General features: G+C 36.4%; 3 protein-coding genes across 4 annotated transcripts; 2 read left to right on the top strand and 1 right to left on the bottom strand.

Annotated features, from left to right (window-relative positions):
• The first annotated feature begins 11,967 nt into the window (after positions 1 to 11,967).
• LOC141690838 (secreted RxLR effector protein 161-like) lies at positions 11,968 to 12,534 on the top strand. Its single transcript, XM_074495598.1, has one exon. The coding sequence runs from the start codon at positions 11,968 to 11,970 to the stop codon at positions 12,532 to 12,534; it is 567 nt and encodes a 188-aa protein (XP_074351699.1).
• Positions 12,535 to 13,905: 1,371 nt separating this feature from the next.
• Positions 13,906 to 16,073, top strand: LOC141693953 (chitinase 2-like). Its single transcript, XM_074499145.1, has 2 exons — positions 13,906 to 14,263; positions 15,283 to 16,073. Exons 1-2 carry the CDS (start codon positions 13,906 to 13,908, stop codon positions 15,855 to 15,857), a joined length of 933 nt encoding a protein of 310 aa, XP_074355246.1. The 3' UTR covers positions 15,858 to 16,073.
• Positions 16,074 to 16,546: 473 nt separating this feature from the next.
• On the bottom strand, positions 16,547 to 22,949 carry LOC141688827 (calcium-transporting ATPase 1, endoplasmic reticulum-type-like). 2 transcript variants are annotated; one of them, XM_074492938.1, is made up of 9 exons: positions 22,727 to 22,949; positions 20,980 to 22,419; positions 20,511 to 20,583; positions 20,300 to 20,421; positions 19,653 to 19,934; positions 19,179 to 19,556; positions 18,700 to 18,809; positions 17,464 to 17,692; positions 16,547 to 17,370 (listed from the first exon to the last, which is right to left on the bottom strand). In XM_074492938.1, exons 2-9 carry the CDS (start codon positions 22,387 to 22,389, stop codon positions 16,786 to 16,788), a joined length of 3,189 nt encoding a protein of 1,062 aa, XP_074349039.1. In that variant the 5' UTR covers positions 22,390 to 22,419; positions 22,727 to 22,949; the 3' UTR covers positions 16,547 to 16,785. The 2 variants fall into 2 exon arrangements, with proteins under 2 accessions (XP_074349039.1, XP_074349038.1); XM_074492937.1 differs by having other exon boundaries at positions 22,776 to 22,948.
• Positions 22,950 to 72,089: the final 49,140 nt, after the last annotated feature.

The following is a 72,089-nucleotide window of genomic DNA, read 5'->3' on the forward strand; positions in this document are numbered from 1 at the left end:
GGATCTTCAAGTTCTGATTCGTCAAGTTCTGATAAGCCAAGTTCTGATAGTGCTGAAAATCTAAATTCTGAAGAATCCAACTCAGAGAGCATAGTTTCAGGGGGAGCATCAGAAAATGAAAATGAAGACAGCATGGATCATGGGGGAGCATCCAGTTCTAGAGAAAACCTTCCATCTGCAAGGAAGTGGACAAAATCACATACACCTGATTTGATAATTGGAAATCCTGATGCAGGTGTCAGAAGTAAAATAGGTACTTCAAACGAATGTCTTTACAATTCTTTTCTCTCTCAGATTGAGCCAAAGAAAGTGGAAGAAGCTCTTCAAGATGCTGATTGGGTGCAAGCAATGCAGGAAGAGTTAAATGAATTTGAAAGAAACAAAGTCTGGACCCTAGTGCCAAGACCAAAGAATAGATCTGTTGTTGGTACAAAGTGGGTATTCAGAAACAAAACTGAAAGTGATGGCATAATTACAAGGAATAAGGCAAGGCTGGTTGCAAAAGGATATTCTCAACAGGAGGGAATTGATTATGATGAAACATTTGCACCAGTTGCTAGGTTAGAAGCCATAAGGATATTTTTGGCTTATGCTGCTCACAAAAAGTTTACTGTCTTTCAAATGGATGTGAAAAGTGCTTTTCTCAATGGAGAATTGGAGGAGGAAGTATATGTTGAACAACCTTCAGGCTTTGTAGACTCCAAACATCCAGATTATGTCTACAGGCTTGATAAAGCACTTTATGGACTTAAGCAAGCTCCTAGAGCATGTTATGAGACTTTAGCTCAGTTTCTTCTGGAAAGTGGATTCAACAGAGGAACAATAGACAAAACACTGTTCTACCTCAACCATGGAAAGGACTTACTTCTGGTCCAGATTTATGTTGATGATATCATTTTTGGGTCTACAAATGACAGACTTTGCAAGAAGTTTGCCAAACTGATGCAGTCAAGGTATCAGATGAGTATGATGGGGGAACTTAGCTATTTTCTGGGCCTTCAAGTCAAGCAGAATGAAGAAGGCACTTTTATTTGCCAAACTAAGTACACCAGAAACTTGCTGAAGAAATTTGGAATGCAAGATTGTTCAAGTGCATCCACTCCCATGGCCACTGCAACAAAACTGGATAAGGATACTGGTAAATCAGTATATATTACTGATTACAGAGGTATGATTGGCTCTCTACTCTATCTAACTGCTAGTAGACCTGATATCATGTATGCTACCTGTCTTTGTGCAAGATTTCAAGCAGATCCAAGAGAACCTCACTTAACAGCTGTGAAAAGAATTTTTAAGTATCTTTGTTAGGTCACACACACTGTAGAGGGGGTGAATACAGTGTATAATACAATCAAATCGAACTTTAATATCTTAAGTAACAGAAAACAAACTTTATTAAAACAGTAAACTCTGTTACAGTATGGAACTGTTACCTCTCAGTGATGAACAAATATCACGAGAGCTGCTAGGGTTACAATGAATAATCTTCTCGAATATTATAATACTTATAGTGTAAACCCTATGTCTGTGTTTATATACGACACAGTTATAAGATAATCGCTAATTGATATGGAATATAATTCTGCTTTCTAAAATATATCAATCTGATATCTTTTCTTCCAAGTATTCCATTCTTCACGGAACTCCTTCTTCATACATATCTCTTCTTATGTTTATCTCGATCTTCTTTCCTTTAATCAGCTACTTTCCTTATCTAATCGTCCTTCAGCACTTAAGTTCTGATATCCAACTTCTGATGATTATCTCCTGATAATATAAGTACTAATATCCTTAAGTCCTGACTTCCAGTATAAGTACCGATTCCCAGTTAAGTACTGATTTGTCCTGTTAAGTAAGATCTGAAAACTAAATATAAATCATATTAGCCATGACATTATCAAATATATCTAACAATCTCCCCCAAATTGTAAATTAGCATAATATACAAGTTTAACAGATATTTGATGATGTCAAAAACATTAAGTACAAATGCATGAGAATTAGACTAGATAACTACAACTTACAGTCCTTAAAACTTTACCAATATTTAACTTCTGATAACAACTTCAATCTGTACAAATATCAGAATTTAAGCAGTTGTAGATCTTTGACTTGGCTTCATCTTCTGATCTCTTTGATGTCAGGAGTTGTTCTGAGATAGTTCTTCAACAAACATCTCTCAGCATATCTAAGTTCATCAATCATTCTCCTTTTGGCATCTTTAAGCTCTGCAGTATCTTCACCAATTTGAAAGATTGCAGCCCTGAGATCATTAATCTTTGCTTTTCTTATATCCTGATCCAGTCTGATCAAATAAGCTTTATCAGACTCAAGATTGAATTCCACAGCCCTGTACCCTAGAAAGGTAGTTATAATTTGAGCAGAATTGGGCTTCATTTCAACTATATCACCCTTGTGATCTCTGTACTTTGGAACATATGTGTTGTCAGACTTAATAGAATAAAGCCTTTTCTGTCTCTGAATCTGATCCTTCAAATAGTTTGCAGCAGTTCCTATCAATCATCTGTCATGAAATACAACAAGATGTATTCTTTCAAGTAGGTATGATAAACCATTTGTACGGATTCCAGTTGATTCAATCTCTCAGGAGTTGCTCCAATACCTGGTTCACTCAAGGAGGTTGGATCATTGGTAGTGTTATGTATTCTTCTTTCATCAGCAATTCTCAATCCAGTTTTATCTCTTGCTTCCTTTCAAGTAACTACTCTAGCTTCAAAACCACTTGCAGTAGTCTTCAAAGGTTGAGTCTGTTTTGCTTTAGTGAATCCTGGTAGGAGTGTCTTTGGTCTATCTTCTGATATCAAGTTAACTTGAGCTATGTCAGAGGTTACTTGCTTCTTCTGAATATCAGAACTTACAGTTTCTTGACTCTGAACAACTTGAGCCATGTTAGAGGTTGTTTTAAGAACTTTTCTTGAAGTCAGAGCAAGATCATCCTTTTCATCAGTAATTTCTTCATCCTCAGGAGGCACATAAACCTTGATAGGTTCACCAACCTTTTCTTTACCCTTGGATCTTGGATCTATCTGCGGTTGTGATTTAGCCAATGTTGCTTCAGTATGTGTCCTTTCTTTGATCACAATGCCTTTGAGTTTTGGAAGTGGCTTTTTACCAGAAGCTTCAGATTTAGATGTGACTTTCTCTGATTTAAGTCTGGCTTCTTCTTCCATTAAACTCTCCAAGTCCATTCCTGGATTTTCCTGAAGAAATAACTGTCTTGACATTTCCTCATCAAGATCTAAAAGTTCATCAGAACTTATCCTTTTACCAGTAGCAGAACTTATTCTTTTCCCAGTATCAGAACTTGTCCTGTGACTTGTGATTTCAGCTTTTCTTGATGTGAAACCTCTACCTTGACTATGACCTCTACCCATTCCAGAGTTTCCTTGATCATCCTTTTCATCATCCTTCCCTTTCAGTGTCTTGACAGTCTTGCATTTGGACTTAATTACTTTCTCCCCCTTTTTGGCATCAGCAGGTAGTAGAAGAGAGACAAGCAATTCCACTGAGGCTTGGATTTCATTAAGTTGTGATTGCTGAGAAGCTTAATATTTCAGAATATCATCAATCTGAGCTTGTTGATTCTCCTGAGTCTTCTCAATATAAGCAATCCTGTCAAAGGTAGGTTAGAAGAACTGTTTCTTATCAATCTTGTGAACTTGATCTTGTTTGATAAATTCTTCCTGAATCTTGTGAAGCTCTGCATGAGTAGTTGAATGAAGACCTTGTAGATGTTTAGTACTCAATGCAGTGACTCTAAGCTGGGTTTTGAAATCATCAGAATTTAACATTTCATCAGCTTTTGTCAAGTGCTCAGCAAGATGCTTTGCAGTTGGAACACATGAAAATGGGTTCCATTCCTTAGTCCACTCCTATCCTGCAGGAGTTTCACTCCAAGGCACTGGTGCTTCTCCGGTAACAAACTTCTTAACAAGTTCAGACTTAAGAATAGTTTGTTGAGAAGCATGTCCTGAAGGACCTGCTTCATCAGCATCTGCAGTTGGAGCAGTATCACCAGTATCTCCAGCATTTGCAGCATCAGAACTTACAAAATCAGTATCCTCTGATAAAACAACAGTGTGAGTAGCAATGGAGGCTTCAACATCCTCTAATTGCTGATCTGGTTCTAAGTTCTGATCAACAGCCATATCATGATACTTACCTAAAGTCTGATCATCAGCATCTAGATGCAGAGAAGGTGTTGTAGATAACTCTGGAGTTTGAACAACATTAGTAACAGGTGTTGTTGAAGGATTAGTTACTGTTGGAGCTTCTAAGAGAATTACTTCAGGCACAACCAAGTTTTGAACATCAATATCAGCACTTGTGCCTGGATCAACAGGAGATACAGATGGTGTGTTGACCTTTTCAGAAACAGCTTCCTTAGATGGAGTTGATGGAGAAGAAGTAACTTTAGCAAATTCCTTTTCTTGTGAGATCAGAGATTCCTGATCCCCTTCCTTAGCTGCTTCCTCTTCATCATCTGAAACTGGCCTATTTGCCCTCTGTTTCTTGTATCTCTTTGTAGATTTGGATTCTTTGGGAGTTTCAGGAACTGTCATTCTTCTAAGCCTCTTGAGAAGCCTAGATCCCCCAATTCCAGAATCCTTCTGAGAAGTCTCTTTCTCAGCTTCACAAACAACAGGTTCTGAAGAAGGAACCTGTTCCTCAGTATCAGATTCATCTCTCAAAGCAATCTTCCTTTTCTTCTGAAGTGTTTGAGGAACAGTTTTTTGTCCTCTTAGGTTTGGAAGATGAAGGCTTCACAGTAGGTGCTGAGGATGAGGGTTGAACTGTCTGTGAAGTGTAGAGATAGGATTTGAGATATTTCCTGAGGGTAGGTTGAGTAGAATGAGTGGTAGGTGCCGATGGTTGTTGTGATGTTTGGGAGGTTGTTGTTGGTTGGACATCAGAATAAACAGATCTATAAGTATCAGGATCAGCATTTACTAAGATCTGTTTTACAGACTGAGGAATCTGTAAAGGTCTAACCACTGATTTCTTAGTGTCAGCATTTATCAGGTCATTAAAGTAGCGTTTTGCAACCTTAAAAAGTGGGGTTGAGGAACTGACTAATTGAGGTTCATCAGTACAAAAAGTATATATAAGTTGACAGAATCTAGCAAAGTAAACAACATTCCTATCCTCTGTCATCCTATCCCCAATAAAACCAATTATAGCAGTTGCAAAATCAAAATGAGTTTGGTTTATAACAGCATACCCGATGTGCTGACTCATAATTGGGATAACATCAAAATTCGAACACTTGTTCCCAAAAGCTTTAGTGATGCAGTCGAAGAAGAAGCTCCATTCTCTTCTGATATGAGCCCGTTTCAACTGCCCAAGTTTTGCCAAACTCTGTTCATACTCCAAATTGGCCATTAACTCCTGAAGAGCTGATTCCTCTGGAATTGAAAAGGTACATCCTTCTGGGAGATGTAGAGCCCTGCGTATTGTACCAGGAGTAACTGCATATGAAGAATCACCCACTTCAAAAACAATACTATGAGTGCCATGTGTACCACCATTATCAAAGTGCCCAGTCCGCCAAAATGTCAGAACTTGTTGGCTCGAAAAGACTGAAGGTTGGGTCAATGCATACCCAATCTCACTGTGTGCAAGAAGATCTTGCACAAAATGCAATTCAGATGGAGCTTCAGCATGATCAAGAATTGCAGCATAGTTGTTTGGAACAAATTATGCTGCAATTCTTGATCATGCTGAAGCTCCATCTGAATTGCATTTTGTGCAAGATCTTCTTGCACACAGTGAGATTGGGTATGCATTGACCCAGCCTTCAGTCTTTTCGAGCCAACAAGTTTTGACATTTTGGCGGACTGGGCACTTTGATAATGGTGGTACACATGGCACTCCTAGTATTGTTTTCGAAGTGGGTGATTCTTCATATGCAGTTACTCCTGGTACAATACGGAGGGCTCTACATCTCCCAGAAGGATGTACCTTTTCAATTCCAGAGGAATCAGCTCTTCAGGAGTTAATGGCCAATTTGGAGTATGAACAGAGTTTGGAAAAACTTGGGCAGTTGAAACGGGCTCATATCAGAAGAGAATGGAGCTTCTTCTTCGACTGCATCACTAAAGCTTTTAGGAACAAGTGTTCGAATTTTGATGCTATCCCAATTATGAGTCAGCACATCGGGTATGCTGTTATAAACCAAACTCATTTTGATTTTGCAACTGCTATAATTGGTTTTATTGGGGATAGGATGACAGAGGATAGGAATGTTGTTTACTTTGCTAGATTCTATCAACTTATATATACTTTTTGTACTGATGAACCTCAATTAGTCAGTTCCTCAACCCCACCTTTTAAGGTTGTAAAACGCTACTTTAATGACCTGATAAATGCTGACACTAAGAAATCAGTGGTTAGACCTTTACAGATTCCTCAGTCTGTAAAAGAGATCTTAGTAAATGCTGATCCTGATACTTATAGATCTGTTTATTCTGATGTCCAACCAACAACAACCTCCCAAACATCACAACAACCATCGGCACCTACCACTCATTCTACTCAACCTACCCTCAGGAAATATCTCAAATCCTATCTCTCCACTTCACAGACAGTTCAACCCTCATCCTCAGCACCTACTGTGAAGCCTTCATCTTCCAAACCTAAGAGGACAAAGACTGTTCCTCAAATACTTCAGAAGAAAAGGAAGATTGCTTTGAGAGATGAATCTGATACTGAGGAACAGGTTCCTTCTTCAGAACCTGTTATTTGTGAAGATGAGAAAGAGACTTCTCAGAAGGATTCTGGAATTGGGGGATCTAGGCTTCTCAAGAGGCTTAGAAGAATGACAGTTCCTGAAACTCCCAAAGAATCCAAATCTACAAAGAGATACAAGAAACAGAGGGCAAATAGGCCAGTTTCAGATGATGAAGAGGAAGCAGCTAAGGAAGGGGATCAGGAATCTCTGATCTCACAAGAAAAGGAATTTGCTAAAGTTACTTCTTCTCCATCAACTCCATCTAAGGAAGCTGTTTCTGAAAAGGTCAACACACCATCTGTATCTCCTGTTGATCCAGGCACAAGTGCTGATATTGATGTTCAAAACTTGGTTGTGCCTGAAGTAATTCTCTTAGAAGCTCCAACAGTAACTAATCCTTCAACAACACCTGTTACTGATGTTGTTCAAACTCCAGAGTTATCTACAACACCTTCTCTGCATCTAGATGCTGATGATCAGACTTTAGGTGAGCATCAGGATATGGCTGTTGATCAGAACTTAGAACCAGATCAGCAATTAGAGGATGCTGAAGCCTCCATTGCTACTCACACTGTTGTTTTATCAGAGGATACTGATTCTGTAAGTTCTGATGCTGCAAATGCTGGAGATACTGGTGATGCTGCTCCAACTGCAGATGCTGATGAAGCAGGTCCTTCAGGACATGCTTCTCAACAAACTATTCTTAAGTCTGAACTTGTTAAGAAGTTTATTACCGGAGAAGCACCAGTGCCTTGGAGTGAAACTCCTGCAGGATAGGAGTGGACTAAGGAATGGATCTCAGTTTCCTGTGTTCCAACTGCAAAGCATCTTGCTGAGCACTTGACAAAAGCTGATGAAATATTAAATTCTGATGATTTCAAAACCCAGCTTAGAGTCACTGCATTGAGTACTAAACATTTACAAGGTCTTCATTCAACTACTCATGCAGAGCTTCACAAGATTCGGGAAGAATTTATCAAACAAGATCAAGTTCACAAGATTGATAAGAAACGATTCTTCAAACCTACCTTTGACAGGATTGCTTATATTGAGAAGACTCAAGAGAATCAACAAGCTCAGATTGATGATATTCTAAAAAATCAAGCTTCTCAGCAATCACAACTTAATGAAATCCAAGCCTCAGTGGAATTGCTTGTCTCTCTTCTACTACCTGCTGATACCAAAAAGGGGGAGAAAGTAATTAAGTCCAAATGCAAGACTGTCAAGACACTGAAAGGGAAGGATGATGAAAAGGATGATCAAGGAAACTCTGGAATGGGTAGAGGTCATAGTCAAGGTAGAGGTTTCACATCAAGAAAAGCTGAAATCACAAGTCACAGGACAAGTTCTGATACTGGGAAAAGAATAAGTTCTGCTACTGGTAAAAGGATAAGTTCCGATGAACTTTTAGATCTTGATGAGGAAATGTCAAGACAGTTATTTCTTCAGGAAAATCCAGGAATGGACTTGGAGAGTATAATGGAAGAAGAAGCCAGACTTAAATCAGAGAAAGTCACATCTAAATCTGAAGCTTCTGGTAAAAAGCCACTTCCAAAACTCAAAGGCATTGTGATCAAAGAAAGGACACATACTGAAGCAACATTGGCTAAATCACAACCGCAGATAGATCCAAGATCCAAGGGTAAAGAAAAGGTTGGTGAACCTATCAAGGTTTATGTGCCTCCTGAGGATGAAGAAATTACTGATGAAAAGGATGATCTTGCTCTGACTTCAAGAAAAGTTCTTAAAACAACCTCTGACATGGCTCAAGTTGTTCAGAGTCAAGAAACTGTAAGTTCTGATATTCAGAAGAAGCAAGTAACCTCTGACATAGCTCAAGTTAACTTGATATCAGAAGATAGACCAAAGACACTCCTACCAGGATTCACTAAAGCGAAACAGACTCAACCTATGAATACTACTACAAGTGGTTTTGAAGCTAGAGTAGTTACTGGAAAGGAAGCAAGAGATAAAACTGGATTGGGAAGTGTTGATGAAAGAAGAATACATAACACTACCAATGATCCAACTTCCTTGAGTGAACCAGGTATTGGAGCAACTCCTGAGAGATTGAATAAACTGGAATCTGTACAAATGGTTTATCATACCTACTTGAAAGAATACATCTTGTTGTATTTCATGACAGATGGTAGGGTTTATCATATAAGGCAAAATGCCATTCCATTGAAGTATTTTGAAGAATTGGAGCATGTACTATTCTTACTTCAAGTGGATGACAGATTGACAGGAACTGCTGCAAACTATTTGAAGGATCAGATTTAGAGACAGAAAAGGCTTTATTCTGTTAAGTCTGACAGCACATATGTTCCAAAGTACAGAGATCACAAGGGTGATATAGTTGAAATGAAGTCCAATTCTGCTCAAATTATAACTACCTTTCTAGGGTACAGGGCTGTGGAATTCAATCTTGAGTCTGATAAAGCTTATTTGATCAGACTGGATCAGGATATAAGAAAAGCAAAGATTAATGATCTCAGGGCTGCAATCTTTCAAATTGGTGAAGATACTGCAGAGCTTAAAGATGCCAAAAGGAGAATGATTGATGAACTTAGATATGCTGAGAGATGTTTGTTGAAGAATTATCTCAGAACAACTCCTGACATCAGAGAGATCAGAAGATGAAGCCAAGTCAAAGATCTACAACTGCTTAAATTCTGATATTTGTACAGACTGAAGTTGTTATCAGAAGTTAAATATTGGTAAAGCTTTAAGGACTGTAAGTTGTAGTTATCTAGTCTAATTCTCATGCATTTGTACTTAATGTTTTTGAAATCATCAAATATCTGTTAAACTTGTATATTATGCTAATTTACAAGTTGGGGGAGATTGTTAGATATATTTGATAATGTCATGGCTAATATGATTTATGTTTAGTTTTCAGATCTTACTTAACAGGACAAATCAGTACTTAACTGGGAATCAGTACTTATACTGGAAGTCAGGACTTAAGGATATCAGTACTTATATTATCAGGAGATAATCATCAGAAGTTGGATATCAGAACTTAAGTGCTGAAGGACGATTAGATAAGGAAAGTAGCTGATTAAAGGAAAGAAGATCGAGATAAACATAAGAAGAGATATGCATGAAGAAGGAGTTCCGTGAAGAATGGAATACTTGGAAGAAAAGATATCTGATTGATATATTTTAGGAAGCAGAATTATATTCCATATCAATTAGCGATTATCTTGTAACTGTGTAGTATATAAACACAGACATAGGGTTTACACTATAAGTGTTATAATATTCGAGAAGATTATTCATTGTAACCATAGCAGCTCTCGTGATATTTGTTCATCACTGAGAGGTAACAGTTCCATACTGTAACCGAGTTTATTATTTCAATAAAGTTTGTTTTCTGTTACTTAAGATATTAAAGTTCGATTTGATTGTATTATACACTGTATTCACCCCCTCTACAGTGTGTGTGGCCTAACATCTTTCTATTGCATGAGAAATCTCAATCGGTGGATGCTGTACAAGTGTTCATCGCTGAGGCAGAAAGACAGATAAAAGAAAAGGTGAAAATCATCAGGTCAGATAGAGATGGTGAATTTTATGGGAGGTATGATGAAATAGGACAACATCCTGGACCATTTGCTAAACTTCTCCAGAAACTTGGAATTATTGCTCAGTACACAACGCCTGGATCTTCATGGCAAAATGGTGTAGATGAAAGAAGAAATCGTACGTATATAGAGATGGTTAGATCCATGATGAGTCACGATAATTTGCCAATGTTCTTGTGGATGGAAGCCTTACATACAGTCATTTACATCTTAAATAGAGTTCTAAGCAAAGCAGTTCCAAAAACACCATTTGAACTGTGGAAAGGCTGGAAACCTAGTTTAAGTCATCTCCAAATTTGGGGTTGTCCGGCTGAGGCTAGAATATACAATCCACAAGAAAAGAAGTTGGATTTTAGGACGGTGAGTGGATATTTTATTGGATATCCAGAAAATACAAAAGGATATCGAATTTACTGTCCTAACCATAGTACGAGAATAGTTGAAACTGGTAATGCTAAGTTCTATGAGAATGGTGAGACCAGTGGGAGCATAAAGCAAGATGATGTGATCATTCAAAAAGTAAGGGTGCAGGTTCCTTTACCCATTATTTCGAAAGATTTTGGGAACTCCTCTGTAAACACACATCAGAACACTGAGGAGAACCCAATGAATGATCAGCTACATGATGAGGATCTCACGAATGATAGTGTTGACAGAGAGTCATCAGAAACACCATTAAGAAGATCTCAAAGACAAAAGAGATTGGCCATTTCTGATGATTTCTTGCTTTATCTCGTAGAATCTGATGAACATAAAGATCTGGTTTTGTATGCTCAAGCCATTAAGGGCCCTGATTCTGACAAATGGGTTGATGCAATGATGGATGAATTAAAATCTATGAGTGATAATCAAGTCTGGGAAATCGTTCAACTCCCACCAGGTCATAAAGCGATTGGTTGTAAATGGGTATATAAAACCAAACGAGATTCTAAAGGCGATGTTGAACGATATAAAGCTAGACTTGTGTTTAAAGGTTTTAATCAGAAAGAAGGCATCGATTATTTCGAGACTTTTTCTCCGGTTTCCAGAAAAGATTCTTTAAGAATCATCATGGCTTTGGTGGCTCATTATGATCTCGAGTTACACCAAATGGACGTGAAAACCGCGTTCCTGAATGGAGACTTGCAAGAGGAAATTTATATGCGTCAACCCGAGGGCTTCATAATTGAAGGGCAGGAGCATATGGTCTGCAAACTTAAGAAATCAATATATGGACTAAGGCAAGCTTCCAGAGATTGGTATCTAAAATTTCATGAAACCATAACGAATTTCGGTTTCGTTGAAAATGTCGTTGATACTTGCATATACCTTAAGTTTAGTGGGAGCAAATTCATATTTTTGATTCTGTATGTTGATGACATATTATTGGCTTGTAGTGATCTTGGTTTGTTGCGACAGACAAAAGAATATCTCTCAAAGAACTTTGAAATGAAAGATATGGGAGAGGCTTCCTATGTTCTAGGCATATAAATCTTTCGTGATAGAAGCCAAGGAATTTTAAGCTTGTCTCAGAAGGCCTATATCGATAAAGTTCTTAAGAGATTTATCATGTTGTCTTGTTCCGCTAGTTCTGTTCCATTGCATAAATGAGACAAACTTGTTCTTAAGCAATGTCCTAGGACACCTATGGAACGAGAAGAAATGCAGAAGTATCCTTATGCATCTCTCGTGGGGAGCCTGATGTATGCACAGGTCTGTACCAGGCCTGACATTAGCCACGCCGTTGGCATGTTGGGAAGATTTCAGAGTGACCCAGGGATCGCTCATTGGAAGGCTGCAAAGAAAGTATTGAGATACCTAAAGGGAACCGAAAATCATATGCTTACGTACAGAAAGTCAAGTCATCCACGGATGATTGGCTATTCTGATTCGAATTTTGCTGGATGTCCTGATACAAGGCTCTGCACTCTTGGATATACATATCTTTTATGTGGAGGTGGTGTTTCATGGAAAAGTCAAAAATCTGAAATGATTTTCGGATCCACTATGATGGCTGAATTTGTGGCCTGTTATGAAGCTTCTATTCAAGGATCATGGCTGCGCAATTTTGTTTCACAGTTTGGAGCCTTAAATTTCATCTCTAAACCATTATCGGTCTACTGTGACAATCAAGCTGCGACATTCTTTTCTAAGCATGACAGGATTACAGACGGTTCAAAACACATGGACCTAAAATACCTGTTATTAAAGTAAGATGTTAAACTAAAGAAAATTGTCATTGAGTCCATATGTACTGATTTGCAAGTGGCAGACATACTCACGAAAGGACTGCCAATTAAGACCTTCGAAAGGCATGCTGAAAGTTTGGGTCTCTTGGACAGTTCCTGAATCATAGATTATGCCACTTGTTTTATGCATGTTTATGTGAAAGACAATTAACTGAGTTCTCTATATATATAACATCTGAAGTTTTCTGTTTCTTTCATCATAAAGGTGTACACACTTATGTTTGAGGTGAATGAAACATTATGTGACCATTAAGCCATTCTCATAATGACCTGGTTGTGAAAATTGCAGATGTTGTGGTACATGGAAGTAAACATGTTGTGCAATAACACGGGCACGCCATGACTCATACATTTGTCAATTTATCAACTAAGAACTTAGAGTAAAACTGATGTACTTGTGCACATTCATGGCTTATTTCCTATAAGACCAAGTGGGAGACTGTAAGAAATTATAATTATATTTCTACATAATTTCTTCCTCATAAAATGGTCTATAGGAAACTCAACAGTTAAAAATATCTCACTTAATTAATTCTGATGGATAATTAATTAAGAGGTAAGATATTGAGGTGAGATGGATGGTCCTCTCTCTGTCTATATATACATCCACCTTTTCCATCAAAAGTGTGGTATCAAGAACCAAAAGAACACATAAAATAAACGTATATAAAAAAAGAGAGAGATATTCATTCTTCTCCATTGAAGCACCGACGTACAAGACCCTGTTACTATCAACTAATCGTCGCCATGTCGGGAGGTATGTTTCTACTTGTATGTGATGATCATATAGTTCAAGATCCATGAGTTTATGTGATTGTTCTGTTTATTGTTCTCTCGGAACCTCTGTTTTGGATTCTTGTAAGTGTACAGTTTACTGTTGTTTTCAGAATCCATGTTATTGCATTTACAAAGTTAAGATCGCTTCAACTGTTTAGAGCTGAATTATAAGTCAACAAGTTTGCGAGCAGTGTTTGGGAAGGGGTGTGTGCAGTCAGATAAGTGGATTTTGTCAACAAGTTACAAAATATGTATCATTTATACTGTAACCCGCGATGGCAGCAAGGAAACAAACAACACTGTCTTCTACAAAATAACAACCCGTACGCTAGCTAAATAATACTGTCAGGTTGCGCAAATTAGTGTCTGTCATTTCATTAAACTAATGAAAACTATCATGGCAACATCGTACGGTTTTTTTTAGAAGCATGTCATAACAAGAAAGGATATCAAGTTTACATAATTAGTAACATGTTACATCTCCAAATTAGTATATAAATGCAAGCTTACTGATTGTAGTTGAATATCAAGTCCTCCAAACACATCTTTATTTCCCATTATGGAGTTGTCAAAGGTTTTTCTAACCATTTTCACTATTCAAGCTATCCTAATCACCTCAGCTACAATCTTAACCTCCCCAGCAAACTCAGATCTCTTCCGCGAATACATTGGGGCAGAGTTTAATAACATAAAATTCTCAGACGTACCAATAAACCCCAACGTTGAGTTTCATTTCATCCTTGCATTTGCCATTGATTATACCACTTCATCTCCTTCTCCTACCAACGGACAATTCAACATATTTTGGGACAGTGATAATCTCGGTGCTTCTCAAGTTTCTGCGATCAAGAAAAAACATTCAAATGTAAAAGTAGCATTAAGCTTAGGAGGTGATAGCGTTGGAGGAGGAAGCGCTTGTTGAAAAAACTTAGAGAAAAAAGACACCTACATTTTGCAGAAAACTTGTACTGCTATATTTTTTGTTTTCTTTTTCTCCTAAAACTCAAGGTAAACTAGCCATTATATATGCTTTACAAACATATTAAAACTAACTATTACTAAAACTAACCACTACTAATTAATGGGTAAATTACATGTCCATAATTTACTCCATAACTCCACTACCCCACTACTAAACAATTCTAAAATAATATTTTTCTCTAATAATTAATCATTGCTAAATATCTAATAATTAAATAAACAAATAATTAATAACTAAATTTAAGATTATTCCAACATTCACCCCCATAATCTTAAATTTACGAAGCACTTTCTCTTCGCCTGTGATGCACTTCTCATCACCATCAATTTTGATGCACTATCTCATCAAAAACACTTTGGAGCACTTTCTCTCCACAACTCTAAAATAAAATTTCTTTCATTGCCTCTTGAGCCATGATATCTTTCTCATTATTTCCCCCGCTCATGTTCCTCCTTCATTTTTATTCTTGCTTCTCTTTCCTTTTTCACGTACCATTTCATCTTGATATTTCACTAAATATATATGGAGAAATTTTTAATACCATTTGAAATCTCATATAAATACTTAATATATATATATATATGTATGTATTTTTATAAGAGTCTCACAAGCCTTATAACATATAGCTCTGATGCCATGTTGAACAAACTCAGAGAAAAAAAGAAGACACCTACATTTTTGAAGAGAACTTGTACTGCTATATTTCTTGTTTTCTTTTCCTCCTGTAAAACTCAAGGTAAACTAGCCATTATATATGCTTTACAAACATATTAAAACTAACTATTACTAAAACTAACCACTACTAATTAATGGGTAAATTACATGTCCATAATTTACTCCATAACTCCACTACCCCACTACTAAACAATTCTAAAATAATATTTTTCTCTAATAATTAATCATTGCTAAATATCTAATAATTAAATAAACAAATAATTAATAACTAAATTTAAGATTATTCCAACAGCGCTTACTTTAGCCCATCTTCCGTGGATTCATGGGTTTCCAATGCCATATCGTCCCTCACAAATATCATCCAGGAGTATAATCTAGACGGCATTGATATCGATTATGAACATTTTCAAGGAGATCCGGAAACATTTGCAGAATGTATCGGACAGCTCATAACCGCCCTTAAGAAAAATGGAGTCATTTCCTTCGCTTCTATAGCTCCATACGACGATGATCAAGTTCAAAGTCATTACTTGGCACTTTGGAAGAGTTATGGTCATCTCATAGACTATGTAAACTTTCAATTCTATGCATATGACCAAGGAACTACAGTTTCTCAATTCATGACATATTTCGAGACTCAGACATCGAAATACGAAGGAGGTAAGGTGTTGGCTAGCTTTAGTACTGATGAAAGTGGTGGTTTGTCTCCAGAAGATGGCTTCTTCACTGCATGCCATATGCTCAAAAGCAGGAAAGAACTTCATGGTATCTTTATTTGGTCTGCTGATGATTCTCTGTCAAGAGGATTTCCCTATGAGAAACAATCACAAGCTCTATTAGCAATCTCCCACTAGTTTGTCATCTGTCAGTATGGTTTGTGTATAATTTCCATTCTTTCACCAGGTTCCATATCTGTAAGTGATGTTCCCATATCTAATTTTTATTCAAACACTGTTCCAGTAATATATTTGCCCAGAAACACTAGACCATCTCTTTGGCCTCCGATATCAACTATAATATTAAAAGGAACCTTAAATTTATCTACCACAGTCTGCATTGAATTAGACCATCTCTTTGGCCTCCGATATCAGTTTTAAGTGATTATGATTATATAAATTTATAGCAATTTAATATCATCATTTCAACCACATTCCAGATGTTTTCAAATCCAAGATTCTAACGAGAACTGCAATTTTTATTTGGTATGAATTTATTCGCTCTGGTTGTTAATCATAAAGCAGCTATAGATTTGTCTTCTCATTTGCTCTGCTCCATGAGTTCATTTCTTCATCTATATGTTCTAGTTGTTAAGCTAAATCACTTAGCAGTCAACACCGTGGATACCTTAACAACTTTAACAAAAATGGACTCATAGAACTAATCAGAGAACTCAAAATTGTATTCCAAGAGTACCAAGATGGCAAGACCGGCAATATATAATCAAGAAATTCATTTATGACTTACAATCAAGATTTTATACTTCCACAAATCACCATCATGTCAATTATTACATACACTAAATTTTTGCGTATAAAACCTTGAATAAAACTAAAAGTAACGTCTGATTGGCTCAATATAAATTAAGAGATTTACTAAATTCTGTTCGGAGTACTACAGTCTACAAATGTATAATCAATATAATATATCATCATGGTCAGACACAGACTAACCCTTTCTGTTTTGAAGTAAGGGTTAAAGGACCAAGAATAACAAGGTTAATTGGCATATTGAAGCTTCTGTAAGTAAATTATCTTATCTGCGTTGGTATTTTTTCCTACAGCCTTACTCCGCCTTGTCCTTCAATGAACTCTTTGTTCGTGACAATCTAACCCTGCTTGTACACCTCCCAACAAACTTAAGAACCTCATCAATCAAAATTACTGGGAATGCAACAGCCACCACCAATAACCACTCATTCAGGCTCAGTGGTACAATGCCAAATATTTGAGCAAGGAAAGGCAAGTAAAGGATCAAGAAATGCAGTCCAAATGAAACTGACATGGCCAAGAGGAGCCATGGGTTGACCCAGGGAGGCATACTCAAAAGACTCACATCCTCGGAAAGAGCATTAAGGGAATTGAACATCTCAATGGCAACCAATACAGACAGGGAGAGGGTCATAGCTTTAACTTTTCCGGTGTGAAAATAGTCACATGGATTGTCGTCGAAATTGAAAACTTGTGATCCAGCAGTGAAAGGAGAAACCGAGAAATTTCCCCAGGAGGTGCATTGGTCCCAGTTAGAAAGCTGGGAATAGGAGACTAGACTGTGGCCATCTTTGCTTAGGTCAATTCCTAAGAAAGAGGCCTGTGTGAACCATATGATGAAGACCCCTACAGTAGCTATCCCCACATAAAGGCCAATCACCTACATTACCAACATTAAGGACTGTAAGCAATAAAACAACGCAAATATGGCTTCTAAAGTTACTTCAAGTAGAAATTAGTGAAACATAAGTACCAGATAGCGAAACAATATCCATGCACTGATTAAAGAGTCGTCACTTCTACGAGGGGGATTTTTCATGATGTACTTATCAGGTGGATTAAATCCTAAAGCTGTTGCCGGGGGTCCATCGGTAACCAGATTGACCCACAGAAGCTGAACAGGAATAAGGCCCTCTGGTATACCTAAAGCAGCTGTGAGGAATATTGAGGCAACCTCGCCAATGTTTGATGATATCATATACCTAAAAATATCAGAAGAAACGAAGTTAAAAAACAATGAAAGTAACCCTTCAGAAACTATGATTTTTCATAAATCAGACCCAACTGGCAGACAAGAACACACAAAATTAAACATTTCATTTCAGAAAGTGTGAAGAAAACTTTCTCCAACATATGCACAATTAGTCAATATTGTGATCGCTCGATTTCAATCAGAACCTCTCTACATATGCACTGTATCTTCAAAAGCAAGCTACTTGTACATAAATGAGTACGTGTACAAAACCTTGTATTCTCCGTGAACTTAAGTTAATCACCAATAAAATCTATACTATAATATAATAACCGGAATGAGGTATATTTTGGTTCAACGGTTATCCCCTTATTTTGGTTATTACAATAAAAATAAATAGTGTTATACACATGCTAAACTATTAGATATAGTTTCCTTATCCCGCAAAACTAGGACCAAAACTTATCCTACTAAACTACGATCACAGCTTCTTCCTAATTCTTTTATTTTTTTATTATAAATCTATAATTATTATATATTTATATACATGTATATATTAAAATTAATATATGATTGAAGAAATAATATTTAAATATTAACGGACCCCGTGGATCGCACGGGATTTAAGCTAGTATTGATAAAATATGATCTGTGCTATGTCCGAGGTTCAAAGAACTTCAGAACTATATGAAAAAGATCTACACTCCTACTTTCAGACTTAAAATTGATTCGACCAGATCAGTTAGAAACCAAGCGTCTAGCGTGTTTTCCACCATGTGATCTTAGATCACATAATTTTTAGGAATAACAAATTTTGTTACCATATCATAACCCACAGTTCATACATTATATTACATCTACTATTTTGACTCTGAATTAACATAAATAACTAAGATTTTATATGATATGTCCATAGAATAAAAATTAATTTCCAAATTAACCAAAATGTTGAATCCATTCTTTGTTTTTAATTAATTAGTTCAAAAACGGAGAACCAGAGGGAAATATGAAAAGTACCTAATAAATGCCTTCATGTTATTATAGATAGACCTGCCTTCCCCTACAGCAGCAACAATTGTGCTGAAATTGTCATCAGCTAAAACCATGTCAGAAGCTTCCTTGGCAACCTAAAAATGAAAACCAGAAATGTAAATATATAAAGTGAAACACGGATGATAAAACTGGAGAACATGAAAATGCTAGTATGAGAGATGTAGAGATGTGTTTTTAAACATAAAGATATCAGTTCTGTACAACAGACACGGACTACAAAAGAATAAGAATATGGTTGATTCACATTTACCAAAAAAATATTAGAATTAAAACTTTGATGGTCTCTTTCACATTCAGCTTCAAAGAAGAGTTCTAAAGATTCTTTTAAAACTGTTGACAAACAAACATCTGAGCGGACCGAAATTTTTTTACAAATAGCATATGGTGGCGAACTTTACATGCATGGAAGTCTTTGTTGTACAGACGAAGATTTAATATTATACCTCTGTACCAGCAATGCCCATTGCAATACCAATGTCAGCTAATTTTAGGGCAGGGGCGTCATTGACTCCATCTCCCGTCATTGCAACTACTTCACCATTTTCTTTAAGCAGTCTTACTATCTCTTGTTTATGCCTTGGTTCTGCCCTAGAGAAGAGGAGTCCTCCACTCTGCCCCAAGTGACCTTTTTTGTCACGATGATCCATGAACTCTCTCCCTGTTAAGCTTTTTGAACTGATATCTTCATTCGGTCCAAAGACACCTATTTCACGACATATAGCTTCAGCAGTGTTCTTGTTATCTCCAGTAATAACCATAACCTGGATACCAGCTATTTTGCAGTCTTCAATAGCTTGGCGAACTTCTTTTCGGGGTGGATCCTGTGACAATTATGTTTGATAAATGCATCAGTCAGAAGATATACATGCAACTCACTTGTAAATATAACCATTCCTGAATATTAAATTGCAACTCACTCTAAGCCCAGCCAGACCAGCAAACACAAGTTTACTCTCAATAGACGAGTAGTAGGATGGATTGAGTAAGAGCTCATGAGCTGGATGGTCTTCGTCCCCAGTATATGTTGCAAACTCTGCTAAATCATCCTTGTATGCAAAACCCAGTACACGTAATGCACTCGAAGACATTTCATGAAGGCTTTGTAGAATAGCTTTCCTGGCATTCTGGTCAAGTTCTACGACAGAACCATCAAGTAATTGAATAAAAGAGCTTCTTTCCAACAAGTTTTCTACTGCACCCTGTCAAATATATAATGAATGTTAGACTACTTCCAGAAAAAAACAATAAGGTATATTAATGAAGAATTCAAACAAGGGGCTATACACATTGGAGTATATATGGCTTTAAGAATATGTTACAGCTTTGTCCCTAATTAAGAAAACATCGATTTAAAAGCCAAAACTCTAAGCACAAAATCATTAGCCGACTCGACCAGTAGGCATGAGATTGGGAAACACATATAAACCATTAATTGAGGAGAGGGGTTTCAATACACAGGCACAGCAGAGGTCTCATCCACTATTTAGCTTCAACTTCAAAAGTCAGCTTTATACATAATTATTTCAAAATACAATACTGATGGAAAGGAAGAAGGATGTATCACCTTTACGAGTAATGAATTTCTTCCTGAGCTAGAACTTACAATAACTCCCATTGACTTCCTATCACGATCAAACTCAAGTGTGCCGATTCTGGAACAACTTTCACTCCATCTTCGACAACAACCTTAATTGTACAAAAGCAAAAGTGAAGTGTTACTCACAAATTAGATAAGCAAACACTAATGCCTAAAAAATTGTATGTAAGTGACATACGCTGGGCATCACCCCCAGTGGTGTATGAATTTGTATCCTTTCCATCAGGAAGCCCCATCTTCTCGACAAGAACCTGAAATAAAAAAACAAATTTCATATTTGTGCCTGTGTATGACTGCGATTTCAGTGTACTTATATTTCCAGATTAACTACTAATACTACTACCTACATCTGGTGACCCAGCATCTTCTGCATAAACAAATTAAAACAATACAATAATAGCATAAATTTTAAATGGGGAGAACTTGGATTTGTTTTCTTCTCTGAATAAATTAGAGCCACCAATGCACACGGAGAAGTAGCATCTGTAAGATGTATAAAGTACAATCAAGTCCAATGTTTTGTGCAGCTTGAGTTTAACCAAATAGGATGAAGTCATGATGGCATCTGATTCAAAGCTAACAATAATGTTTCCACAAGTCGTACAATAATATTTGAAAGTTAGACGGATAAGCTTTTAGCATGTTACCTTCAATGCTGCTTCAGTAGGCATCCCACTAGCAACATAATGACTCCCATTGTGTTCAATACCAGCATCATTGCAGATAGAAGCAATCTTCGCAATAGTTTCAAGGTTGGTATCCATTCGACCAAGTGGCCAATTTTGTATTTCTCCATCAAATGGATTATATGTGGTACCATCAACATTGAAAGATCGGAGAGAATGTCCTTGAGGACCCACAGCAACAAGCTTAGCCACTGCCATCTGATTAGTGGTCAGAGTACCAGTCTTATCTGAACAAATCACAGTAGTACAACCAAGAGTCTCAACACTGGGCAGCTTGCGAACAAGAGCATTCTTCTGAGCCATCTTACGTGTACCAAGGGCCAAGCATGTTGTAATAACTGCAGGTAAACCTTCTGGAATGGCAGCCACTGCTAATGCCACTGCAATTTCAAAATAATACGTGCACTTCTCAAATGAGAACTTGAAATTTGTTGGCCATCCATTGACATACTCCCATGATAGAAAATATTTTACATTAATAAGCCAAACCAGAGCACAAATCAAACCAATCAATATAGTCAAAACCTCTCCAAACTCATTCAATTTCTTTTTCAGCGGTGTATCTTCCTCACTTTGGGATGCTTCATGAATTTGTGAATGCACCTTTCCAATCTCAGTATTCATACCAGTTTGAGTGACCAAGCTGATACAACTACCATTGACAACAGTTGTTCCAGCAAACACCATACATTTCTTCCCCTGAATCTCCGAATCTTCAGGAACAGGCTTCACAGTCTTACTCACAGCCTCGCTTTCTCCCGTCAATGACCCTTGCTCAAGCCTTAAAGTAGAGCTAATCAAGCTCAACACCCTCATATCCGCAGGCACTTTATCCCCAACCCTAAGCTCAACAATATCCCCCGGAACAAGTTCTTTAGCAGGCAAATTCGAATTCCTCTCCCCACCACGAATCACACTAGCCTGCGCCGACTGAATTTCCTTAAGAGCCTCTAACGCTTTCTCCGCATTACTCTCTTGCCAAACCCCAACAATCGCATTCACAATCAATATCAAGAATATAACCAACGGTTCCACAAAAGCCGTGATCTCCATTTCCCCACCTTCATCTCCATCATACCAAGCTAAAACAAATGAAACCACAGCTGCAACAAGTAAAATCCTAACTAAAGTATCGTTAAACTGATCTAAAATCAACCTAAATATCGACTGCCCTTCGTGTTTTTCCAACTCATTCCATCCAAATAAGTTTCTCCGTTTCTCGACTTCCTCATTCGATAAACCATCTTCTCGTCTCACTTTCAATAATTCCTCGCATTCACGTGGATCTTTCGCCCACGCAGCGAAAACAACTTCATTTAACATCATCATATCTAAACCCTTCGCCTTTCCATAATTCTCCCCTCTACCCATAAATCTCAACTATCCTCTACAAAATCACACCTGATGAATTGTAATTATGAATATTTATCAGCAAATGAAACTTGTAAAACTAAAACACATAACAAATTGTTTAAAATTACTCAATAAATGTTCAGTTTATAACATAAGCGACACATGTAGAGTGAGGTGAGCACACATATACTATAAAAACAGAGAGAGAGAAAGAGGGGGAGAGAAAGAGGGAGAGAGAGGGAGGGAGAGAGGGAGAGGGAGAGAGGGAGAGGGAGGGAGAGAGAGAGAGAGAGAGAGAGAGAGAGAGAGAGAGAGAGAGAGAGAGAGAGAGAGAGAGAGAGAGAGAGAGAATTACCAGTAAGGTTGATGGAGGAAAGGAGAGGGGGAGAGAGAGAGAGAATTACCAGTAAGGTTGATGGATGAAGGGACCAGAGGGAGAGATAGTGCGTTAGTGGGGAGCCTGGGAGAGCCTTTTTTGAAGTTTCACACTCTCGCTCTCTACAAAAAGAAGAAGACAGAGTTGTGAATGTGTTGGATACTGGGAACAACGAAGAAAACAAGGAGCTTTCACAACGTCAAACTTTGTGGGAGCCGATTGTTCGTACGTTTCTTCGGCGGAATAATAATAATTTTAAATATTTTTATATTTGTATTATTATATATATTCATTATTTATTATGTTATGGAGAGATTTAAAAGATTTTGAAATTCAATTTTAAAACCCCAAATCATTCATTCATTTATTAAAACCATAAACGGGTTCGAAAATGATGGTCAGTTCATAGTATGCTTATTTTATTTTCCAAAAATAGATGTAAATTTTATAAAATTATATATTTAATTAATCTTTTATTATGAATTCAGTAGGGGCCCAACCCAACACAGTACACACAATTATATACGCACAAAATAAGTGTGATATTATTATTGGTGTATACTTCCTCCGTCCCTAAAAACGTTTTCTCTTTGTGTTGAACATGTTTGTCAATGCACACTTTTGATTGTTAATATCTTTAAATTCGTATTAGTAATAAATATAAAAATTTTACTGTATTAAAGTACTCATAAATACGAATCCAACGAGATCACTCATGACTATGTTTGATATTATAGATTAGACGTAAATTAGTAATCAATTGTTTATCGTAAACAGTAACGAAAGTCAATATAGGAACATCATTTTTGGGAAGGAGGGAGTAGTATACTGTGTTTGTTTTTTGAAAAAAGGAAGGAGTATTATTTGATATGATACTCACGACAGAAGTACTAGTGGAGTTGTAAAAAGGTGAAATATTGCCCATTTGAGAGGGAGCTTGAACCAGTAGTTGTTTGCCACGTTAAAGATACTCTGCGTACAAAGGTGGCTAGTAATTTAAGACTGGACAGACTATTAAGAATATTATTAATTGTAAGATATGATTAGTTGAAATTAATTGGTGAGGAAACTTCTGGGAGATTGCTTGGGTGAGAATAGAAAAAAGAGAAAGCTGAAAGTGACCTCAAACAGCATCCATATTCTGTTATTTGCTTCGTTTCTAATTAGAGACAAATTTTAACTTTGGATCTAATTGCTTTGTCAATTGTCATTGTGGCTTGTAAATACACTCGTAACAGTATTCACTACTGCTGCAAATCAACAGGGCTGCTCGTAAACAAAACTCGGAATCAGCTCGTTTAAATAAACTCGGCTCGATTTGTTTTTTTAAATGAGCCAGTCTTTAACATGAAAATGAGTTTGGATAAATAAACGAGCCAAACTGAACTTTTTGTCTGCTTCGCTCAGACTCGGCTCGTTTAGTTCGGACTCGGCTCGGACTTGGTAACTCGACTCGACTCGGATAAAGTTTATATATATTATAAATAATAAATTATTACTAATCACTTAAATATTTTTACTGATACATTTTTCATCATTATCATTAATTTAATTATATTAGATATTTTGTTTATTTTTCTAAATTTAACACTTATTTTTTTTCGTAAGTAAACTATCAAATTTTTATCATAATAGATTCATCTCCAATTATTCATATTTCATAAATATCATTAAATAACTTGTAATTTATATAAATCAAATTAAGTAAAATCACAAAACATAATGAAATTTGACATCGTCGTTTTAAAAAGTAATGTACAATTTATAAAGTTACAAATGTCTCAATAATTACAAATAAAATTGGATATATTTTTAAAAATCGTCTTGAAAAATAAAATAATATAGCTAGATTAAGAAATAAGTGTAAAGTGTGAGTGTGCATGTATAATATTAAGATAAAACTAGTAGTTGATCTCGATACAACTTGTAAAATTATAAATTATAATTTAAGATTATTCGATTGAAAAATATATTCAAAATATTAGTGGAAAACTCGACTCGGCTCGAGTTTGGCTCAGCTCGGTTGTTCATGAAAAAACTCGTGTTCGGCTCGGACTCGACTCGTTTATAAACGAGCTGAGCTTGAACATCACTTTTCGCTCGGATATTAAACTCAACTCGGTTCGACTCGTTTTAAAAATAAATTAATCTTGGCTCGGTTTGGACAGAACTCGGCTCGACTCTGTTCGTTTGCAGCTCTAGTATTCACTCATATATTTTTCCGGTATAATGTACTAATGTTCTACTATTTTGTTATTTTATACGTATTTTTTCGTTTTAAATTCGTAATCCGCTTCAATTTTTCATAATTTGTTCTAAAAGAAGTAAATATACATCGAACATATATCTTAAAACGGACGACGTAATATCTTAAAAAAAATAAATAAATAAGCAGTATTTCAACATTAAAATAGAAAATATTATTGGAAATGAAATCCTGAATATCAATCATCATAATTGGATTGCTGATTTCAAAATCGTACAAGTTCACGAACCATATGATCATAAATGAGATAAGTATACATATTTCACTAATATTAAAGAAAAGTTATTTTATTGATAAAGATTTAGAGTATATAATAATATATGCTTGCTTGCAGATCGAGTAAATAAGTAGAAAGATAGTAAAAGATGGATGCGAATTGTTTTTGGTGTGTGGACTAAACGCAAGGTCGAAATTTCGCATAAAAATTAAAGTAAGTTTGTGCACTTCGTAGTTCGTACGTCAAAAAGTTGGTTCATGGCAAGTGGGGCCAAATATTAGAGCAATTGCAATGCAATTTTATCTTTGATGTTATAATTATATTATAGCATCAAATGCAAAAAAAATTCAATTTTAAAGGAGTGTTATATTTAAATATAAATATGCATATATGCATCGTTGGTTGTATATTTGAAACTAAGGATGCATATATGCATCAATGCCAAATCATCTATTACTACGAATGGAGGGGAAAAATTAAATAATTGGTGTCTTTTACATCTTAAAATATCAAAATAATATTAAATTAAGTAGAAGTTAAAAAATTTATAAAAATTTGAAACTAATTATAAAACTAATATTAGAGTGCAATTTTTATTTTAACACCAAAAAACACTTTTTATTGTCAAATTATAGCAATATTTATAGCCATTTTACATAAAGCATTATACTTACTCTTAATAATATCACCGGGCGGACTCTTATAACTCTATAGGTGGTCAAATTCGAATTGGACGCTTCTCTTTTCATTTTAAAATAATCATTTATTTTAATAATATTTAATAACTAGGTAAATAAACCGCGCTTCGCGCGGTTAAGAAAATATATTTTAAAAAGTTGTGAATACATATAATATAATAAAAGTATAATATTCAGATTTTATTTCAAAAATCAATGATTAAAGTTAACTTTTTAAAAAAAATCTTTTCAATTACAATTTAAATAAATTAATTTTATTTATTTTGTTAAACTAAATTATTTAACATACTTATTTTAATTGAAGTGGCATTCACTTAAAATTTGGAATGCATGGCCAGAATAAATTATGTTCCTTGTCTGAAAAAAGAAAGATTCCGTAAGAAAGACAATTCATATAAGTTTTTTATTTAAATAATAAAATCCTTAATTCACGTATATTTAATCTTGTTATAAGTCATAGGGGAGGGGCAAATTTTTTAAAATATTACTTTCAAAATTTTTCCGCTTCCAAGTTTTTTCCACAATATTAGCAAAAGAGTTTTCTCAGCTAAATACCAACTTGTCCCATTTTAATATTTTCTCTGTTTGAATAAACTTAATCATCAACATCTTATCCCACAGCTTAATTAGTTCAGAAAATGTAATCATTACACTTGCTTTACTATTTTTTTCCATTTGATGGCTTTTTTGACCGAGTAATTAATACCGGCCACCAAAATTTAAAAGTGTAGTATAAAATTATGATCATACTTTATTACGTCAAAAAAAATTGTATTATCAAATTTAGCATCAAAGGGAGCAAGCACGACAAAAATGAAACACAAACAAAAGTAATGTCTGATGCTAACTGACATGTATAATGTTTAATCAACTAAACATGTATAAATTATTAACACAATAGAATCAAAATAACCAAGCTTTCAAACTTCATATCACCAGAACTTATTAGCACCTAGCTAATATAGTCTCTCACATCTATCATGAGTATGAATAAAATACAAATATGAGAATTTCATAGTTAAGGGTTTCAAGGGCCAAAATATATAATCCTAATACTAAATCACTATGTTAGGTCACACACACTATAGAAGGCGGTTGAATACAGTGTATAGTACAATCAAATCGAATTAAGAACACAAGTATGAAACACGGAATAATTTTATTAATAAAACAGTATTGCAATGGAACCGTTCTCTCTCAGTGATGAACAAATATCACGAGAGCTACTAGGGTTACAATGAATAATATTCTCGATTATGATAACACATATAGTGTAAACCCTATGCTGTGTTTATATAGACACACAGTTACAAGATAATCTTCTAATTGATATCGAATATGATTATGTATCCTAAAATATATCAATTAGTTATCTTTTCCTCAAAGTCTTCTATTCTTCATAGAATTCTTCTCCATGCATATCTCTTCTTATTTTAGTCTTGATCTTCTTTTCTTTCAATCAGCCGCCTTCCTTATCTGAAAGTCTTCTTAAGTCCTGATATTATCTCTTGATAAATATTTTCTGATATCTTAAGTTCTGATAACTTAAGTTCTGATATCTTAAGTTTTGACTTCAGTATAAGTACTGATTTCCAGTTAAGTCATGATTTGTCATGTTAGTCAAGATCTGAAAACTAAATACAAATCATTATTAGACATGTCATCACAAATATATCTAACACGCTAACATATTGTAGGGCATCTAATAAAGAATAGCACTGTTGTATCATATCAACAGCCCACATCTATGCACCGAAGTGATTCCTGACATTTCCATTTAGCATCTACACGCGAGCATGAGCTCTTTAAAGCCAACAAAAGTCCCCAAAGGAAATGTAAGCTTTTGACACTGTAATGGACACATTCTCCAGGGTATAGAGACCCTCAAACACAAGACCCTAACAGGATAGCCCAATAATTAATAAATTTCATCCCTGTTACCTAAATTCATAACCTTCCCAAGTAGTTGCCTCCTAAATTCATAACCTTCACAAGTAGCTACCTTTATAAAAAGAAATGGCAGAGCTGGGTAATTAGCATGTCACATAAAAGATCATGAATTCAACACTAACTGCAACTATTCACCAATCTATATGACATCTAACATATGAGGCACTTGATTATAGACTTATAGTTATAAAACTTGGGTGACGTGGAAGTAGGTGACTTATGTTAGGAAATGCATCCAGGCTACTCTGACCCAGCTGGAAGTATGTGCTCCCTGCTTCTGCTTTCATGTAAAGTCCAGTGTCAATGCTCACATCTTAATAGAAAATTCTAAAATAACGTGTAGAATATTCAGTTTTTATCATTCGGCCGTCAGGAGTAAGCACAACCATGATGACTTAACAACCCTAAAACCAAACTATCTGAAAACATTACAGTCTAGAAGTCCACAATTTTTTAACTTGTTAATTTCTTGAAAAAAGAATTCCATCAACCTTCAGATCTTGTTTCTTATCCAAAAATTTTAAGTAACTCATTATCTCTGAGATCCACAACAGGTAGTGTATGCTTGCTATTGTAAGATGTCTCCAAAACCTGGACAAATTATCGATGACATCTTTCTCCAAAAATGGGCCTATTGGTCCTTTTAATCCTAACCATCTATGTTGCATCAGATCATAAATTTTATGTCGTAGCAAATTATTATGCGATTTGAATAATGCAGCGACGATATAATGAGCAACATGATGCAAAAAGATTAACATGAAAAGAGAAATGCAAACATTACCTTGTAGGAGGGCTGGCCCAAACAAAGATAGAATAATGAACCAAAGTTAGTGGCATATTGACATCAAAAACCCCTACCTAAAGAACTTACTGGGAAGTTAACAAAAAAGATGTGTTACTTTAACTTGTTATCAGTGAGGCTCTTTGTTCTCATAATCAGCTGCAATGAGGTTGTATTAGCAAAAAAAAATTGGTTGCAGGTAAAGCTCAAAAGTAAAAAAGTACATGTAAAAGAGCATAAAAATCTGGCTATTAGCAAAAAATTTTACATGTTCTAGGTTGTATGTGGGTTGTGCAATATCTTTATCGCTTAACCACTACCTGTAGCATTCTAGTAAGCCAACATAGCCACAAAGACAATGATAAGCTCTTCATTGATTGCCAAATAAAGTGATAATTCTATAGAGTGGTGGCTTACAATTCTACATATGAAAAATTACCAGGAAATATGTCATTGGCCAAGTTAAAGAGGTTCAAACCGATGACCATGATAGCTAGAGTATTCCAGGCATGCCAACAATTTTTAACTCTGTGAGGGTGATATAAAATATCTCTTAATTTAACTTTAAGACTGTTTACCATGCCCAAGTAAGCAACATGATCTACAACGGATTGAGTCGTTGAAAATCAGCATGTAACCCATAGAAATCGAAATAATTGTTTTGTGTGGCGAACAATAACTTAATAGAATATAAATAACCAAATGACATGTAAGTTTAAACAAAAAAAAAGAATAGAGATCTTCCGAGTCAAAACCACAACCATTGCTCCACTTCAATACAACTTAAATCGACACGTAAAATAGGTCATACAAATGATACAAAATATTTACCTCTATATAATGTAAAAGGCACTGTAATTCAGTTCTTCATCAACCACTCTTCTCCTCTTTTAAAATGTAATTCAGTTCTTCCTCAACCTCTCTTTTCCTCTTTAACAATAAAACACCACCAAAATTTGAGGGGTTTGACAGCAAGGGTGGAGAAAATGTAAAACTGAATAAACTAAACACGACCCTTGTTTTCGATGGCCTGTCTTAAAGCACAATACAATATATCCCGGATTACAGTTCTGAATCATTTATTAAAAATGATGTGCATAGAGATATTGTATAATCAGCAAACATCTAAAAATAGAGAAATATACAATTAACTAAAGCAAACAATATTAATTGATGTTGTATATACATTAGAAAATGTTAGTTAATCTGAATAAAAAATGAGTAGAAACAACCTGATTGAACAGGATTTTGCCAGAAGAAGTGAATAGTCTCCTCCCGCAGCCCATATTTTTGTAGATGCCTGAACAAACATAAAAATATAGACCTGCCACGTAAGCCGCCAGATTTTTTACTTTATGTATATATATGGATTATTAAAAATAAGTGTGCACGTTGAAAAATTATGTTTAAATTTAATTAAATAATGTATTCCAGATACTATGATAAAAACGGAAAGAATAAAAATTATTTAGCAACAAGTTAAACAAAATAATTTTCTTAAATTTTATTTTTCTTTGTTAAAAGTATTTTTGAAACAAAGTGTAAAAGTGTTAATGATTAAATAAAAGTAAACATATTCTCTCTAAATAAAAGTAAACCTGTCTCTCTGCTTCGTAATCTTTTAACTTTTTTACACGTATTTTAAAGAGTTTTGACCGTATGTCATAAAATAATTAAAATTTTCTTTTTTGATTAAAAATTATAAACTAAAATTTTTATGTAAAAAAGATTAAAAATAATATTATTTTCTATGTGATAAAATCTCTTAAAAGTAAGTGCATAAAAGTCAAATACATAGTACTCCCTCCGTCCCAATTTATCTGTCCTGTTTGACTTTTTTTGGTCAGATTGACCCAAATTTGACCGAAAATTTCATCTGGTATATAATCGAAAAAAATTATAAAAATTATATCATTAAAAAGTACATGTAATTTTCTTTAATATGTAATCTTCATTTTTTCAAAATATTAAAAGATTGATGTTTAATTTATGATCAAAATTGGATCAATTTAATCACAAAAAGTTAAACAAGACAAATAAATTGGGACGAAAATAATATATTCAAATAGAAAAAATAGTTTATTTTGAAAATGGACTATTAAAGAGTATAAGATCATGATCTTCCTCTACCACCTTAAGGTTTTAGACGGACTGGTAACTTAACATAGTATCAGAGTTCAGTTCAGGGAGGGACTCGGTTCAAGTCCTCCCACCCCATTTATTTAATTTAAATATTTATTATTAGTATTGATATAGGTGTTGATTGTATTTATTATTATTGATGAACCGGTTACTTAACAAGTAAAAGGATACGGAGCAAGTATCTATTAGGAATAAAGCAATAAGAATAAGAGCAAGAAACTCCTCAACGTGCTCATAAACACCTAAATTTGAGGAGCATGGAATGAAAACAAACTCAAACAAGCTCTTTAAACTTTTTCCCTCTTTTCTCCCTCTTCATTTTTCTATTACGTTCTCGGTCTCATTTATTTGGCCACATTTTCTATTTTGACAGTTTCAAAAATGTTGTCCACTTTCCGTTAATATGATAATTTAAGTGTTAATTATGTTAATATTTTCAAAAGTAATACAATGATTTGGTAACTTTTAGTTTGTTTAATTTTAATTAAATAAAAAATGAAAATCTGATTGGTGACAAAATAAGTGGGACGGAGGGAGTAATTTAAATCACTTTCTTTAAACTATCTACCATAATCCAATTCCTTTCTTAAATACATTTAATTATAAAAGAGAATAAGGATCCTAAAGTAGAATTAAAAAAAAAATTCCTAAGATAATGGTTGATTTGGGTGTATTATTCCTTATCTATTTGTTTACTTTCCTAATTTCAAAGCCATGCAAAATATATGATAAATTAATATTTAATAATAAATGATTAAAATTATTTATTTACATGTATTGATGGTGATTTTAGGAAAAGTATCATAAGGTTAATCTTAGGATCCTTATTCTCAATAATAAAATTAAATTTAAGAGTTATGAATAGAAATGTTGTTAAATATGATGAGTAAAATTTGTATTTTAAATTTTTAGAAGGCAATTTATTATATGATTTTAACAAAAAATTCAAAAGTTTGTTCGAGTTGTTGTGTGTTATAGTAATTTTAACATCTAGTTCGTAAATTAATTTTGAGAATACTATCGGACATGCCTTATTTATTTTTCTCGCCAAAAATTCATTTCTCACTTTTCATTTTATTTTATATTATATCTTTTCCTTCCACTTCTTATCCATATTTAATAATAATAATAAAATGTCTAAAATCTATTTTTTAAGAAAAAAATAGTTCAGCATACATATAATATAATTTCACATAAAAAATTAATATGTCCTAGTTATTGGATAAAATAAAATCCAATAAATGACCTAAATAATTGAGACAAATTAAATATTATTATGCAAGGAATAAGATATGTTTCAAGAACTAGTTAAATCTCCGCCAGTGTTTACTTTTTTTTCGCTAATTCGCCGGTGTTTAGTTAATCTATGATGATGGTACCAAATATCGGAAGGAAATCCTGATGGCTTTCTCAGTCACTGTACTTTGTTTGAATTGCAGTTTGAAAAGAGAAGATGTTAATTAATTGGAGAGGTCAAACTAAGAAAACGACATCTTGTGTTTTTAGGCTTGATATTACACTGCCTTGACTGGATGTGGTTGCATGCTTTGTAACTCCAGGATTATCATTGTTCAAGAAAAAATATTATTCAATACTCCCTCCGTCCCGACCAATTCTTTATATTTGGTTTGGACACGAAAGTTAAGAAATATGTATAAAGTAGTGAAAAAGAGAAAAAAAAGTGGTTGAAGTGATGTGACCCGTTAATTTTTAATGTATGAAAGGGAGATAGTGAAATAAAAGTAGTGTGAAAAAGGAGAAAAAGTGGGGAAAGTGGTGGGACCTAATGACTATTTTTGGTATGTTTTGAAATGTAAAGAATTGGATAGGACATCCCAAAAAGGAAATCGTAAAGAAATGGTTGGGACAGAGGGAGTAACTTTTTAGCAGAGTTAACAAACTCAATGTAAATAATCGGGGGAAGTAATTTATAATTTCTCAATAACGTTAATGTCTTAGAGGTTGATAACTCCGATCTACGGTATGATCAACAGTATGATCCTTTCGACATCGCGCCTGGACCCCTTTTTACGGTGTAACTGTTGTTAAACCATAAAATTGTCATGAATATTTTATCGGATCTTTAAAGAAATGGGTCGGATTACCATCGAGAAAGAGGACGGACGAGGTCCGTAGAACGCTTCTCTGGAGCCTAGCATGCCCCTATAGTGCTCTCCCTGTATAGGAGTCGCTTACGACGACTATTGACGATGAGAAGTTACAACGACGATTAATGAAGTTATTATATTAAAATTTATGATGATCATTACGACGGAGGATCACGACGACCATGGTGGAGGAAGCGTGCGATAACTGCTACGACGACGGTACCACGACGGTCGCTATGGTAGAAGACGACGACGAGAAACAAGTATTGATAAGGAGCCTATAAATGACGATCTTAAGTCAAGGAAAAAGGAGTGAAACGATCAAGAAATGAAGAACGACCCAAATGACGACTGTTTCAGAAAAATGAAGTTCTTAAGTTATTTTTTCAAAAGAAGTTCCGCTCCGACAGCCTGCGCCCCGTGCAATATGACCGCACGGGGTGGCCGCTCTGCAACACAAGTAAGGTGACAAGGATGGGTTAGCGAGGAGGTTGCTCTCACAACTAAACTGGGAAGTGAATACAACATAAAAATCGTACAAGAAAGGACGAGGAACCCCTGGAGGACCTCTCCATACTTAGGGCGCGCCCTAGGCATGGGGGAGGACCTTGGAGAGCTCCAACCCTTCAAGGGGCGAAGGAAAAGGGCCCTCCGGGATCCCTTTGTCCCGAAAATATGTCGAAGGCGTCGTTTGGTAGTCTTACGGGTTATTCTCGTAGGGGAACAATCGTAAAAATCTAATGTGTGCTTTAGGAGCCATGTCTCCGTATTTGACGGGTTATCCTCGACGGGAGACTTTAGGGTTATCTCGCACTTTGTCCTGTAGTTTGGTGGGTTATCCTCATCGAGGGGTAAGGATGCGCTTTGGTATTTGCGGTAAGTCATGGCTATACATGCGGTTACAATCAACTGAAGTAGCGGTAGCAGATGGGGATATCCTTCGGCCGGGGAGTCTCCTTGTCCGGAAAGTTCCGAAGTCATAACTGAGGCTTGAGCCTTTGTGACTAGGCCGCATCGTCGGACACTCTTAAAGAAAATCAATGTTCGAGTATAATTTGGCTGCTTTCTTGCCCCCCCAATCGGGGTTGGGTATGTACAGACCAATCCGGATTCAAGTTGAGGAAATTGGTTGCCTTGAGAAAAAATGTGGCTGTTTTCTTGCCCCCAATCCGGGTTGGGTGTGTAAAGACCAATCCAGATTCAAGTAGAGGAAATTGGTTGCCTTGAGAATTTTTTTTGCTGCTTTCTTGCCCCTAATCCGGGTTGGGTATGTAGAGACCGATCCGGATTCAAGTAGAGGGAATTGGTTGGCTTGAAAAAAAATTGGCTACTTTCTCCCCCCAATCTGAGTTGGGTAAGTAGAGACCAATCTGGATTCAAGTAGAGAAAATTAGTTGTCTTGAGAAAAAAATTGGTTGCTTTCTTGCCCCCCAATCCGGGTTGGATTGTGGCTTTGGAATTCTGAAAAATAAGGAAAGTTGTCACGTTTTTTTAGTAAATTTGAATAATGGGTGATTAACTCTCCTAAAAAAACGCACCCCTAGCTGCGGAAGCACTACTCTATAGACGGCTTTATTCAACGTAATTTTTTGATATTGCCATAGAATTATGTTGTCTTAGCTATTCAAATTATCCCTACTACAACATTAGCCTTTTGGGTGTTACCTTACATAGAAAAGTGTTGGTGTAGATAACTAAACAAAATTACACATGATTAAATAAAAATGAAAACCAAATTAATATTTTAAATAAATAAAATTATATATTTATAAAAATAGATTATAATATAATAATAAAATTAATTTTAAAGTTAGAAATGAATTAAGTTAAATTAAACTTCATTTTTATAATTTATTTTTAGAATTAATATTAAAGAAATTGATGCATGTTTATAATAATAAAATTATTATAATATTTATATTAATAAAAAACAAAAAATGGAATTAATTTAAGCAAAATATCAAATCATGATCTGAACATCTGGCTGAGCGGGAGAAAGACCGCCTTCGTTTTGGGGAGAACACAAACTAGGGAAAATAGAAGAGGGGAAAACATATTACACAGTTGACAGTACACACTCTGAACAATCTAAACATTATACACCCCCCTCTCTCTCTCTCTCTGGCAGCGACGGCGAATAGGTTCGATTAAGGTTCTTTAAGTAAGGGTTCACGAATCAATTGGCTTTTCCAACATCTCTAATAAGGTAGTTTGTTCTCTTTCTCTTTGTCTTTCCCCTCGATGTATCTCTCTCTTTCTCTCCGTCTCTCACCCTCCATCCCTTTCTCTTTTCTCCTTTTCTTTATCTCTATGTCTTCCTTTCATTCCTCTTTCTTACTATCTCTCTCTATTTCTTTCTCTATTTACCTAAATCCTGGTTCTTGATATTTATTTTTATTTGATGGTATCGTCTATTCGTCTGCAACTAATAATCTCTAATAAAGACGCAACTTAGCAGCATCAAATCATGTGACCTCGACCGGCTCTTCATCTATTCCGGCAATCTCATGCGCCTAGATTTCGATCCCAGAACCGACTTAAGCTATTTTCACACTTTTTTATGGACTTTTGTCAAACACCTTCTATGCGTTGTGTTAGGTCACACAACACTGTAGAAGGGGGTTGAATACAGTGTGAATACAATCAAATCGAATTAACACAAGTATGTAACAAAGATCAAGTATATTGAATAAACTCTGTTACAATAAGAACTGTTGTTCTCTCTCAGTGATGAACAAATATCACTAAGAGCTGCTAGGTTACAATGTATAATCTTCTCGATAATGATAACACATATAGTGTAAACCCAAAGTCTGTGTTTATGTAATAACCCCAAAAATTTTGAACTTTTTTATATAACCCTTATGAATAGTGTTTTTGCTGATATTGCTGAATAAGAAAACTTTTCATGCCACACTATGTAGGGGTTCTTTTATGGATATTCTGAGATTTTATTGGTACTCTATATGATATATAAGTGTATGTAAAGATCGTCAGAATCCAAATTCGAACACTTTGATTTTTCCCGAAAATCCGCCAAATACCGAAAGAATTGAGTATAAGGTAACAGGATAAAAAGGATTTAAATTAAAGGATTATAAGAGAGGATCATAAAAAGGAATTTAATGTATTGAGAAAGGTTAAGGGAACCCAAGTAATAAGATCCCGGTTATGATCCCTCAAACGATAAACGAAAACGAAAGTTAAGCGAACCGTATAACAGATCAGCGGTCATTAGCCAAGTAATTAGAAGTTAATCAAAGAGGTTAGTGAGGATGATGTCATCAAACCAATAAGAAGAGGACAAGTGTGGGAGGAGGACATAATAAGGTGACATAAGCATGACCAAAGCAAAGTGTGTTGTTAGTTGATTAAGAACCACACAAAAGTTACCATGGTTAAAAGTAATAAATCAAAACAAAAACCAAAAAAACAACCAACCAACAATTCATTTCAACAAAACACAAGTTTACTTCCCCTTTTTGCAAGCAAAGCTCTCGGCCTTTTGCATTATTTCAAGAAGGAAAATTCAAAATCCTAGTTCCAAGCTTTGTTAATTAGCAAGGTAATTATCTAAGACTCCTTATGCATAGATATAGCTATCCTATAAGTTTGAGCTTCTAATTCATTCACAATCTCTTCCTAAAAATCATGGAAGAAGATGGTGAATAGTGTTTTTCAAGAACTAAAATTTTTGTTCTTGAGTTTTTGTTTAGATTAAGCTTGGATAAGGACTTTTAAGGGTGATTCCAAGCTAATTACTTGATTCTCCACTCTCCAAGGAAGCTATAACCCCTCCAAACCCTAACTTTACTTGAGTATTAGGTTTAGTTTTGTTGTTATAGTTCATGAGAGGCTTGATTGTTGTGTATGTAGAGGTTAGTTGGCTTTGTGATGTTTTGGAGTTGTAATTCTTGGAGTATTGATTAATGAACTTAAGTATAGTTTAAATTCATGTTTGAGAATAGTATAAATTGATAATTTTGAGTTGTTGGGGCTGTTATGGTGAAGTATGGATGGATTTTGGTTGGGATGTTGATTGTGAGTTGATTGTGGGTTGGTTTGGAGTAGAATAAAATTGGTAATCGCGTAAACATAGCCGTCGTAATGTCCGATTTACTTTAGACTGTTTTTGCTCTTAAAATTAGGACCTGAGAACTCCCTGTTAGATTTTAACCATTGCCATGATTAGATAGTTCATGTTACGATCTTCGTTTTGATATGTGGTTCGTTTGAATCCGATGTACGATTTAGGAGAAACGACCGTTTTAAGTAACGGCGTTTCGCGAACGAACCATTACCCCTCGCCTTACTTTGAAACATAGGTTAAAGACCTTAAACGACTAATTGGAGTATGAATCATTTATGTAAAGTGTATTAGGCAGTTGGTAAGGCACTCGCGAAAGAATCGCCTTAAAACCCTTAATGGTTAATTTATTAAAAATGGTGGAGCCGAGGGTACTCGAGCGACTTAAGGGAATCGTTGAGCGCAAAGCGAGTATTAGAGTCTAATTGGTTAAAGTATAGATTCATAAGCGACTTTGGTTTAATTCCAACTTATATGTTGTTTATAGGTTACCAGACTCGTCCCAAGCCATTTGTCACCCCCAGTTGCTCAGGCAAGTTTTCTACCCGTTATACTGTTGTTGTGATGTATACATATGTATATGCATTATCTTGTGATAGATGCATGATGGTTAATTAGCAAATTCTTGCGATATATTGGAGCATGTGATATGGTTTATATGCATGTCTATTTCGTAATCTTGATATATATCTGTTGATTCAAATGCTTATTAGTTGCATAATACCTATGCTAGAGATAAGCAGTAGTTGCGTATACCCTGAGTGTAGGGGACCCAAAGGTGAACCTTTTCTAAAACCGGGAGTCGATGTTCCCGAGTATATTATATATAAATATATATATATTTATATATATATATTGATATAGTTTTTAAAACTATTAATCGAATAAGGTTTATTCGATAACTTTGTATTATTTAATGAATATTAATTGAATATTCATTCGAGGGCTTATGACTCAGTTTATTTTATTAATGAATATTATTTTGAATATTCATTCGAGGGCTTATTACTCCGTTTATTTTATTTATGAATATTATTTTGAATATTCATTCGAGAGCTTATGACTCAGTTTATTTTATTAACGAATATTATTTTGAATATTCATTCGAGGACTTATGACTCCGATTATTTACTAATTATTATTCTTTATTTTATTAAAGAATAATGTGTCGATAATCAAACTCACTTTGATTATTCAAATAAAGATATTACTTTCGTATAAGTATATCTTTGGTTATTTAATATTCATTTCAAGTATAAGTTTTACAACTTTTACTTCAATTATTTTTATAAAGATTATTCTTTATGGGAATATTATTTAAATAATAATATTTGGATATTTTCTAATATATCGGGACTGATTTATTTCATTAAATCAGCATTACTCCAAACACTCTTTAAAGTGTTTTCGAGTCTTCAAAATGATTTTTAAAAGTTAGAGCGGATCCCAAAACTCATTTTTATATTTAAGATCTTCCTTTTAAAGGGGATTTAAATATTCGCTCAAAACCTGAGGGATCCGGCTCTGTGGTGTATTTTATATTCGCAACGAGGTTGCTGCTTTGGTAAATGAATTGATTACTTACCCAACGTTCGGGAAGTAAGTCCATCTATTGAGTCGGCATAAGCAACATGGGCTCAGTGGGCGTCCATGAAAGTGTAAGTGGCTCAGTGGGAGTCCATCAAATACGTAAGTGGCAGAGTGGCAGTCCAGCATAAGGTCCTATTGCGGCCAGGGTGATGACCAGTGGAGAATTCATCCATCTACTAGTAGAAAAGGTTACTTATTGGTATCTTTGCCTGATCAGCAAGATATCGGGTTTATGCCATAATTCTTTTCCTTTCCAAAAATTCATTGTATGTTACGAACTCTGTTCATACTTTACATGACAGAGGTTTTCAGGAAATGTATAAAGAGATATATATGTGGATATATATATCGGGACTTAATGAAGTATCTCATAACTTCATTTCATTCAATAATATTTCAAAGATTTAATCTATTCAAATCTTGTCTAGTAGTCTCATCTATGTGATGAACTGTTGAAAGCTCATTATACTTTGAACAGTGGTAGTTCAAGTAGCTTTATAAATGATATAAGTATAGTGAAGTATTTGGTAACTTCATCCCTTGTTTTTGCTTATATCCAGTAAGTAATTATCTTACACTTGATAAAGGATTTTAGTAAGTTATCCATTTAGATACTTGCATTATCTTTTGCAATATATATTATCTTGCGAGCTGTAATGCTCACTCTTGCTTTATTTCTTCATCACACAACAACAATTAGGAAAGATGGCCAGACTCAAGCAGACCCAGCGCAAGAGCGTGGGAAGTGCCACGCGCCTTCCCGTTGAGATCATAGCTGCTATAGCTGCAGAGGTAGATCTATCTGTAGATCAGACATTCTACTTTTGGGAATCAATTATGTATAATTATAACTTGTGGCAGATAATGACAATTAATTGTAAACTTATCAAGTAATCATTTTGGATTGTAATAACTTTTAAATCGTGGATTTAAAGACTTGTACTTATTTCAATTTCATTTCTGAGACTATGACGGGTTGTGGTGTGTATTAGTGTGGGGTCACAGCATGAGGTTATTTATTATTAATTCAGTTAAGTGATATTGTGGAAAGAAAGATCGTGACGACCCGGATCCCCGACCCCGGATCTGGGGGTGTTACAGTTTATATACTACACAGTTACAAGATATATTTTAATTGATATGGAATACAATTCTGTCTCCTAAAATATATCAATCTGATATCTTCTACAAGTCTTTCAGTCTTCTAACTCTTTCCATGCATATCTTCTTTTGTTTTAGTCTCGATCTTCTACTGTAAATCAGCTTCCTTCCTTAACTGTACGTCTTCCCGCACTTAAGTTCTGATATGACCTTAAGTTCTGATATTAAGCTCTGACTTTCAGTAAGTCCTGATTTCAGTAAGTCCTGATTTGTCCTGTTGTTAAGTTCTGAAAACTAAACACAAATCATATTAGACATGACATTTCAAATATATCTAATAAACTCCCCCAACTTGTAAACTAAGCAAAATATACAAGTTGATAGATTTGATGATGTCAAAAACATTTAAGTACAAATGAAAATAAGAAAGTAACTAGATAACTAACTACAACTTACAGTCCTTGTAGCTTTTACCAATCTCACCGAGTCAATCTGAATCCATAATGATTTTTGACAAAGTTTGATATCAGCTTTTCTTCTTTAATCCTCAGGACTTGAGCTATTATAGTCTTGACTTGCTTCATCTCTTCATTCTGACTTCCAATCTGATAGATTACAGTCCTTAAAGTAGAGATATGGTTTTTTTCTAAACCATCATTCAGTCTTATTACCCTTGGATGAGAAGAATCTTCATTGTAGCATAGACATTTCTCATTCAGTAACACTTCAAGCTTAGCAGAATCCTTCCTCATTGGAGTTTCACTTCCATCATTTTCAACAATACTAGGAATAAATTCTTTAACTCTTGAACCAGAAATTCTTGCTTTATCTCTGATGGTCTTCAATATGAAATTTGACCATCTCCTAGTAATATCAGACTTTACCTCTAAAAGGTAATGAAAGAATTGAAGTTCTTTCAGTGATTTGTTTAGCACATCTGATTATGACATCTGATATGTTCTTCCATCTTTAAGAAATAGAATCAGATTTTCCTTGACATTGGGCTTGTCATGAATATCCAGTACCACTTGAACAGAGATAACCTTATCAAGGTATTTCTGTGTAACATCTTCAAGAGGTCTGTCAGTCAATAGAAATGGATCTCTAGTAGCAACTTCATGTCCTGTCATGATCTTAGCTTCATCAGAACCTAGTCTAGCCCTGTCTCTTGGTTCTCTATCATTTAACCCAATAGTCATGAAGGTAGACAGTAATTGGCTTTTCTTTGGATCTGATGGTTTGACATTTTTCCACAGAAGTTTCTTTTTATCAGCTACTTCCATTTTGTCTAAATCAACTTGAGCACTGTCAGAGGTTGATGTCTTGATGACTTTATCAGAACTTGTTATTTCTATTTTAGCTTGAAATTCTTCACTCTGAACAACTTGATCTTTGTCAGAGGTTGTCTTTGATTCTTCAGAAATCTTCTTTCTTTTCAGAGTTTGAACATATGCATCTTCAACAAGAATATCATCAGTAACTTGAACCATTTTGTACACTGGCTTTATCAGGATTTGAGGAATTTTCATCTCCCGTGGCTTGATTAGTTCATCAATTTTTCCTTTCCCTTTGTCTTTGGGATCAATCTCAGTTTGTGATCTTGTTTTGGGCTTTGATGCCTCAGTATGTGACTTCTCCTTGATCACAATGCCTTTTACCTTAGGCCTTGGAGGTTTCTTTGCAACAAAAGCTTTTGGCTTTAGATTTGTCTTTTCAGCTTTAAATCTAGCTTCTTCCTCCTTGAGATTTTCTAAATCCATTCCTGGATTATGTTTCAAAAACAATCTTCTAGCAATTTCCTCACCAAGTGTCTGGATCTTGGGATCCTTGTAGTAGACAATAGTCTTCTTTCCCTTGAGCTTCAGAGTTTGCATGAGCTTTTGAGAATCTTGACTTCCACCTTGTATCAGAACATCAGGCTTTGTCATCAGACTTTGCTCATCAGAACTTGATATCAGATTTAGAATTTGAGTACTTGCTATCAGATTTTGAGTTTGAGCAGCTTCAGAACTTGTCTTCTTTTGCATAGAAGATTTGTTTGCATCATTAACTAGTTTCCTTGAAGAAACCTTGCTGCTCTGCCCTTTACTTTGAACTTGACCTCTACCCTTGCTAGGGTTTCCCTGGTCATCAGCTTCATCATCTTTCTTCTTCAGTATTTGATCATTACAATATTTGGACTTAACTATCTTCTCCCCCTTTTTGGCATCATCTGATCGTAGGAGTGAGAGAAGAAGTTCCACTGAAGATTGAATATCATTCAATTGAGCCTGTTGAGAAGCTTGATTAGTCAGGACCTCAGAGATTTGGGCCTGTTGCTTCTCTTGAGCTTTCTCAATTGCTTCTACTTTCTCAAGTGTAGGTCTGATAATCCTTATCTTGTCAAGCTTGATCTGCATATCTAGCTTATTAGCTGATTCTTGTAGTTTATCAACCTTTGCTTGAGTTTCAGAATGTGGACCTTGAAGGCTTTTGGTAGTTAGAGCTGTGATTCTAAGTTGAGTCTTGAAATCAGTATTAGACATCTGCTCATCAGCTTTAGCAATGTGCTCTATCAGAACTTTCGAGCTTGGAATGAAATCAGAATCATTCCACTTTTTGGTCCACTCTACTCCTCTATGAGTTTCATCCCAAGGTACAGTAGCATCCTGTTCAACAAATTTCTTGACCAATGCTTCCTTTCCAAGTACAGGAGCTGGAGTATGTACAGAAACACTGTCTCCAGAGCTTGAAGAAGACTCATTATCCTCTGATAACACAACAGTGTGTGAGGCTATAGGAGTTTCTGATTTATCTTCATCTAAATTCTGATCTTCAGGTTCTTGATTCAGAATTGGTGTAGATTGTATCTCAGTATCAGCATTTAAGATTGGAGAATGAGTTGGAGATTACTAAGCTGCTGTAGGAGCTTCCAAATACAGAATAGTAGGAATGTGCAGCCTATTGATGTCAATTTCAGGACTTAAGCCTGAATCTTCAACTGTAACATCTTCATGAAGATGAGAAACAAGAGGTGTAACCACTGTATCCTGTACAGTGTCTTTATCTTTAGCTGGAGGTGGTAGAGATTTAATGATAATTGGCTCTTTTGAGATCAGAGATTCCTGATCTCCTTCCTCAGCTTCTTCAGTATCTTCTGATGGAGACTTAGAATTATACCTCTTTGCCCTCATTTTCTTCAATCTCCTTGCCAATGAAGGAGTTGCTTTAGCAGTGTCATAACTTACAGTTCTCTTTCTTTTCAAGGAATCAAAATTTTGAGCTGCAGTTTCTTTCTAAGAAGTGACATTCTCAGCTTCAACTATCACAGGTTCTGATGCATGAACCTGTGCTTCCTCTTCACTATCATATTCATCCCTGAGAATCATTTTCCTTCTCTTTTGTGGAGGCTGAGGAACAGACTTTATCCTCTTTGGCCTGGAAGGTGAAGATCTGATGGTATGTGCTGAAGGTTGAGGTTGAGATGACTGTGTTGATTTGAAATATGTCATGATGGTAGGTTGTGGTTGTGGTTGAGAAGTTGTTGGTTGTGTAGTGGTTGGAGGTTCTGATGGAGGTTGGGATTGTTGGACATCAGGATATAGAGCAGTGTAGGTGGCTGGAACAGAATTTACCAAAAACTGTTTGACTGATATGGGAATTTGGAGGGGTCTCAAAACAGTTTTCTTATTATCAGCAGATAATAAGTCAGTAAAAGCTCTCTTAGCAAGCCTAAATGGTTCAATTAACTCACTTTCTAATTGGGGTGCATCAGAACAACAAGAACAATAAATAAGCTGACAGAATCTAGCAAAATATACAGTGTTTCTATCTTTTGTCATCATATCCCCAATAAAGCCTAAAACAACATTTGCATAATCAAAATGAGTTTGATTTATGAGAGCATACCCGATTTGTTGACTGAGAATTAGGATTGCATCAAAATTTGAACACTTATTTGCAAAAGTCCTAGTGATGCAGTCGAATAAGAAACTCCATTCCCTCCTTATGTGAGGTCTCTTCAACTATCCCAGCTTCGCCAGAGTTTTCTCATAGCCCAGATTGGCCATTAGCTGTTGAAGAACTGGCTCTTCAACTGTTGAATATGTGCACTTTTCTGGCAGATGGAGTGCTTGTCGAACTGTGGCCAAAATCACCATATGGGCATCCTCCCCTTTAGTAAAGACAATACTTGGGGACCCATTGGCACCACCATCATTATACACGCCTGACCTCCAGAACTCCAACACTTGAGTTCCTGAGAATGTGTCTGGTTGGGTCAGTGCATAACCTATCTCAGAGTTAGCAAGAAAGTCCTGAACGAATTGAAGATCTGATGGCGCTTCGCTCATGCTGAGAATAGCCAAGTAATTGTTGGGGATAAACTTCGCTCCATTGAAAATAATATCTTTTGGTGCCATTTCTGTAAGAAATAAGTGAGAAAATATATTGTGCACAAGGTGTTTGATAAAAGTCCTGTATGAAAAAGCTTCAGAGAATATTAGAGAGAGAGAGAATAAGAGAGATTAAGAATAAAAAAGTAGGTAAAAGATTAGAAAATCTTTTAACTCCCATATATATACTCTCTCCACTCAACAGTCCTTTTTAGAAGTAAAACAGACACTTGTACACCTGTCAGCCAGTAAATAGTTAAAGCAGAGTTAATGGACACGAGAAATAAGCAATAATTAACGTGCACATGCATTTTTTCAAGACAAACACGTTTACCACTAACCCAAATGATTATGACTGTTTTTATCTCACCTAATTATATTCTGATTAAATATGACCGTTACAGTATTTACCACAAATAAGCCAAGTAAAAAATAATGCCACGTAAGCATCAGAGTTTCCATCAGAATTTAATATCAGAACTTGACTATTATCAGATTTTAACGGTCATCAAAACATGGCTTCTGTACTCAAAAAGTGAATGTTTGTTACTGTGATTCTTTATATAAATACTGACTTGTTTCTTCAGAGTTTAATCATCAAAACTTCCATCAGAACTTGTCCTCAGAATTTATGCAAATGACACTTAACTGTTTATCAAAAACAACTTAATCACCACAGTAATTTTCATCATTCATATGGAGTGAGAGTGTGTGCATTCAGAAAAATATCAGATAAAGATTAAAGTCTGATAAACTTCAGTATATCTTAGAAATAAGGCATAACTAAGAAAAGTGCTTAAAATCTGTCATTAATTTTGAAGTCTACTATAGGATAAATTTGTGCATGAGTCCACCTCAACTGTTTGTGCTCATTTTATGCATCTTTTAGAATTCTTTTTCACAGTGGCTTCTCAGTGTAAATGAGTCACAACTGCTATCAGAATTTATGCTATTATCAGAGTATTTCTCCAGTAATCAGAGAATGTGAAAAGTCACCAAGAAAGATTTATTTGCTTTTCTAATGCATATAACTTAATACCAACAATGCACTTGGGTCTTTCCTTCCACATATTTACTCTAGATCTCAAAGGAGTACCCGACTTTAATTTTCTTTTCTTCTCTTTTCTTCAAATAAGTGAGGCTTATCAGCATTTAGTTCATCCTTAAGAACTGACATTAGAATTTGACAGATAAGAAGCAAGAATCTAGTTTGTGACTTAGTAATAAGATACACAAAGTAAATTTGACTAAGCTCAAAATCAGGAATTTGCTTGTGTTAATGAGTTTCCACATAAATAACTAATTCAAACATGGGATTTCTAATATGTTAAAGACTACTAGGTCAGCATCTAGCACATGTATCCTCATTGGATTGAATAGTCATAGAACATTCAAATCACTATCAGAGTATATAGATCTACATCAGATAATAATCAGCATTTAATGTATTATAATTTAAGCACATATTATATGAAGATTGGACAATCTGTAAACACTGATCATAAAGTCTGATGCATGAGAATAAAAACTAAGCAGATTTAGAGAAAGAACCTGAAACCATTCCAAGTTCATTTACCAGTCTTGTAAAAGTAGCTTCACATAATGGTTTTGTGAAGATATCTGCTAGTTGTTGATCTGTTGGAACAAAATGCAGTTCCATTGTACCTTCCATTACATGTTCCCTTATGAAATGGTACCTAATGCTGATGTGCTTTGTCATTGAGTGTTGAACTGGATTACCTGTCATAGCAATAACACTTTGATTATCACAGTAAATAGGTATTTTAGAAAATTCTAACCCATAATCCAGTAACTGATTCTTCATCCAAAGAATCTGTGCACAACAACTTCCTGTAGCAGTATATTCTGCTTCTACAGTTGATGTGGAAATTGATTTCTGTTTCTTGCTAAACAAAGAAACTAATCTGCCTCCAAGAAATTGGCAGCTTCCACTTTTTTGGTTCAGTCTGAGATAGAAAAGAATGATAGAGACATTCATTTGATGTTGCAGTTCTAGTTCTGACACCTGCTTCAGGATCTCAAATTATTAAGTCAGTTGTATGTGATTTGGTCCACTTTCTTGCAGATGGAAGTTGATTTCTAGAACTGGATCCTCCCCCATGATCCATGCTGTCTCCATCAGCATTTTCTGATGCTCTCCCTATAGTTATGCTCTCTAAAACTTCAGAATTTGAGTTGGATCCATCAGGATTTGAAGTATCAGAGTTTCCAGAGTTATCAGAATTTGGCTCATCAGAACTTGAAGAGCCAGTTACAGGTTCTGATGCTTCTTGAGAGTCTTGAGTTGTGGTAGGATCTTCAGCTTGCTCCCCCTGGACAAGTGCATTTTCCTTTGGAGTTGTTACCACGGTTTCAATGACATCAGAATTCAACCCATCAGAACTTACAAGATCAGGATTTAAACCATCATAATTTGCAGAATCATAACTTAAATCTTCATTTTCAAATCTCAGCTGATCATGATCATCGAAATCTTCAAGTCCAGTAATCTTCTTATCATCAAAAGATACATTGATAGATTCCATGACAACCCTTGTTCTTAAATTGTAGACTCTGAAGGCATTTGTGGAAAGTGGATATCCAACAAAAATTCCTTCATCAGCTTTTAGATCAAATTTGGACAGCTGTTCATGATGAGTCTTAAGAACAAAACACTTGCAACCAAATACATGAAAGTATTTCAGATTTGGCTTCTTTTTCTTCACCATCTCATATGGTGTTTTTTCATGCTTGTTTATGAGTGTAGCATTTTGGGTAAAACAAGCAGTCTGCACAGCTTCGGCCTAAAAGTAGGTTGGTAGCTTTGCTTCATCAAGCATAGTTCGTGCAGCTTCAATGAGAGTCCTGTTCTTTCTTTCTACAACTCCATTTTGCTGTGGAGTTCCAGGTACAGAAAATTCTTGTTTGATTCCATGCTCTTTGCAAAACTCTTTCATGATTGAATTCTTGAACTCACTGCCATTATCACTTCTTATAATCTTAACAAAATCTTTGACCAACTTATCCAGTTGTCTGACATGATCAGTTAGAGTAGATGCAGTTTCATTCTTCTTGTGCAAGAAATACACCCAAGTGTACCTTATGAACTCATCCACTATAGCCATAGCATATTTCTTCTTTACAATAGACATGACATTGACTGGACCAAATAGATCAACATGCAGTAGGTGATAAGGCTTAAGAATTGAAAATTCAGTTTTGCTCTTGAATGAAGATTTTCTTTGTTTTGCCTTTTGACAAGAATCACAAAGGCCATCAGGAGCAAATACTGATTTTGGCAGTCCTCTCACAAGATCTTTCCTTACAAGCTCATTTATGTTGTTGAAATTTAAATGAGAGAGTCTTTTGTGCCAATTCCAGCTTTCTTCAATTGATGCTCTACTTAACAGACAGATTGCAGAACCATCAGTACTTGTTGAAAGTCCGGCTTCATAAATGTTACCATGCCTGTAACATTTCAAAACCACTTTGCCTGTAGAAATGCTTACAACTTCACAGTGTTATTCAAAGAAATCCACATGATAACCTCTGTCACAGATTTGACTTATACTCAACAGATTGTGTTTAAATCCTGAGACAAGAGCTACTGTTTCAATGATGACATTCCCAAGATTGATATTGCCATATCCCAGAGTTTTTCCCATGTTGCCATCTCCATAAGAAACTCCTGGGCCCGCTTTCTCCACAAAGTCTGATAACAGGGCTTTATTTCCAATCATATGTCCTGAACATCCACTGTCCAGAACTAGGATGTTTTTCCTGTTGCCCTGCAATCACAAAGACCACTAATGATTAGTTTTAAGGACCCAGACTTGCTTTGTTCCTTTGGCCTTTTTAAGTTTGTTAGCATTTGCAGCGGATTTAGTTTCAGAGTTTATGCTAACATGCTGTTTATCAGAATTTATATCAGAATTTAAACTAGAAGGAATAATACTAATTTTCTTCAAAGAAGGTTTTATTTGATAATAATCATATTACAAACTATGATATTCCTTACAAGTATAAATGGAATGCCATAAACTACCACAATGAAAACAAGGATTTTGTGGCTTAAACCTAACAGACTGACTCTTAACTCCTGATCTTGGAGGTAAAGAGTTTATATCTTTATTCTTCCTGCAAAAAGAAACAAGATGGTTATAGTTTCCACAGTTATAACATTTCTTTCTAGGAGCATTAGGAACATGTATATAATTATTGCTTTTATTCACACCTTCCTTTCCATTCCTATTTTTCCTATCTTCCTTTACCTTGTTCACATTTCTTATCTCTTTCAGCTTATGCTTAAGCTGCTTCTTTATCATCAAGCCTATATTGACTTCAACTGGTTTATCCTGTTTTAATTTGTCATAAGTTGACTTATCTTTGACTTCTGTCACATACTCAATCATTTTTTCAGAATCAGACTTTACAGTTTTTGCTACAAACTTAACAGGATTTACCTTTGGCTTAGCAGTCTGTTTAACAACAATTGGCTCAATTTGTTCAGTTCCTTTCTCACTTTTATCATCTCCATAACCTAAGCCCTGTTTCCAGTCCCACTACTTAATAAATTCTGAGTTGTTCTGCCAGAGTTAGTCCAAGTTCTGATAATTTCTCTTTCCTTTTCTAACTCAATTTTTAGAGATTCATTCAATTTTAGCACTTCACTCTAACATAAAAAGCATCATCTCTTTCTTTCTGAGTTTGATGAAACATAACTAACTCTTTTTCTAAATAATCATTTCTCTTTTTATAAGCAAGATTTTTCAGATGTTATTCTTTCACATGTTAAAGTCTGATCTCTATAACTAATAAACATGGTCTTAAGATATAATCTCAACTCAGTAATATCATCAGTATGAAAGGCATAAGTTGTTTGAGGTACCTTCAATTCAGCAGTTTCAGGACTGCCATCAACATTTGCCATCAAGGCATAGTTCACCTCATTTTCAGAATCTGAAGTATCCGTCCAACTTTTCTTCTTTGTGACAAGTGCATTGCCTTTGTCACTTTTTCCTTTCTTGCAGTCAGGAGATATGTGGCCTTTTTCACCACAGTTGTAGCATTTGACATTTGAGTTGTCTCCTCTGTCAGACTTTCCTCCCTTGCCTTCAGACTTTCTGAACCCTTTCTTATCAGAACTTCCACTTTTCCTGGAAAACTTCTTGCCTTTTCTAAATTTCCTGTAGGCTATCTTTGTGATACCCTTTACCATAAGAGCACACAATTTCATCATCTCTTCATCATCATCTATTTCAGGTAAATTTTCAGTTTCTAAATCATCATCATCAGAATATGATGACTCTGAATCAGACTTTATGATGAGAGCCTTTCCTTTGCCCCTTTTTGAGGAAGCCATTTTAGGAGATTCCTCCTCAGCCTTAAGAGCAACCATTCTTGACTTTCTTCCATACCTCTTGCTCCTTTGATCCATCTCAAGTTCATAAGTCTTGAGCATACCATAAATTTCATCAAGAGTAGTTTCAGTAAGGTTATAGTTGTCTCTTATGGTAGTAGACTTCAAATCCCAATTTTCAAGAAGAGCTAAAAGGAATTTTAGATTTGAATCTTCAAGATCATATTCCTTGTCCACCAGTGTCAGATCATTCAAGAGTTTGACAAACCTGTCATATAAGTCAGTTAAAGACTCATCAGCTTTTAAGTCAAAGTGCTCATACTCTTGAGTGAGTATAGTCCTCCTGTTCTTCTTGATTGCATCAGTTCCCTAGCATCTTGTCTCCAAAGCATCCCATATCTCCTTTGCAGTTTTGCAATTAATTACCCTGTTTGACATGACATTATCAATGGCACTATGCAGCAAATGCCTTACCCTTGCATCCTTGGCAATAAATGAGATGTCTTCAGCTGTGTACTCACCTTTCTCCTTTGGTATGGTCTGTGCTGGTTCATAGAAACTATAACAGAGAGCTTGGTAGGCTTATGTGGTCCTTCATTAATTCTGTCAAGGTATTTTGGATCTGTAGCTTCCATAAACATAGCCATCTTCACTTTCCATATGGGATACTCAGAAGGTCTCAGTATGGGAACCCTAATAGTCTCATATCGACTGTGGGTTTGAGTGTTTTAAGTTTCTTGAGTTTTGGTGGGCTTAGTTGGGGTTTGTGCTTCTTCAGACATGATTGTTTGGATCTTTACTGTATGTGTGTTAACAGATAAGCTCTAATACGACTTATTTGGTCACACAACACTGTACAAGGGGTTGAATACAGTGTTAATACAATTAAATCAATTTAACACATGTATGTAACAAAGATCAAGTATATTGAATAAACTCTGTTACAATAAGAACTGTTGTTCTCTCTCAGTGATGAACAAATATCACTAAGAGCTGCTAGGTTACAATATATAATCTTCTCGATAATGATAACACATATAGTGTAAACCCAAAGTCTGTGTTTATATACTACACAGTTACAAGATATATTCTAATTGATATGGAATACAATTTTGTCTCCTAAAATATATCAATCAGATATCTTCTACAAGTCTTCCAGTCTTCTAACTCTTTCCATGCATAACTTCTTTTGTTTTAGTCTCGATCTTCCACTGTAAATCAACTTCCTTCCTTAATTGTAAGTCTTCCCGCACTTAAGTTCTGATATGACCTTAAGTTCTGATATTAAGTTCTGACTTCCAGTAAGTCCTGGTTTCAGTAAGTCCTGATTTGTCCTGTTGTTAAGTTCTGAAAACTAAACATAAATCATATTAGACATGACATCTCAAATATATCTAACACGTTGCATTTTTGAGCTCTTGAATTGTGCTTTAGAAGTTGAAGTTTTGATTTTTATTGTTGGGTTTTGTAGTTAAGAAGCGTTCTTCAAGAGTATGCTAAAGCTTTGATGGTTGGAGCGGGTGGATTGGCTTGTAAGTTTCTTAAAGATTTGGCATTTTCGGGGTTTAAGAAACTTGAAGTTATCAATGTGTACCATATCGATGTTTCTAATTTGAATCATCAGTTTATGTTCAGGTTTGGTAGTGATATTTTTTTTGTAACTTTTGGAAATTTTTGGTTGTTTACGATTCTAATTTGAATAATCGGTTGTCATGAAGTAAAATGTATTGTTATTTAGAAAGTATAATGTACTATTATGATAGACACTTGAAGTTGATTGTTAGAATGAGATAGTAATTTTAAGGGATTAAATTGTCACTCCTACTTAGTTTGAAAATGTAATACTGATGTTTGTTGTTTACCAACAGATGGCGTAATGACTTGCTATTTGTTGTTTTTGATTAGGAGAAGGTGATTAAAGATGACCCACTTACAAATGCTAGTTATGATCATATTATTCAATTTTGGAAGGCCAAAAGCAGGTGTTGTTTTTGGACTATCCGGTACCCTGAATCGATTAGTTGGATTGTAAAGATTATTTCTTTTTTCAGTTTTTATTTTTGATTGAGTTTAAGTTGAGCTGGTGAAATGGTTAATTAGTAAATGTTATTGCTCGTGAGGTGATGGTGTCTACCAGTTATTGTGTTCGAAATACACTGACTTATTTTATGTTTACATTGTATAAAACGGTTTGTCTAGTGTGTGCCCATGGGCACATGCTAAGAAAGTGTGATTGATGAGTTGTAAAAATTTTATTGGTGGAGATTTTTGTGTATGTAGGGGAGGTCCATCATTCTTAACGAGCTCTCCACCAATATTTTGTGTACACCTCATCAAACACTAATTCGTAGCATGTGCCCATGGGCACACACTAAAAAAATCCTGTATAAAATACAGGGCCCTTATAGTAAAATAATTTTGCTTTGTTAACCCTTTTTTTACATGCTTCTATTTTTACAAGGTGATAGGGCCCTCGAAGCTAATGTATGCTAGTTCAGAGCAATAAAACCTTCATACGCAAGGCTCTACAAAAAGTAAGGCAAATCATTCTTGATGATGTTGAGGGTCGAAGATGAAGTGTATTATAAGCTGCAAAAGAACTTGACATAGATATATAAACTCTCCCCCATTAAAAAATTGTTTATGTATTTATTTTTCCTTAGGAGAGGGTCTTTGCAAAGTTTTGTAAACCTTCCTGTAATGTCATTTTTTTTATTTTTAAGTTGAGGATCGTGAATTTTTTAATGGCATTGATGATTAAATTTTTTGAAATGAAGACCACTTGTGGGACCCATTTTTTTTATAACAAGGTGTATCTTTTTGCACTGAAAATTTTGAATGTTGGGGTTGGTATCATAAATGTTGCCAATGATAGCAAGGGCAACGACGAAAAAACTATCACCACAAAAGTGTTGCCGTTGATTTTGACTAGTCTACATCAACATTATTTTAACCTCGTACAATATTTTTGAGTTGTTGCAGAAAGCCATTTATGGAGTAGTGGAAGTAATTATTGGAAATAATTAATGTGTATATATACATTTATATGTATATTTTTTTTGTAACTGCTACCGCAACCAATCAGGGGTTGCCACGTCATCTTGACGGTTCCACCCCCCTTTGGCTATAAAAGGCTGTAACCCTTTCATTTCACTCTTTACTCTTACCAAAACAAAACAGTAAAACAAATCCCCCCTTTGCTCTCTTTTTTTCTAACGAGATCAAGGATTGAAGGTTGCTCCGTTGTTGTTTTTTTTCCGTTGTTCTCGCTCTTCCGCTTCTGCTACCAAACTCGTATGCCTCTCTTTTCCACTCTTTATTTATTTTGTCTTTAATTTTTGCATGCTAGAACTTGTTCATACTCGATTAGAGGGATTTACTTGGAAATGTCTATTGTGTTGTTGCTCTCAAAATGTGCTTGCATTTTTGTTTTGTTTTGGGGTTTTTTGGTTTAGATTTGTGCGAATTTGGGTGTTTTTGTTAGATTTTAGCTTCGGTTTCCTGGTTTTTTATTTGGTGTTCTTATTGTTCATACTTGAAAATGTATGTATAAGTTGTTTTGCTATGTTTTGCTCTTTGATTCTCATAATAAAGTGTTTGTGTGTTAGGGTTTTGAGAGGGTTTCTGGTTCAAGGTGTCATGAACTCGAGTTGGTTGTGTGCGGGGTTTCCGGGTATGGGTTGCTTGTTTTTGTGGTTTGGCTTGTCTTCCAATTGGTATAAATAGTTAATCAGGATAATGCTAGTCTGGACTAGCGATGTATAGCCGGGTTAGCCTTGCATTTATGGTCCGGATTGGCGGGTTATGAGAGGACTAACATAACGTGTTGGGTCTCGGCCACTTGTCAAATCATAAAAATTATAGAAATCCAGACTAACTCACATTGATCTCTGTTGTGGATATGTTGTGAACTTGATGATTTCATTAACAAAACACCTTAGTAGATTTTACTTAGTGAAAAATGTAGCACTCGACGGATAAGGGATATAGTCCCGACGGATGACTCAATATAGTCCCGACGGATGATGATTTATTATCCATCGAGTGAGTAGCTTGTGTAATAATAAGTCTGTAGCACATTTCTGCATACACCTTGTTTAGATTCTGTAGTAGTACTCAAGTCATGTTGACTTTAATTAGATATGCAGAATAGGTTGATTAATTGTACATAGATGATGTCTTGTAATTCTGCATAAATGAAATGAAGTCAAGTGCCAGATAGCTACCCAACGGATAAACAACAATGCCATTCGACGGATGATCAACAAGGCAACCCGACGGATGATCATGTACCCGACGGATAATCAATTCAAACATCTGTTGACAGTGACAACACAGTCACATGCGTCGAGTGTATGCAAAAGGAATGTGGAAGCCTATTCAACTGGGTTTTAGAGAACAAAGAAGCATTGCCATTTCCATGCTATTAAGAAGATATTCAAAGATGCTGGAATAGAGTAATGAAGCAGCAAAGTATTAGACTTGATAGGTTTTGTTTTATTATCTTGTCTTATTACTTTGTAATCTTGGTGATATATAAACCAAGAAGTAGAAAATAGAACAACAACAAGTACAAGACTAAGAAAATCATCTCAGTGAAACAATTGTAAGCTGTATCTTTAGCATTTCTCTGTAAACTTAGTTGTTCATATTTGTAAGCAGCTGTGAGCAAATCTTGCTACACAGAGTTCTCTTGATATAATATATATCTCTGGTGGATACATATAAATCCACCAGAAAGTTTTTAAAGACTTTTATTTTGATTTTACTAACTTCTTATTCCGCACTTTACAAATCAAACACTTATATATTATTAAGATAGAACATTTCATATTTGTCTTTTAAAAAGAAAAAGGTTCAAGAATTCCATTCAACCCCCCTTCTGTAATTCTTGCTGCATTGTTAGGGACTAACAATTGGTATCAGAGCAAGCTCTTGAAGAACAAAGAGTTTAAAGATCACAAGAAACAACAAGATGAACAAGAAGGATGTAGGAGTCAAGATTCCTTTTCTGGACAAAGATAATTACCATCACTGGAAGGTAAAAATGCATCTTCACTTACTTTCTCAAGATGAGGCTTATGTAGATTGCATAGAGAGAGGCCCTCATGTACCAATGAGAGCTACAACTGGAAATGAGCTATCAGTTCCCAAGCCAAGGCATGAATGATCAGATCCTGATATTGAACAAGTCAGAAAGGATAAGAAGGCCATGAATATTTTGTTCAATGGAGTTGATGGTGACATGTTTGACAACATTATCAATTGCAAAACTGCCAAGGAAGATTGGGATACAATACAGATTATCTGTGATGGCACTGAACAAGTCAGGGAAAATAAGATGCAGCTGCTAATTCAGCAATATGAGCACTTTCATAGTGAAGATAGTGAGTCTCTCACTGACATTTTTAGTAGATTTCAAAAACTAGTAAATGCTCTGAAGTTGCATGGAAGGGTCTATCAGACAAAAGACTCCAATCTTAAGTTCCTTAGATCTCTTCCAAAGGAATGGAAACCTATGACAGTCTCATTGAGAAACTCTCAAGATTACAGGGAGTTTACTTTGAAGAGACTGTATGGCATCCTGAAAACTTCTGAGCTTGAAATAGAGCAAGATGAGATGATGGAGAGAGGAAAGAAGAAAGGAGGATCCATTGCACTAGTTGCTGAGTTAGAAAAAGAGAAGGAGATGAAGATGGAAGCTGTTGAATCAACTTCAAAGGTCTGTGAAAACAAGGGCAAGGGGCTGGTAGCAGAAAATGAAGATTCTTTGAGCCAAAATGATATGGAGGATAGTGATGAACATCTTGCATTTCTTTCCAGAAGATTTTCCAAGCTCAAGTTCAAGAAGAACTTTGGAGCAGCTAAGCCAAATAGAAACATGGTGGATAAATCAAAATTCAAATGTTTCAAATGTGGCTTAGCAGGGCACTTTGCCAGTGAGTGTAGAAAGTCAGATTCCAGCAAAAAGAAGTTTGAGCCTGTGGATTATAAACAGAAATACTTTGAGTTGCTCAAACAAAAGGAAAGGGCTTTTATTACACAATAAAATGACTGGGTAGCAGATGGTCTGGACGAGGATGAATATGTCAGCTATGTCAATCTAGCCCTAATGGCCAAGTCTGATGAAACATAGACAAGTTCTTCAAGTAATCAGGTAATCACCACTAACCTTGCACATTTATCTAAAGCTGAGTGTAATGATGCAATAGATGACATGTCTACAGAATTATATCATTTGCGTGTTACACTTAAGTCTCTTACCAAGGAAAATGCTAAAATCAAAGAAAACAATTTGTTTTTAAGTGAGAGGAATAATGTGCTAGAGTCTCAGTTCATTGAATTTGAAAAATTGAGAATTGAGTGTAAAATTGCTAAAGATGAATTAACTGAGTCCTTGAAGAAAGAAGAGATCTTGAAGAAGCAGCTTGAACGAGAACAGGAGGTGATTAAGGCATGGAAAACATCGAGAGATGTTCATGATCAAATCACCAAAGTTCAAGGTATTGGGTCCTTTTGTGATGTAGCCTGGAAGAAAAATAAGGAGAAACTGGAATCCAATTTGGTTGAAGGATTGCTAACAGATGTAGACTCGACGGATGATGGGGGTCATCCGTCAGATAACAAAAAGGGTTATTCGTCGAGTGATATAAATCCTCATCCGTCGACTGTGAGCAAACCTGTGAGTAAAGCCAAACTTGCCAAGTTAAATGAGAAGTATGGATCAGTTTCCAAGAATTTTGTTCCAGGAGAATCCAGTCAAGTAAAGAAGGAGAAAAAGGCTAATGTTGGTCATATTACTGTCAAGCAATTGAGTGACAGACTGGAAAAGATTGAGGTTAAAACAGAGGCTAAAAAGAAAAATAATAGAAATGGTAAAGTAGGAATTAACAAGCATAACAACTACACACCTGATAAATATGCTCCTAGAAAAATCTGTGTCAAGTGTGGTAGTGTAAATCATTTGTCTGTTAATTGCAAAACTGCCATGCCTACTTCCATATCTGTGCCACCTCATTTTCCCAACATAAATGCCATGCCTTCCGTTAGGGCAAAAACACGCGCTAAAATACACGCAAGTATACGCGTTCGCAAGTAATATTGAATAAATTCTAGTTCGTCCCCACAGAGACTCAGACTAATTATCCTCAATTAACACTTACTCACCAATGTATGATTACTTCTCAATGTCAAGACAATAGCACGTAGATTTGAATAACTAATTATTAACTACAAGAATCAAACACTTAATTGACACTTTAATTAACAATATTAAACACACACGAGATTATAACTTCATTACTACTTCCTTCAATAGTTATTGTTATTACCCTTAACATGTAACGGTGATGATATTAATCGAACAACACGAAACTGATAAAAGGCAACTTTCGTTGTACTAATACCATTCTACCAAATATCCACAATTAAGATAGAAGTTGAATAGGCATCAATTATGTTGAGACCCTATATGTCTACAGAATTTGACAACATAACGATTTAAGCACAAGTTATTCCTTATGATTACACAGGGCAAGTAAAACGGTTAGAGTTACCCACTAATCATGCATACACATACATGAACCTATGCTAGCATGTTAAGTTCTAAACCTCAAGATCCACTGTCGCTTCACATGAGATTAACACCCTATCTTATATGCTCGCGACGCACATAAGACGAATAAGCATAACCTATACTAGATATCATACAATCATCACACACTAAGGTATTAAACAACTAACTAAAAATTCCATAGTAAATCCGGTACGACCCCATGATCACGATTAGCCTATGATAGAACTCTTCGTCACCATGGGTTCATATGAAAATATAATAATAACACACAAGATAAACTAATAAAACTACTTATATAAAACCAGAGTACGTCACAAGAGTAATAAGGTTCAAAGTAAAGAAAACTAGCATCCACTAATACAGCGAATAAAAGAATCACAAGAAAATTATGCTTCCTCTTCTTGGTTGCGATGTGCTAGAAGCCCCACAAGTCCCAGCTATCGCAGAAGCCCCACAAGTCCCAGCTATCGCAGAAGTTGGAAGTCCAGCAGAAATAAAACTCAAAAAATCAGGATTTTAATTTACGACCCTGAGCGGCCGCCCAGCAATCCTGAGTGGGCGCCCAGCTTCCTGAGCGGCCGCCCAGCCAGGCTGAGCGGGCGCCCAGCCAGGCTGAGCGGGCACCCAGCACCTCACTGGGAAAATTATTACTTTGCTCCTGTTTTCTGCTGCGTTCTGCTCCTAACTTCCCACTTACAATGCCAAGCACTCCTCTAGGCTTATTCTTGATCAAATATCCCCTGAAACGCAAGTTATACCCAGAAATGCACAAACACTAGAAAAATGCATCAACTACACAAAATACTTGAATTCAAGACATCAATTCAAGCCATTATAGGACGTTTTAAGTGGTATAAAATGCCACTTATCACACCCCTAAACTTAAATCGATGCTTGTCCTCAAGCGTCACAGACTCAAAAACAAACAAAAATATGCATGAATGCAATCTATATGAAATGCAGCGATCCCCCTTACAATGACTGAACCAACCAACTCATGACATCTCAACAAATGCAATTAGGCGAATAAAGATCAATTAAATCATGCAAACTAACATATAACTAGAAATGTGGTGTGTGCGAATGCTTAACAGATATGCTTCGAAACTAGATCAATTATCATAACTCGACTATCCTCAAGGCAATCACATGATTATACGAAGAATAAATTCTAGGCACAAAATGACTTGAACATTTCAAGATTACTGGAGCTTATTACGGAATCATGCTTTTATTTACACAACAACAAATGCTTATTTGACCGTGCAATGAGTGAGGTCCACAAAAGACTTATGCAATGACATCCATTTAACGAGCGTTAGGTTAGCGGATCCCAGACTATAAAAGCCTTAGGTCACTAGGCAAAAAGTCCCCTAAGAACTTAATAACTCCAATACCAAAGAGCCCACTCGTGATCAATTATGCATTAACTTTTTTTTTTCTTTTTTTTTATTTTTTTTCTATTTTTTTCAAATTTCTGAGCAAGTGCGTTTCGCTCCATCTTGCTCAACCCTAGACTATTCACATAAAAATACGAGCCGGCTATTAGCCATTTGACGCCTAACCACAATTAGCAATGAATTCCAATTTTTACTCCCAACTATTCTTTCCATGCCTTTTATCATTAAAAGCCTATCATAAATTCTAAGCATAATCAATAGATTAACCTCAAAAACCATCAAACCATGACAACAATCTAGTCCTTAATCATACTCTAAGACTTAGTAAAATTACAAGTGTTTCTAGCATGCATGTCAACTTACAAGACTCAACATCACTCTAACGCTATCACTACACTCGCATCAATATCATAAATCAATCGGTAAAGCAACGCAAAAGGGATCATTGTATATGCATGAGCTAAATGACATGATAAATAAAGCTATAAAATAAAATAAAATAATAATAAAAAAACTATATGGCAAAAATATGCAATTATATGAACTAACTATCATGAATATGCAACTACATGACACACACACAAAAATATTCCTTAACTACCACCCCCAAACTTAAAATCTTCACTGTCCCCAGTGAAGGTAGTAGAAAGGAACACAGGTTATACCTACTCGGAGAAATCATCATCATCACCCTCAGAGGGTGGAGTATCAGGAGGCGGATAAACAGAGTCCTCACAAAAAACGGGCCACTGGATGTCTGCTCCAAGGCCTCTGAAAGCAGTCCCAAGTGCAAGGGTGAGCTCCTGATCAAACCTACTCTGCGTCTCATACATCACATCCATCCTCCTCGACAGCCTCCTATACTGGGCATCAGCTATCCCAGCACCCTCCTGAGCTCTAGAAGAACCTGCCTCATCACGAACCGGCCTAGCCATGGTAGCACCAGCTGCTGGACATCCTCCAGGAAGACGATAACCCAACCCATGCTCCTCGGGCTCTCCACCCGTCCACTCCTGCATCGCATTCAGGGTCCCTGAATCAATAGGAGCTGCCGACATCTGCAACTGCTCGTGAGAAGGCCAATGAACTCCCACTGCTCGGCATAGCTTCGTGATAGTAGATGCATAAGGGATGTTCATGTGCTTCGCTCCCCTCAAAAACTTCAACATCCCTTGCTAGATAAACTCACCAAGGTCCACATAATACTCCTCATTCAAAATACCCCATAACAACTGTGCTCGCTCAACTGTAATCTCATGTGCATGCGAAGTAGGCAGAATATTAGCACAAATAAAGGCATCCATGCACGGGCATACCTATTCATCGCAATCGCCGGAAAAGAACGATACTCATTAGTTCCAGTCTTGAACTTCCACACCGTGCCTGGCTGACAGAGAGTAGCACAAATCAAATCCAAATCAAAATCCTCAGCGGTCTTCTCATTCCAATTCTCCTCCATGGGCTTCCGCTGTCGCTGCCCAATCACACGGCGAATCGCCTCTGGATGATAATCCACAGTAAGCCCACGAACAGCAGTGAACCCATTCTTCTCAGCCTTTGCGTTCACATAAAACTCGCGAACCACGCTCATCGGAACCGCCTTTGGTGACTCACAAAAAGAAATTCACCCCTTTTCAACAATCATTGGTAACAACTCGCAGCAGTTCCCCTCGAAGCCTAGTATACTCCTCCTCAGCAGCCCTATCAAACAAACGAGGCCTCGCAACAGTTCCCCTCGAAGAATCAGCAGTAGGAACGGTACTGCTGCTATCAATAGTTCGGGATCTCTTGGGTGCCATTAAAACTAAGAAAAAGTGTGTAAGAGTTGTGTTTTGAAGGTGGGAGAGAGTTTTAGAGTTGAAAGTATGCAGGAGTGTATATGGAGGAGTTGTATGTATATAAAGGGTAGAAATTAGGGTTAAAATTGAATAGGAGTGGGTTTTGTGGGTAAAAAACGTGGGTAGTGGGAAAAGAATTCGTGGGTTGTGAGATATATTTTTATTTTTTAATTTTTTTGATTTTTTTGGATTTTTTTGAAGGCAGAATTTTTTTCCAGCAGTCGGGGTCTGAGCAGTCGCTCAGCAGAGCTGAGCGGGCGCCCAGGGGCTTTCTGGAATTTTTTTTTCTTGCCCTGGTTTTTCTGATTTTTTTGTGGTTTTGGATAGGTTACTAACTTCTAAGGGTTCCTATAGTCACAAATCATGGGTTGCCTCCCAAGAAGCGCTTCTTTTTCGTCATTAGCTTGACGTAGGGTACCTCGCTCAAGTTGACAATAAAACGGCACTAACCACTTCCCGATTTGCCGTGTCCCTATAGTAATGCTTTAACCGCTGACCATTAACCTTGAATGCTTGGCCCGGATCATTCTCAAAAATCTCCACCGCTCCATGTGAAAACACAGTTTTGACAATAAAAGGTCCAGACCACCTTGATTTCAACTTTCCAGGAAAAAGTCGGAGACGAGAGTTGAATAAAAGAACTTGTCACCCCGACACGAATGACTTAGGAGATAGCTTCCTGTCGTGCCACCTTTTCACTTTTTCCTTGTACATTTTGTTATTCTCATATGCCTGAAGTCGAAATTCATCAAGTTCATTTGATTGAAGCATTCGCTTCTTCCCAGCTGCATCTAGATCAAGGTTCAACTTCTTCAACGCCAATAAGCCTTATGCTCAAGCTCCGCAGGTAAATAACATCCCTTACCATAAACAAGTTGAAACGGGGACATCCCAAGTGGAGTCTTGTATGCTGTTCTATAAGCCCAAACAGCTTCATCGAGCTTTAAAGACCAATCCTTCCTTGACGGACAAATAACTTTCTCTAGAATGCGCTTGATCTCTCTATTTGACACTTCAGCTTGACCATTCGTTTGCGGATGATAGGCAGTAGCAACACGATGATTCACATTGTAGCGCTGCATCATTGAAGTGAACTTGCGATTGTAGAAATGCGACCCCTCATCACTTATGATTACTCGTGGCATTCCAAACCTTGTGAATATCTGCTTATGGAGAAAATTCAACACTACCTTCACATCATTTGTCGGTAGAGCCTTGACTTCTACCCATTTTGAGACATAATCAACTGCCATCAAGATGTACTGATTATTGCAAGATGAGACAAATGATCCCATGAAATCGATCCCCCAAACATCAAAGACCTCGACTTCAAGCATCAAATTTAACGGCATCTCATCCTTCTTCATAAGATTCCCCACTCTTTGGCAACGATCACATATTGAAACGAACTGATGTGCATCCTTAAACAAAGTAGGCCAGAAAAAACCTGCTTGCAGAATACGAGCTGCTATCTTTTCACCCCCATAATGTCCACCGTAAACTGTGGAATGGCAGTCTCGTAATATCCCCTCCGTCTCACAAAATGGGATACATCTCCTGATGATCTGGTCAGCTCCTTGTCTAAACAAATATGGTTCATCCCACATGTACCACTTCACCTCATCCAGAAACTTCTTCTTTTGAGCTGTATTCATATTAGGAGGCATTATATTACTGACAAGATAGTTCACAATATTTGCGAACCATGGCTCTTCCTCCTGAACTGTGAACAACTGCTCATCCCGAAAAGATTCGTTGATCAATGTCTTATCATGTGAAGTAGAATCGGGATTCTCCAATCTAGAGAGATGGTTAGCTACTTGATTCTCAGTACCTTTTCGATCCTTGATCTCTAACTCAAATTCCTGTAGCAAGAGCACCCAACGAATAAGTCTAGGCTTCGAATCCTTCTTTGAGACTAGATAGTGAATGGCATCATGATCAGTGAATACTGTCATCTTTGTCCCAAGCAGATAAGATTAAAATTTTTCAAAACCAAAGACTATAGCTAAGAGCTCCTTCTCAGTAGTGGTGTAGTTCATTTGAGCTCCATTTAGAGTCTTACTAGCATAGTAGACCACATGAAAAAGATTATTCTTGCGCTGCCCAAGAACTGCTCCCACCGCATAATCACTCGCATCACATATCATCTCAAAGGGTTCTATCCAATCCGGTGCCGTAATAACTGGTGCAGTTATTAAACTCTTCTTGAGAGTCTCGAATGCTGCTAAACATTCATCATCAAATTTGAAAGGCACATCCTTCTCGAGCAAGCTGCACAATGGCTTAGATATCTTCGAGAAGTCCTTGATGAAACGCCGATAAAAACCCGCATGGCCAAGAAAGCTACAGATTCCTTTCACAGAAACAGGTGGTGGAAGATTTTCAATGACTCCCACCTTGGCTTTGTCCACCTCAAGGCCCTTGCTAGAGACCTTATGCCCAAGAATAATGCCTTCACGCACAATAAAGTGACATTTTTCCCAATTGAGCACCAAATTAGTTTCCACACACCTTTTGAGCACCGAACTAAGATTATTCAAACATTCATCGTATGAATGTCCAAAGACGGAGAAGTCGTTCATGAACACTTCTACATTATTTCCAATAATATCAGAGAATATAGCCATCATACATCTCTGAAAAGTGGCAGATGCACCACATAAGCCAAATGAAACTCTGTGAAAAGCAAACATGCCAAATGGACAAGTGAAGGTAGTCTTTCTTGATCCTCTGGTGCAATGCAAATCTGATTATACCCCGAATAGCCATCCAGAAGATAATAATACTCATGACCAGCCAACCTGTCAAGCATCTGATCAATGAATGAAAGAGGAAAGTGATCCTTTCTCGTGGCTTTGTTCAACTTTCTGTAATCCATGCATACCCTCCATCCTGTGACTGTTCGAGTGGGGATGAGCTCGTTCTTCTCATTTGCTACCACAGTGATACCTCCTTTCTTAGGTACACATTGCACGGGGCTCACCCAAGAACTGTCAGAAATAGGATATATGATTCCTGCATCTAGCCACTTCGGAATTTCCTTCTTCACCACTTCTTTCATGATAGGATTAAGTCGCCCCTGTTGCTCAACAGTTGGTTTACTACCTTCCTCTAGCAAAATTTTATGCATGCAATACGAAGGGCTGATCCCCTTGATATCTGCTATAGTCCATCCGATAGTCGATTTGAATTCTCTCAAGATTCTCAAGAGCTTGTCCTCCTCACTACCTGAAAGGTCAAATGCAATAATAACAGGTAAAGTAGATGCATCACCTAAAAAAGCATACCTCAAGTGTGCAGGCAATGGTTTAAGCTCCAAAGTAGGTGCTTCCTCAATAGATGGTTTGAGCTTTCCTTCAGCATTCTTGAGATCAGAAGTACCAAGAGATTCAAATGGCATGTGTAACTTTCGCCTCCAGAGAGAAGCATTTAGATATTGTAGTTGCTCATTGCCATCCTCATCGTCACTGTCAAACTCCCCTATTAAGGCGTTCTCTAAGGCATTAGACATTAACATATGATCAAGTTCTGACGTTATCGCAGAATCAATCAAATCCACCTTTAAGCACTCCTCGTCTTCTGTAGGGAATTTCATCACCTTGAATACATTGAATATCACATCCTGATCCTGCACCCTCATAGTAAGTTCACCTTTCTGCACATCTATCAAGGTACGACCTGTAGCCAAGAAAGGTCTTCCCAAGATTTAGGGAATCTTCTTATCTTTCTCGAAATCCAAAATGACAAAGTCTGTAGGGAAGTAGAGCTTATCCACCTTTACTAACACGTCCTCCACTATGCTTCATGGATATGTAATAGAACGATCATCCAATTATAGAGACATGTATGTGGGCTTTGGATCAGGCAAATTCAACTTTTTGAAGATAGACAGGGGCATCAGATTGATTCTTGCTCCCAAATCGCAGAGGCATTTGTCAAAAGACAACTTGCCAATGGTGCAAGGAATGGTGAAGTTACCTGGATCTTTAAGCTTTGGAGGTAGTTTTTATTGCAGCACAGCACTGCACTTGTCTGTTAGAGCAACGGTCTCAAGGTCATCCAGTTTCACCTTCCTTGAAAGAATACTCTTCATGAATTTCGCATAACTAGGCATTTGTTCCAGAGCCTCAGCGAAAGGGATATTGATGTGAAGTTTCTTGAACACCTCCAGAAACTTTCCGAACTGCTTATCCAGCTTTTGTTGCTGCAATCTCTTAGGGAAATGTGGTGGAGGATAGAGCTATTTCTCCCCTGTATTACCCTCAGGCAGAGTGTGTTCAACAGTAGTCTTCCTTGGTTCTTCCGTTTTCTCCTTTTGTTTCTCTTCTTCATCCATAACTTCAGCTTCTCCGTCCTTCACTTTTTCAGCATCAGCAACTTTTCCAAACCTTAAGGTAATAGCCTTTACTTGCTCCTTAGCTTCCTTCTTTCCCGACACTTCAGTATCGCTGGAAAGTATGTCAGGTTGATGATTGAGCAAGGAATTGGCTATTTGACCGATTTGATTTTCCAAGGTCTTGATAGAAACAACCTGACTTTTGTACAACAGCTTGAGTTCCTCGAAATCAGCACTTGAAGGTAGAGCAGCACCTCCTTGTTGAGGATATGATTGCCTTTGAGCATAATGTTATGGTTGCTGGAATCCAGGTGGATTAAACTGCTTACTAATAGGCTGCTGATATGGTTGCTGCACAATATTCTGAGTATTGCTCCAGCTGAAATTGGGATGATTTCTCTTGTTAGGATGATAAGTAGCTGGCACAGGCTGCTGCGGACACTGATAATTGTTCACATCCCGAACAGATTCATTAACGAGAGAACACTGATCCGTAGCATGAGAACCTGCACAAAGCTCACAGACCATAGCTATCTGATTGACTTCATAGGTGGCTGAAGAATCGACCTTCAAAGACAGCGCTTGGAGCTGCGCTGCAATAGCTGTAGCTGCATCGACTTCCAGAATACCTGCTACCTTCCCAGGTATCATCCTTTGAGTTGGGTTTTGATGCTCATTTGCAACCATAGTTTCAATAAGATTATAAGCTTCAGTATAGCTTTTGTCCCACAAGGCGCCTCCAGCTGCTGCATCGAGCATTGGCCGAGATTGGGCCCCCAAACCATTATAAAAACCAGTGATTACCATCCAGTCAGGCATACCATGATGTGGACACTTTCTCAACATCTCCTTGTAGCGTTCCCAAGCTTCGCACATAGATTCTGTTGGTTGCTGCACAAACTGAGTCAGAGCACTCCTCATAGCTACAGTCTTAGCCATTGGATAAAACTTCACTAGAAACTTTTGCGCAAGATCTTGCCAAGTAGTGATGGACCCAGCTGGTTCAGAATGTAACCAGTCCTTAGCTTTATCCCTCAGAGAGAATGGGAAAAGCCTCAGCTTGATAGCCTCATCTGTCACACCAGTATATTTGAACGTACTACAGATCTCGACAAAATTCCTGATGTGCATGTTGGGGTCTTCAGTCGCAGCACCTCCGAGAGAAACGGAATTCTGCACCATCTGAATAGTGCCCGGCTTGATTTCAAAATTATTGGCCTCAATAGCCGGATGCATGATGCTTGACTGAATGTCATCAATTTTAGGCCGAAAAAAGTCCACAAGAGCTGGATCTGCCGGAACTATACGATCACCCATGATTACTGGTTCTTTCTACTCACTCTCGTTATCCGAATCTTCAAATTCTATCTTCTCTGGAATATCAAGAACTGAGTCTGTCTCCTCAGCCGTATCTAAAGTCCTCTTGCGAGTACGGGAACGTGTTTGCATAAACGCTCGCTAAGGTACCTGAAACACAACCGGAAATAATAAGTAACACGTCTTAATCACTGAGTCCTAATGACCACTGATGGTAAGTACATAAACTAAACAAATACGCCGAGTCCCCAGCAGCGACGCCAAAAACTTGTTAGGTCGAAAACACGCGTTAAAATACACGCAAGTATACGCGTTCGCAAGTAATATAGAATAAATTCTAGTTCGTTCCCACAGAGACTCAGACTAATTATGCTCAATTAACACTTACGCACCAATGTATGATTACTTCTCAATGTCAAGATAATAGCACGTAGATTTGAATAACTAATTATTAACTATAATTAACTGTAATAATTAAACACTTAATTGACACTTGAATTAACAATATTAAACACACATGAGATCGTAACCTCATTACTACTTCCTTCAATAATTATTGTTATTACCCTTAGCATGTAACAATGATGATATTAATCGAACAACACGAAACTGATAAAACCCAACTTTCATTTTACTAATACCATTCTACCAAACATCCACAATTAAGATAGAAGTTGAATATGCATCAATTATGTTGAGACCCTATATGTCTACAGAATTTGACAACATAACGATTTAAGCACAAGTTATTCCTTATGATTACAAAGGGCAAGTAAAACGGTTAGAGTTACTGTCACACCCCCAACTTAAACAGCAAGGTAAATGTAACTATTACACCATTTAAAAATAAATAAACATAACCAAATCCAAAATCTTACAGTTTAGGGTTTGGAACAGCCCAACACTACCATCTATTACAACTGATTTTAAATATCGAGTCCTCACACAAAACTACTATCTCTTATTCTACCTGAACTCGAACATAAGCATCAGCATCATAGGTCTTACGGGCGGTCTACTTGAATCTAACCATAGCTGCTAGCTGTAATATCAGGGTAAAGCAAGGAGTGAGCCAAATGCTCAACAAGTGCTAATCAATACGATACAAAACATAAGTCGAGATATATATTAAAGAATGTCAATGAGAGGACATAACCAATGATATCGAGAGATAAAACTTTTGGGTGGTGGCATCAATTTGTTTGTATCAAAACAACTTCAAAATCATACTTTTAATCAAAATCATTTTATGACGCTACGGATTACAGCCGGTGATCAGCCGCGAAGTAATCCCGAACCTCGCTGGGTTCTACAACATTAATGGGAATCCCTAGTCAACTTTTAAGCCTAATATAAGTGTGGAAAGGACTCACGTCTCAGTACAGATCCACTATTCAAGAAAACGTTTATCCCCCTTTGGGACTGAAAACCCACGTTTTATTTATTTCAAAAACTGATGCCGAATTATAACAAAATCTCTTTTAACAGAAACATTATATCAAGGAATTATAGATCTACTCGAAACACGGGAAATATGGTACTAAATTTCAGGGCCATGATCCACAAAACTATACTCTATCAGGGTAACTGAATGGTTTTCATTTATCAAAGTTTGGACAAGGGAATTTAGCGAGGCTATTGGATATTATGAAGGGTAATGCCAAACTGGGCTTAAAGTAATGGTTTCTCATCAAGGTTCAAGTGCTGGATCATCAAGAAGGTAAGATTCATGAACACTAAGGGTGTTAAGGTATGAAGAAATGATCTTTAGCTCAGGATTTATCAGAATTGTCAAGCTTTAGGATAAGAAAGAGGGGTAATCAATGAGGAATCACTTTGATAAATATCTGGCTTTCAGGGTTCAAGGTAAAGTTCTATATTGGTTCAAGTATCAGGATGAAATATCAATACTTAGGAATTATTAGCATGTTAATCAAGAGAATCAACCAAGAGTTGTAAGTACCCTTTCTTTTATCATGGCATTCAAATTACTTTAAATTACTATCATGATAAGACTTTTGAACTACTTACAATACGTACTCAAGGGTTCATGGCATTTCAAGGATAAACATAAGATATGCTTGACTTAAATATATATATCAAAATGACTCAGGATAGTTGCATCGATATAAATGAACTATTTACAGTGAATACGAAAGACAGGTTGAATCACTTGCCTTGAGAAAGGCTGGTCTGGTCTGACTGGTAGGAGCAACTGGAAGCTTCACTCGACCTTTATGGCAAGTTTTCCCTCATCTCGAGATCTTGTGTAGAAGGTGGAAACTTGGTGGAGGAATGAAGAAAATGGGGAGGGGGTTGGTTTCGGCTGAAAAACTGAGAGAAGGAGGGGGAGGGCCGAGAGTGAGGGAGTGAGGAGGGTGGGAGGAGAAAGTGTGATGGTGAGTGGAGTGGATGATTATATCAATTGCTTGATTTATGGTTTTTGATTTGGAAAATGTGAGTGGGAATGAGAATTAACAAGACTATCCCTCCACTTATACTTGTTCATTTTGCATGCAAGGGTAAAGAAGGAATTTGGCTAGAAAAATAAGAGTTAGTGGGGTTGGAATTGTCTCTTTAGCCCTTTGAATTGAATAGAGAAGGATTTGCATGCAAGGACAACCATGTAATTTGCTAATTATGACAACTAACATTTATAAAGATTTATTTTTATAAAATAAAATACAAGTTCAAAAATTATAAAATTTATACCATAAAATAACTTGGATTTTTAGAAATTTTATAAAACCACTTTTGAATTTTGTGAACCAAAATAACTTTTAAAAAGATATTTATTCAAGGTTTAAAATATTCCTTATAAATCAAAAATAAATGAAATAAATAAACTTTTGCTTTGAAAAAAAATCATATACCACATAACAAAAATTTAAGACGCAGAAATTCTCATTCACACAAACATACAATAGTTGAATATATTGGCATTCGGCTTTAAAATTACACCAAATTTACAATTAATATTACATGAAAATGCCGGTTGTAACATCCTCTCCCCCTTAAGGGATTCTGTCCCCAGAATCTAAGAGAACAGATGAGGATACCGGGAACGCATATCAGACTCTAACTCCCAAGTCGATTCTTCGACCTTAGGGTTCCTCCAAAGTACTTTTACTAACTTTACTGACTTATTTCTAAGACTCTTCTCTTGCCAGTCGAGTATTTTGACCGGTTGCTCCACAAATGACAGGTCTGCCTGAATTTCTACTGGTTCATATTCTATCACATGGCTAGCGTCAGGATTGTACTTCTTAAACAACGATAAATGGAATACATTATGCACATGCTGATACTGAGGTGGTAAGGCCAACTCGTAGGTCACCTTCCCCACTTGACTCAAAATTTTAAAAGGACCTATATATCTAGGTGCTAACTTCCATTTCTTGCCAAATCTAGACAATCCTTTTCTAGGTGACACCTTCAACAAAACAGCTTCGCCAATTTGGAATCGAACATCCTTACGCGCTGGATCCGCATACTTTCTCTGTCTATCTTGAGCAGCAAGCAACCTTTTCTGAATTAACTTGACTATGTCATGCAACTGTTGTACCAATTCCGAGCCAAGAATTCTTCCTTTTCCTACTTCATCCCAACTTGTTGCTGATCTACATTTTCGCCCGTACAAAGCTTCGTATGGTGGCATGCCAATACTGGAATGATAGCTATTGTTGTAAGATAATTCAATCAACGGCAAGTGGTCGTCCCAACTTCTTGCAAAATTGATTGCACAACTGCGCAACATGTCTTCGATTGTTTAAATTGTCCTTTCGCTCTGACCATCAGTCTACGGGTGGTACGCCGTGCTCATATTCAACTTCGTGCCAAGACATTCTTGAAATTGCTTCCAGAATCTCGAGCTAAATCGGGGATCTCTGTCTGAAACTATTGATACGGGTACTCCATGCCTTAGTATGATTTCGCGCACATACAGATGAACCAATTTGTCTAATGACGACTTCTCGTTAATTGGAAGGAAATGCGCTGACTTCGTAAGACGATCAACTATAACCCATATAGCGTCATGACCGGATTTCATTCGCGATAGTCCTACCATAAAGTCCATAGCGATATTTTCCCATTTCCATTCTGGAATCTTTAGGGGCTGAATTAATCCGCTTGGTCGTTGATGTTCTACCTTCACTTTATGACAAGTATAACACTTCTCAACCCATTCCGCTACGTCTCGCTTCATATTTAGCCACCAAAAGTTTTTCTTTAAGTCCCGATACATCTTGGTACTCCCAGGGTGGATTGAAAACTTCGAATTATGGGCTTCGTGTAGGATCTCATTCTTTAATTCAGGTACATGAGGAATCCAAATTCTGGAAGAAAACCTTAGTATCCCTTGCTCATCCCTTTGAGTATTAATCTCCTCTCCAGATAACTGATTCTTCTCTTTCTCCATTACTTCTTCTTGACACTTCTTTATCTTTTCCACTAGTGTTGGCTGAAAGGTCATTGCATGACAAACTTCCTCAACTTTTTCGCAATCACAAAGTTCCAGTTCAAATCTCTTGATTTCTTCAGATAATTCCTGTGATGTTGTCATCATATTCAGTCTCTCCTTCCTACTTAGAGCATCGGCCACAACATTCGCCTTTCCAGGATGGTAATTTATCGAGCAGTCATAGTCCTTGATCAATTCCAGCCATCTCCTCTGCCTCATATTGAGCTCCTTCTGAGTGAAAATGTACTTTAAACTCTTATGATCTGTGTAGATTTCATATTTTACTCCGTAGAGGTAATGTCTCCAAATCTTAAGTGCGAACACTATGGCGGCTAGTTCCAAGTCATGCGTCGGGTACTTCAACTCATGCGGTTTCAACTGTCTTGACGCATACACAATCACCTTACTATGTTGCATTAATACACAACCCAATCCCTTATGTGAAGCGTCGCTGAATATCACAAAGTTTCCTTGGTCATCTAGAAGCACTAACACCGGAGCTGTTACCAATCTCTGCTTCAACTCTTGAAAGCTATCCTCACATTCTGCACTCCATTCAAACTTTTGATTCTTTCTGGTTAACTTGGTCAATGGCGTGGCAATTTTCGAAAAATCCTTGACGAACCTTCTATAGTATCCTGCCAATCCTAGAAAACTTCGCACTTCCGTAGGAGTCTTTGGCCTCTCCCAACTCATAACTGCCTCAATCTTTGCCGGATCCACTTTAACTCCTTCATTTCCAATGACATGCCCCAAAAATTGAACTTCCTTTAACCAGAACTCACATTTGGTAAACTTGGCATACAACTTCTCTTGCCGAAGTATCTCCAATGCTATCTGGAGGTGCTGTTTATGCTCTTCTTCCGACTTAGAATAAAGATGTCATCAATGAATACCATGACAAACTTGTCCAAATACTTCTTAAATACTAGATTCATCAGATCCATAAATGCGGGCGGGGCGTTGGTCAATCCAAACAGCATTACTAGGAATTCATAATGCCCATATCTGGTCCTAAATGCTGTTTTGGGAATATCTTCTTTTTTTATCTTTAATTGATGGTATCCCGATCTCAAGTCGATCTTCGAAAAGCATTTTGCTCCCTTCAGCTGATCAAAAAGGTCATCTATTCTTGGTAGCGGGTAGCGGTTCTTGATCGTCACCTTATTCAACTCCCGATAATCTATGCATAGCCGCATACTCCCATCTTTCTTCTTGACAAACAGAACAGGTGCTCCCCATGGCGACGTACTTGGCCGTATCACTCCTTTATCTAACAATTCTTGTAGCTGGCTCGCCAACTCTTTCATTTCTGCTGGTGCCATCCTATATGGGGCCTTTGAAATTGGTTCCGTGCCTGGAGTAAGGTTGATCTCGAACTCGATTTGTCGATCTGGTGGTAAGCCTGGTAGTTCGTCTGGAAACACGTCGAGAAACTCGTTAACTACGGGGATATCTTCTATGCTGGGACTGCCTTTTTCTGAATCCACTACATACGCTAGGAACGACTCACAACCTTTTCTAAGTAGCTTCTTAGCCTGAACGATTGTAAGAAATAGCTGTTCTTGCCTATGCCCCTTAAATACTACCTTCTCTCCACTCTTCGTCTTTAAATACACTTTCTTGGTCTTACAATTAATCTGAGCGTTATTCTCTCCTAACCAATCCATACCTAGAATTATATTAAACTCCCCCAACTTGAAGAGTATCAAGTCGGCTGAAAACTTATATCCTG

This window comes from Apium graveolens, chromosome 10 (genome assembly GCF_009905375.1).
Source record: "Apium graveolens cultivar Ventura chromosome 10, ASM990537v1, whole genome shotgun sequence".
In the NCBI taxonomy this organism is placed as follows: Eukaryota; Viridiplantae; Streptophyta; class Magnoliopsida; order Apiales; family Apiaceae; genus Apium; species Apium graveolens.

Coding starts and splice junctions, on each gene's coding strand:
- LOC141690838 (XM_074495598.1), top strand. CDS start 11,968: ATGGAACGAGAAGAAATGCAGAAGTATCCTTATGCATCTCTCGTGGGG.
- LOC141693953 (XM_074499145.1), top strand. CDS start 13,906: ATGGAGTTGTCAAAGGTTTTTCTAACCATTTTCACTATTCAAGCTATC. Junction 14,264..15,282: donor CGTTGGAGGAGGAAGCGCTT/GTTGAAAAAACT, acceptor ACTAAATTTAAG/ATTATTCCAACAGCGCTTAC.
- LOC141688827 (XM_074492938.1), bottom strand. CDS start 22,389: ATGGGTAGAGGGGAGAATTATGGAAAGGCGAAGGGTTTAGATATGATG. Junction 20,422..20,510: donor CACTGGGGGTGATGCCCAGC/GTATGTCACTTA, acceptor TGTACAATTAAG/GTTGTTGTCGAAGATGGAGT. Junction 19,557..19,652: donor CTGGTCTGGCTGGGCTTAGA/GTGAGTTGCAAT, acceptor TAATTGTCACAG/GATCCACCCCGAAAAGAAGT.